This window comes from Eschrichtius robustus, chromosome X (assembly GCF_028021215.1).
Source record: "Eschrichtius robustus isolate mEscRob2 chromosome X, mEscRob2.pri, whole genome shotgun sequence".
NCBI lineage: Eukaryota > Metazoa > Chordata > Mammalia > Artiodactyla > Eschrichtiidae > Eschrichtius > Eschrichtius robustus.
Window position 1 is genome coordinate 39,080,158 of NC_090845.1, and position 60,948 is coordinate 39,141,105.

The 60,948-nt window shown below is 43.0% G+C and overlaps 1 protein-coding gene across 4 annotated transcripts; it reads left to right on the plus strand.

Annotated features, from left to right (window-relative positions):
* The first annotated feature begins 44,409 nt into the window (after nucleotides 1–44,409).
* On the plus strand, nucleotides 44,410–60,368 carry DDX3X (DEAD-box helicase 3 X-linked). Of its 4 annotated transcripts, none has more exons than XM_068533782.1 (17): nucleotides 44,410–44,559; nucleotides 47,489–47,546; nucleotides 49,505–49,552; nucleotides 51,505–51,637; nucleotides 52,582–52,740; nucleotides 52,805–52,919; nucleotides 53,367–53,502; nucleotides 54,624–54,709; nucleotides 54,918–55,016; nucleotides 55,127–55,287; nucleotides 55,712–55,856; nucleotides 55,939–56,083; nucleotides 56,274–56,455; nucleotides 56,548–56,665; nucleotides 56,972–57,125; nucleotides 57,389–57,528; nucleotides 57,730–60,368. In XM_068533782.1, exons 1-17 carry the CDS (start codon nucleotides 44,515–44,517, stop codon nucleotides 57,807–57,809), a joined length of 2,004 nt encoding a protein of 667 aa, XP_068389883.1. In that variant the 5' UTR covers nucleotides 44,410–44,514; the 3' UTR covers nucleotides 57,810–60,368. The 4 variants fall into 4 exon arrangements, with proteins under 4 accessions (XP_068389883.1, XP_068389884.1, XP_068389885.1 ...); XM_068533783.1 differs by having other exon boundaries at nucleotides 57,392–57,528; XM_068533784.1 differs by having other exon boundaries at nucleotides 52,820–52,919.
* Nucleotides 60,369–60,948: the final 580 nt, after the last annotated feature.

Genomic DNA, 60,948 nt, shown 5'->3' on the forward strand with positions numbered 1-60,948 from the left:
GCTGAGTAATATTCCACTGTATATATATATATATACCACATCTTCTTTATCCATTCATCAGTCGATGGACATTTAGGTTGCTTCCATGTCTTGGCTATTGTAAATAGTGTGAGCTGCTCAGTTTTGACCCTCCAGAGGCCCTAGGGCAAGGAACTACACATGCCTGACCAGGCCTGCCCAAACAGCATATAAAAGACTAGTTCAATACTTCATCCTGCCGTGAGTGATCAGTTGGGACCACCCTTGGAATGCTAAGGACCTTAAACTTTATTCTGCAGGCATCAGAAGCTACTGGAGCTTTTTTCAAGAAGTAAAGTGGAGTAGAGATTGGTTCAAGATGGCAGAGTAGAAGGACATGTGCTCACTCCCACTTTCGAGAACACCGGAATCACAACTAACTGCTGAACAATCATCGACAGGAAGACACTGGAACTCACCAAAAAGGATACCGCACATCCAAAGACAAAGGAGAAGCCGCAATGAGACGGTAGGAGGGGTGCAATCACAATAAAATCAAACCCCGTAACTGCTGGGTGCGTGACTCACAAACTGGAGAACACTTATACCACAGAAGTCCACCCACTGGAGGGAAGGTTCTGAGACCCACATCAGGCTTCCCAACCTGGGGGTCTGGTAACGGGAGGAGGAATTCCTAGAGGATCAGACTTCGAAGGCTAGCGGGATTTGATTGCAGGACTTCGACAGGACTGGGGGAAACAGAGACTCCGCTCTTGGAGGGCACACACAAAGTAGTGTGTGCATCGGGACCCAGGGTAAAAAGCAGTGACCCCATAGGAGACTGAACCAGGCCTACCTGCTAGTGTTGGAGGGTCTCCTGCAGAGGCAGGGGGGCGCTGTGGCTCACCATGGGGACAAGGACACTGGCAGCAGAAGTTCTGGGAACTACTCCTTGGCGTGAGCCCCCGCAGAGTCTGCCATTAGCCCTACCAAAGAGCTGGGTAGGCTACAGTGCTGGGTTGCCTCAGGCCAAACAACCAACAGGGAGGGAACTCAGCCCCACCTAACAGCAGACAAGCAGATTAAAGTTTAACTTAGCTCTGCCCACCAAAGCAACACCCAGCTCTACCGACCACCAGTACCTCCCATCAGGAAGCTTGCACAAGCCTCTTAGATAGCCTCATCCACCAGAGGGCAGACAGCAGAAGCAAGAACTACAATTCCGCAGCCTGTGGAAGGAAAACCACATTCACAGAAAGATAGACAAAATGAAAAGGCAGAGGACTTTGTAGCAGATGAAGGGACAAGATAAAACCCCATAAAAACAACTAAATGAAGTGGAGATAGGCAACCTTCCAGAAAAAGAATTCAGAATAATGATAGTGAAGATGATCCAGGACCTCAGAAAAAGAATGGAGGCAAAGATCGAGAAGATGCAAGAAATGTTTAACAAAGACCTAGAAGAATTAAAGAACAAACACCTAGAAGAATTAAAGACAAACAAACAGAGATGAACAATACAATAACTAAAATGAAAAATACACTAGAAGGAATCAGTAGCAGAATAACTGAGGCAGAAGAACGGATAAGTGACCTGGAAGGCAGAATGGTGGAATTCACTGCCACGGAACAGAATAAAGAAAAAAGAATGAAAAGAAATGAAGATAGCCTAAGAGACCTCTGGGACAACATGAAACACAACAACATTCACATTATAGGGGTCCCAGAAGGAGAAGAGAGAGGGAAAGGACCCGAGAAAATATTTGAAGAGATTATAGTCGAAAACTTCCCTAACAAGGGAAAGGAAACAGCCACCCAAGTCCAGGAAACACAGAGAGTCCCATACAGGATAAACCCAAGGAGAAACACGCCGAGACACACAGTAATCAAACTGACAAAAATTAAAGATAAAGAAAAATTGTTGAAAGCAACAAAGGAAAACATGACAAATAACATATGAGGGAACTCCCATAAGGTTAACAGCTGATTTCTCAGCAGAAACTCTACAAGCCAGAAGGGAGTGGCATGATATATTTAAAGTGATGAAAGGGAAGAACCTACAACCAAGATTACTCTACCCAGAAAGGATCTCATTCAGATTCGATGGAGAAATCAAAAGCTTTACAGACAAGCAAAAGCTAAGAGAATTCAGCACCACCAAACCAGCTCTACAACAAATGCTAAAGGAACTTCTCTAAGTGGGAAACACAAGAGAAGAAAAGGAACTACAAAATCAAACCCAAAACAATTAAGAAAATGGTCATAGGAACATACATATCGATAATTACCTTAAACGTGAATGGATTAAATGCTCCAACCAGAAGACACAGGTTCGCTGAATGGATACAAAAACAAGACCCATATATATGCCATCTACAAGGCAGCCACTTCAGACCTAGGGACACATACAGACTAAAGTGAGGGGATGGAAAGATATTCCATGCAAATGGAAATCAAAAGAAAGCTGGAGTAGCAACATTCATATCAGATAAAATAGACTTTAAAATAAAGAATGTTACAAGAGACAAGGCAGGACACTACATAATGATCAAGGGATCAATCCAAGAAGAAGATATAACAATTATAAGTATATATACACCCAACATAAGAGCACCTCAATACATAAGGCAACTGTTAACAGCTATAAAAGAGGAAATTGACAGTAACACAGTAATAGTGGGGGACCTTAACACCTCACTTACACCAATGGACAGATCATCCAGACAGAAAATTAATAAGGAAACACAAGCTTTAAATGACACAATAGACCAGATAGATTTAATTGACATCTATAGGCCATTCCATCCGAAAACAGCAGATTACACTTGCTTCTCAAATGCACACGGAACATTCATCAGGATAGATCACATCGTGGGTCACAAATCAAGCCTTGGTAAATTTAAGAAAATTGAAATCATATCAAGCATGTTTTCCGACCACAACGCTATGAGATTAGAAATCAATTACAGGGGAAAAAACGTAAAAAACACAAACACATGGAGGCTAAACAATACGTTGCTAAATAACCAAGAGATCACTGAAGAAATCAAAGAGGAAATCAAAAAATACCTAGAGAGAAATGACAACAAAAACACGACAATCCAAAACCTGTGGGATGCAGCAAAAGCACTACTAAGAGGGAAGTTTATAGCAATACAAGCCTACCTCAAGAAAGAAGAAAATTATGGGTCAGATCAATCCAAGCAACTTGAAAATCAAACTCCTCTCCCAAATCTTCAAAAAAAAAAAAAACAAGAAAAATCTCAAATAAACAATCTAACCTTACACCTAAAGGAACTAGAGAAAGAAGAACAAACAACACCCAAAGTTAGTAGAAGGAAAGAAATCATAAAGATCAGAGCAGAAAAATGAAATAGAAACAAAGAAAACAATAGCAAAGATCAATAAAACCAAAAGTTGGTTCTTTGAGAAGATAAACAAAATTGATAAACCTTTAGCCAGACTCATCAAGAAAAAGAGGGAGAGGACTCAAATCATTAAAATTAGAAATGAAAAAGGAGAAGTGACAACAGACACCACAGAAATACAAAGCATCATAAGAGACTACTACAAGCAACTCTATGCCAATAAAATGGACAATCTGGAAGAAATGGCCTTGGCGTGTTTCTCCTTGGATTTATCCTGTATGAGACTCTCTGTGCTTCCTGGACTTGATTAACTATTTCCTTTCCCATATTAGGGAAGTTTTCAACTATAATCTCTTCAAATATTTTCTCAGTCCCTTTCTTTTTCTCTCCTTCTTCTGGGACCCCTATAATTCGAATGTTGGTGTGTTTAATGTTGTCCCAGAGGTCTCTGAGACTGTCCTCAATTCTTCTCATTCTTTTTTCTTTATTCTGCTCTGCAGTAGTTATTTCCACTATTTTATCTTCCAGGTCACTTATCTGTTCTTCTGCCTCAGTTATTCTGCTATTGATTCCTTCTAGAGAATTTTTAATTTCATTTATTGTGTTGTTCATCATTGTTTGCTCTTTAGCTCTTCTAGGTCCTTGTTAAGTGTTTCTTGTATTTTTCTCTATTCTATTTCCAAGATTTTGGATCATCTTTACTATCATTACTCTGAATTCTTTTTCAGGTAGACTGCCTATTTCCTCTTCATGTGTTTGGTCTGGTGAGTTTTTACCTTGCTCCTTCATCTGCTGTGTATTTCTCTGTCTTCTCATTTTGCTTAACTTACTATGTTTGGGGTCTCCCTTTCGCAGGCTGCAGGTTCGTGGTTCCCATTGTTTTTGGTGTCTGCCCCCAGTGGGTAAGGTTGGTTGAGTGGGTTGTGTAGGCTTCCTGGTGTAGGGGACTGGTGCCTGTGTTCTGGTGGATGAGGCTGGATCTTGTCTTTCTGGTGGGCAGGACCGCATCTGGTGGTGTGTTTTGGGGTGTCTGTGACCGTATTATGATTTTAGGCAGCCTCTCTGCTAATGGGCAGGGTTGTGTCCCTGTCTTGTTAGTTGTTTGGCATAGGGTGTCCAGCACTGTAGCTTGCTGGACATTGAGCGGAGCTGGGTCTTAGCGTTGAGATGGAGCTCTCTGAGAGAGCTTTCGCCGTTTGATATTATGTGGGGCTGGGAGGTCTTTGGTGGACCAATGTCCTGAACTCGGCTCTTACCCCCTCAGAGGCTCAGGCCTGATGCCCGGCTGGAGCACCAAGACCCTGTCAGCCACACGGCTCAGAAGAAAAGGGAGGGGAAAAAAAAGAAAGAAAGAAAGAAAAAAATAAATAAATATAAAATAAAGTTATTAAAATTAAAAATTAAAAAATTTCAAAACATATTATTAAAAATGAATAATTATAAAAGTAATAAAAAAAAGAAAGAAAGAGAGAGCAACCAAACCAAAAAACAAATCCACCGATAATAACAAGCGCTAAAAACTATACTTAAAAAAAAAACAGCAGGGGGTGGGGGTGGTGGTGTGATGAATTGGGAGATTGGGATTGACATGTATACACTGATGTGTATAAAATGGATGACTAATAAGAGCCTGCTGTATAAAAAATAAATTAAATTAAATTAAAATTTTTTTAATAAATAAATAAAATTTAAAAAATAAAACAGAAAAAAAAAAAGTTCTTGCCTTCCCATAAATTAAAAAAAAGAAGAAGTAATGTGACATGACCAGATGTACATTTTAGAAAGATAATTCTGGAGGCAGTGGGGAGATTGGACTGGACTAGGGAGACGTGAAAGCAAGGACACCAGTTGGGAGGTGCCTGCCAGGTTCTCAAAGAGAAACAATGAGGCAGTCTAGATGGTACCTTTAAGGGAATTTGGTTATAAAACTGATAGAATGTGATGTTGTAAGTGGGAGATATAAAGAGAGGGAAAAGTGAATCTGCATTTTCTACCTTTAGTGGCCAGATAATGATTTCAAGCATTAATTGAGTACTATATACCTGACATTGTTCTAAGTGCTTCACATGCACTAATTCATTTAATGCTCCTGCACTAGGTATGATCATTACAACCATTCTAATTTTACAGATAAGAAAACTGGGCCCCAAGAAGTTAACTTGCCTAAGGACACATAACTGGTAAGTGGAGGAGCTGGGATGCAAATTGAGGCAGTTTAGCTTCAGACACTGTACGCTTAATCATTATGCTCCGCCATGGCACGTGACAGTCCTAGAGATGTCATTCATGACGTCTGCCAATCCCCAGCACCTTCTGAGTGAGACTGTTCCACCCATGGCCCGTTGGAAGGTGTTTTCGATGGAACACCTGACTCCACCCACTTGCAAAAGCCGATGGGACCAGGGTGAGCACTTAACCTGAGACAAAAAAAATCCACAGGCCCAGAGAAGATTTCCTCTCACTTGGCGATTAAAACTAGGACACGCTGAGGAACTCATCAGTTAACCATGGGAGCAGAAGCTAAAAGGTCACAATGTGGGTAGGCCCTGAGTCAGCAGAGGTTATGAGGGAACAGAAAGGATGCATGAGTAAGCAGAGGATGTGATCATCAGGGAGAGAAGACAGCAGATTGCCCAAGAGTGGGGGAGATGTGATGAGAGGGCGGCCTGGAGGAGTCTCAGGCTCTTGCTGCCTTGGCTCCTTTCTGCCTTTTGTGGCCTGATGAGGCCCTGAGGCCTGTCTCCCTGATTTCCACACATGGGACCTACAGTTGACCTTCCTGAGGAGGAACTGTTTTCTAAAATTTAAAAAGTCCCGGACTTCCCTGGTGGCACAGTGGTTAAGAATCTGCCTGCCAATGCAGGGGACACGGGTTCGAGCCCTGGTCCAGGAAGATCCCACATGCCATGGAGCAACTAAGCCTGTGCGCCACAACTACTGAGCCCACGCTCTAGAGCCTGCAAGCCACAACTACTGAGCCCATGTGCCACAACTGCTGAGGCCCACACGCCTAGAGCCCATGCTCCGCAACAAGGGAAGCCACCGCAATGAGAAGCCCATGTACCACAAAGAAGAGTAGCCCCCACTCACCGCAACTAGAGAAAGCCCTCCTGCAGCAACAAAGACCCAACACAGCCAAAAATAATAAATAAATAAATAAATTTATAAAAAAATATCTAAAAAGTCCCAATTAAACTGGAGATACTGTCAACAGAGAGAGGGACAACAAGAGGAGGAGGAGCTGAGGAAGGAGATGTCCATAGAGGTCTTTGAAAAGCTTCAACATATTCCTGGGAATCTAGAAGGCAACCTGCATGCATAGGGCTGTGCACATGCCGGGGAGAGACCTGAAAAAGTCCTCATCTCTCAGCTCTGAATGACCTTGAGGCTCTGTGCAAGCAGGAAGTGAAGGCTATGGCAGAGTTGTCAATTGCCTGGCTGAGTGTTGAACAACATACACACAGAGCCCTCCAGCAATGACTGAGAGACTTATTAGTTCCAGTCACTTAAGGACTTCTCTACCCATTCATTAGCTGACCACTAAGCTAATGAGCAGAGACTTCAGTGGCCACTCATAAAAAAGAATACACTTTACAGATTTAGTTCAGAAACAAACAATAAGAATAAACAGCAGCAACAACAACTAACCTTGGAACGGGGGAGACTCTGATTTCCAGAGTTGTCACATATTATTTGAAGTGTCCAATTTTCAACACATGTATGAAAATAAAAAGAACTCAGAGGGCTCATGGTTGCACATATCTGTGACTATACTAAAAAGCATTGAATTGTACACTTTAAATGGGTGAGGGAATTCCCTGGCAGTCCAGTGGTTAGGACTCCATGCTTCTACTGCCAGGGGCCCAGGTTCAGTCCCTGGTTGGGGAACTAAGATCTTGTAAGCCACGTGATGCAGCCAAAAAATAAAAATAAAAAATAAAAGAATAAAAGTGGGTGTGGGCTTCCTTGGTGGCGCAGTGGTTGAGAATCTGCCTGCCAATGCAGGGGACACGGGTTCGAGCCCTGGTCTGGGAAGATCCCACATGCCGCGGAGCAACTAGGCCCGTGAGCCACAACTACTGAGCCTGCGTGTCTGGAGCCTGTGCTCCGCAACGAGAGAGGCCGCAATAGTGAGAGGCCTGCGCACGGCGATGAAGAGTGGCCCCCGCTTGCCGCAACTAGAAAGAAAAGCCCTCGCACAGAAACGAAGACCCAACACAGCCAAAAATGAATAATTAAAAGTGGGTGAATAATTGTATGGTGTATAAATTACATCTTAATGAAGCTGCTTAAAAAGAAGAAAATGCTTCACCACTTCATACTTTATACACTGAACTTTCTGATTTTAAAAAATGTGCTCATTTGGAAAAATATTAATCAAGATAAACAAATATTGATGTTGATAGTCACTAAAATTTACTGCAATTTATTGTCAATGGTAGGCTTAATAAAATTATTTCTAAGGTCAAAGCTAAATCCTCTCCTCAAATATAATGTAGACATGATTGTGCAGTACATGGAATTCTCAGTAGACTCTTTGCATAAAAAGAAATTAGATCTGAAGCAATTATGGAAAAATGTTAACATCTGACAAAGCTAGGCACTGGGTACATGGGTATTCATTATATTATTCTCTCTTAATATTTCAAATGCTGAAAATATGTCATGATAAAAATCTAAAAGAAAACAGAGTGCTACTATACACCAGTTAGAATGGCTAAAATTAACAAGACTGACAATATCAAGTGCTGACAAGGATGTGGAGCAACTGGAACTCTCATACACTGCTGGTGGGAATGTCAAATGTTACAGCAACTCTGGAAAATGGTTTGATACTTCATTATCAACATAAACATAGAATTACCATAAGACTCAACCATTTTACTCTTAGATATTTACCCAAAAGGAATGAAAACATATGTCCACACAACAACTCATATACAAAATGTTCATGGCATCTCTATTCATAATATCTTTTAAAAGATTGGAAAGAGCACAAATATCCATCAACAGGTAAATGGATAAACAAATTATGGTACATCCACACAATGGAATACTACCCATCAATAAAAAGGAGTTAACTACTGACACATGCAACAACATGGATGAATCTCAAAAAACATGCTGAGCAAAAAAAGCAAGATGCAAAAGGCTACATACTGCATGATTCCACTTATGTGGAAGTTTAGAAAGACAAGTCATCTGGAGTGACAGAAAGAGGATCAGTGGTTGCCTGAGAAGGGACACAGTGGAACTTTTTAGGGTAATAATATCTTTTATACCTTGACTGTGATAGTGGTTACACTATCATTTGTCAAAACTCATCAAAATGTACACTTAAAATTGGTTCTTTGATTATATGTAAAGTATACTTTAATAAAACTGTTTATTTATTTATTATTATTATTATTTTTTTGGCTGTGTTGGGTCTTCGTTGCTGCACGCGGGCTTTCTCTAGTTGCGGCGAGTGGGGGCTACTCTTTGTTGCGGTGCATGTGCTTCTCATTGTGGTGGCTTCTTTTGTTGCGGAGCATGGGCTCTAGGCACGCGGACTTCAGTAGTTGTGGCATGCGGGCTCAGTAGATGTGGCTCGTGGGCTCTAGAGCACAGGCTCAGTAGTTGTGGCGCATGGGTTTAGTTGCTCTGCGGCATGTGGGATCTTCCCGGACCAGGGATTGAACCTGTGTCCCCTGCGCTGGCAGGCGGATTCTTAACCACTGTGCCACCAGGGAAGTCCCAAAACTGGTTTTTAAAAAAGTATACAGGACTTACCTGGTGGCGCAGTGGTTAAGAATCTGCCTGCCAGTGCAGGGGATACGGGTTCGAGCCCTGGTCCGGGAAGATCCCACATGCTCTGGAGCAACTAAGCCCATGTGCCACAACTACTGAGCCTGTGCTCTAGAGCCCGCGAGCCACAACTACTGAAGCCTGTGTGCCACAACTACTGAACACCGTGCACCTAGAGCCTGTGCTCTGCAACAGGAGAAGCCACCGCAATGAGCAGCCCACGCACCGCAACGAAGAGTAGCCCCCGCTCACCACAAATAGAGAAAGCCTATGTGCAGCAACAAAGACCCAACGCAGCCAAAAATAGATAAATAAATAAATAAACTTAAAAAAAAAAAAGACTAAAAACAAAATAGTATACAGAACACATGGGAGGTGCCTGGGACCTAGACAACGGCTTGCAGTGGTTCGGGGGCAGGAAGGAGAGACCAGAGATGCGGTATGGCCTGGGACAGAGGCTGCACTAAGGCCACGATTTGGGTTTTATTTTTTCAAGGACAGGGGAAATATGGATCATATGTACAGCCTGTGAAGATGAAGTCTAGTTCAAGAGAAGGAGAATACATAAGAGTAGGGAAATTGTGAAAAGTCTCAGATATGGATGAGAAGGTCTCAGATATGGAAGAGTTCAAGGGCACGAGTGCTGTGTCAGCCGCACGAAGGGGCACAGCAACTCAGCCAGTCTCTGAATCAGGAGGGACTTAATAGGCAAATGGAGACAGGAGCTGAGGGTTCAGCAGGCCTCGGTGGAGAAGGAAGGACCAGTTATCTGCCTGGACTGTGCTGGGGGAGACTGAGGCTGGGGGGAGAAGCACAAGGCTTGGAATTTGCTGTTAAGAGGAGCAGGGAGCCACCTGGTTCAAGTCCAAGGATTGTCAGACCTAAAGCTGGGGCTCATTAATCAGCAATGAAGCCAGTCAGTGTGTTTATGAATTTCACCCTAGCAACCTGGGAGCAAAGCAGAGGAACAAACATTTCAAGTGCCAGTTCCCTCCCAGCCCCCTGGACCGTGCCAGCTTCTCCCACAGGGCAGGCCAGCCATACAGAATATCTGCATGAGCCTGTCTCTGGTGGGTGGGGAGGCTGCTGTGCAGCCCCTGAGGCCTGGCCCGAGCCCTCTAGCCAGATGCCTAGGTCTTGGGGCCTCTGCTTGTTGGTCTCTCAGCTGCTGCGCACTTGACCACCTCAGATCCCTGGCCAGGGCCCAGGTTGGGGGAGTGCATTTGCTCTGCTGACAGACTGCCAGCCTCCAAGTCCCTTCTGCTCAAGGAGGAAAATCATCACAAGTTCCTGGGGGGGTCAGCTTCCTCCAGAGCCCTAACCTTTTGTCTGTTCACCTCCTTCTCAGTCATTCCGAGGGATTTAAGCTAAAGTGGACCCCTCCCTCCTCTAAAGAAGGAAAACCTTCCCATGAGATGACTTTCAGCCAGAGTTACATGACATGGACTTTTCATGGTCATCCATCACATTACATCCTCCTCCACTGGAGTTTTTCATCTTTAATTATCTGGTGATTACAAAATTATATGCTCCTTGGAAGACATTCAAACAATGTGGAAGTATATAATAGAGAATATTCTCTGTGCTTCCACCTTCCAGAAACAACCCCTGCTCACCCTGGTCTATATTCCTCAGGAGATATACATATATTCTTATATATAAGAATGTATGGAGGGGCTTCCCTGGTAGTGCAGTGGTTAGGAATCTGCCTGCCAATGCAGGGGACACAGGTTTGAGCCCTGATCCAGGAAGATCCCACATGCCACGGAGCAACTAAGCCCGTGCGCCACAACTACTGAGCCCGTGTGCCACAACTACTGAAGCCCACGTGCCTAGAGCCTGTGCTCTGCAACAAGAGAAGCCACCGCAGTGAGAATCCCATGCACCGCAACGAAGAATAGCCCCCACTCACTGCAACTAGAGGAAGCCCGCGCACAGCAACGAAGACCCAACGAAGCCAAAAATAAAATATTTTTAAAAATAAATAAATTTTATGAAATTTAAAATAAAAATCTTAATTTACCATCTTAATCATTTTAAAGTGTATAGTTCAGAGGCATTAAGTACATTCGCATTGTTGTGCAGCTATCGCCACCATCCATTTCCAGAACTTTTTCATCTTCCCAAACTGAAACTCTATACCACTTAAACACTAACTGCCCATTTCCTCCTCCCCCTAACCCCTAGCAACCACCATTCTACTTTCTGTCTTATAAGTTTGGCTACTCTAGTAACCTCATATAAGTGGAATCATATAATATTTGTCCTTTTGTGCCTGGCTTATTTCACTTAGTAGGATGTCTTCAAGTTTCATACATGTTGTAGCATGTGTCAGAATTCCCTTCCTTTTTAAGGCTGAATGATATTCCATCGTATGGCTATACCACATTTTGTTTATCCATTCATCCATTGATGGACATTTGGGTTGTTTCCACAAGAATGTATTCTTATATATAAAATATATTCTTATATAAAAGAACATCAGGGGGGCTTCCCTGGTGGCGCAGTGGTTGAGAATCTGCCTGCCAATGCAGGGGACACGGGTTTGAGCCCTGGTCTGGGAAGATCCCACATGCCACGGAGCAACTAGGCCCATGAGCCACAATTACTGAGCCTGCGCGTCTGGAGCCTGTGCTCCACAACAAGAGAGGCCGCGACAGTGAGAGGCCCGCGCACCGCGATGAAGAGTGGCCCCCACTTGCCACACTAGAGAGAAGGCCCTCGCATAGAAACGAAGACCCAACACAGCCATAAATAAATAAATAAATAAATAAATAACATTTAAAAAAAGAACATCAGTTAATCCCGTTGATTCTCTCTTCCACCCCAATCTAGTTTTTACACAGAAGAGATCAGCAGGCATGCCTTCTCTCCTTCCATGTCCTTAATCTTTTAAGAGTTTCTATTGTCTAAAACTCTCTCTGTGCTCCCCCTGCCTAGCCAATCCCTACTTGGCTTTCCCAAGTAGTCCAACTCTCCCCTCATCCAATGACACCTGCTGTTCGTCTCCACATCAGCACTTTACAGATTACCACATAATTTACCTCTTGTTTGTGTTATTATGACTTCCCAACTAATTGTAGGCACCACTTGAAGATGTGGTTGTTGTCTCTATATTCTCCCTGGCCCTAAGTTCAATACTGGGCACAGTCATTTATGGAGGGCTGATGCCATAGGATCCTGAGAGCCTGGCCAAACAAGTTAGACTCAGTGCTGGGGGACATTCTTTTAAGTACGGCAGTGACAAAACCAAGCAGTATTTTATGCAGATTTGTGTTTCCCATGGGGGAAAAACTTAAACTAAATTAAATGTACTTTATAAGCCCTAAGAACTGTGGCTTTCTCTCCATAGCTGGTTAATACCCCCCATCTCATCAAATATGGACAATATACATTTACTGCACATTTGGGTTTGGCATTCAGAATCATGACTACAAAGTCATTACGCAGGCCTTGTGGCACAGGACTGGACAGGAGTAAGCAGGGTGGAGAGCAAAGTATGCTGGAAGAGATTTGAAAATCATATGCAATCACTATGAACAACTTTGTGCCAATAAATTTGGAAAATTAGATGAAAGAGACAATCTTGTAGATGTAAAATAACAAAATCAATTCGATAAGAAATAGAATATCAGAATAAACCAATAACCTTTAAAAAAATGAAACAGAAAGTTAAAAATCTTTCCCAAAGTCCTCACTCCACCCTCTGCAAAAGAAAGACAGAAAGAAAAAGAAAGGAAGAAAGAAGAAAGAGGGAAAGAAGGAAGGACGGAAGGAAGGAAGGAAGAAAGGAAGGAAAGAAGAGAACCCAGTTTAGACACTTTTATGGGCATGCTTTACCCAATCTTCAAAAAATAGGAAATCCTACCTTATATAAACTGTTACATAAAATAGCGAAGAAGAAAAGCTGCCCAACTTGTTTTATGGGGCTGTTAGGATCTTGAAATCCAAACCAGACAAGTACAATAACAAGAAAAAAAATTGACTAAACTTACTTATGAACACAAATTCAAAAATCCTGAAAAAAATAGCAAGTTGAATCCAGTGGTGTATAAGATGCTAAAACACATGGCCAAGCAGAGTTATTGCAGGAATGCAAGGATGGTTCAACATCAGCAAAGGTATTATGGAATTCAGTGTGGACAGAAGAAAGAAGAAAGAACTCTTGGGGTGGGCATCAGGAGACAGACTTAAGTTCTATCTCCGTTCTGCCATTAACCAGCTGCATAACTTTTTGCCTCCTTCCCTCCCACTTCCAAAGGGGTTCTCAGGAAGGGCTCTTCACTGAGGAGGGGAGCACAACTTTGAGAAGCAGCCTACTCCTCTCCCTGCTCCATTTTCTTCACCTGTAAAATGAAGAAATGTTCTAATTCCATGATTTTATAAGCTGTGTGAAAGAAACATGATGGAGTCAAACAAAACAGGAAGGGAAAAACTGCTGTGTAGCTGGGTCCCGGCTAATTGTGTCCGTGGTGCTGGTGGGCTCCTCAGAAGAGATCAGATCCACAGTGCCACCCTGTGGCCTGTTGGGAAATGCGTAAAAGGCTTAGACACAGCTAGAGTAGACTGATTACAGACAAGAAGAAATAAAGTTGGACTAAATACAGTGGTGGATGATGGACGTACCCAAAGTAGTTTTGATAATAAAATAAAACTGAATCTGATCAAGCCTCTAGATCTGCATTGTCCACTACAGTAGTCACTAGCCACATGTAGCTATTTATATTTAAATGAATTAAAATTACATAAAACTAAAGCTCCAGTTCCTCAGTCACACTGGCCACATCTCAGGTGCTCAATATCCACATGTGGCTAGCGGCTACCATATTGGACAGTGCAGATATAGAAGTTTTCTGTCACTGCAGAATGTTCTATTGGACAGTGCTGGCCTAGCTCTAACCACCAATTTACAGGGAATACAGAGGACAGAGGAACATGTCGAATCATACCATGAGGATGCACTAAGCAATATTCAGGCTATAGGAAACTCTTATGGACAAATTATCCAGTTTTTTTCAACAATGACAAAAAATTGCAAGAAAAAAAAATGAGTGGAGCATAAACCTATAGATTAACAGACTTAAGAAGCATGTCAGCCAAGTGCAATGTATGGATTTATTTGCACCTCAATTCAAACAAACTAGTAAAATCATATTAAAATAATAATAATTTTAAAAAATCGTATTAAGACAATTGGGGATGGACTTCCCTGGTGGCACAGTGGTTAAGAATCCACCTGCCAACGCAGAGGACACGGGTTCAATCTCTGGTACAGGAAGAGCCCACATGCCGCAGAGCAACTAAGCCCATGCACCACAACTACTGAGCCCACGTGCTACAACTACTGAAGCCTGTGCGCCTAGAGCCCATGCTCCGCAACAAGAGAAGCCACCGCAATGAGAAGCCCACGCACCGCAACGAAGAGTAGCCCCTGCTCACCACAACTAGAGAAAGCCCACACATAGCAATGAAGACCCAACGCAGCCAAAAATAAATAAATTTAAAAAAAAAATCAGCAGTCCCCAACCTTTAAAAAAAAAAGACAATTGGGGAAATGTGAATATTGACAAGATAATTGATAATATGGTGTAATTATTGTTATGGGGAGTGTTAATTGTATTGTAGTTATGTTCTTTTATAAAAGTCCTTAACTCTTAGAGATATATATTGAGAAATCTGTAGATAAAATGATATGATGTCTGGGATTTGCTTCAAAGCGTTCCGGGGGTGGGGAAGTAGGCAAAACTATAGAAGATGTTAAGATTGGCTGTGAATTGATAATTTTTGAAACTGGGTGATTGAGTACAAAGGATTTTATTATAGGATTTTCTCTGCTTGGGTATATGTTGAAAATTTTCATGAACTTTTTTTTATAAAAATTTTTTCAGCATTTTAAAATAAAAACGTATGCATAGATATGTCCAACTGCCTTCCTTGTTGCGCCACATTTAACACAGGACTGAATCCAGGGAACCCACAGGAAAAACAAGAGGAGATGGATCAAGGATGGTCCCAGCACAGCAAGCTCACCGTAGGTAGGCTGTCAGCTACTTGGCAAAAGAGAGAAAGAAAAGAGAAGCTGGGATGATGAGAAGAGGTAAGAGAAGAGAGGAGAGGCTGTGGGAAGGGAATTCTACAGACTAAGTAGGGAGAGGCGAGCTGAGAGGAGGCTCAAGGGAGAGCGGGAGTTAGGCCGGCTCTTGGCTGCAGAAGAGCCACTGTTTCTAGGAGGTACTGACCTGTCCCCTCACCCCCAGCGAGGCCTCACCAACACTCAGTCCAATCCTTGGCAATGGAGTCAAGACACAGCGTGCATTTCCGGGCCATCCCAGGCACGCTCCTCTCAACCCATTCTAGTTTGCCTCTGTCTCTCATAATGGAGTCCGCCTTCCTCAGCACGGCATTCAAGGCCCGTACAACCTGCCTCTCTCTCCTGCACGCACAGCCCTCTCCAGCTGTCCTTTACGTCTGCTTTGTACTCTCCTTCAACCCAGACTGACACATCATGTCTCTGAGCCTTTGCACAGGCCTGGAACCCTCTCTCCCTAGCGTCTTTGCCCCGCAAATTCCATCTGCTTCTTGAAAACCCAACTCAGACTGTCGGTCCACTGGGAAGAACTGGGAGCCCCGCCCAGACCCGCGCCCCCACCCCCCATCTCTGAAACCGGTTCCTCAGGCCTGTTCCCGAACAGCTCCAGGGGCTGCTGCTAATGGTCCACACCTGCAGCCTTCACCTGCTGGCCCTCAGGTGATTGGAGCCACTCAGGCCAGAAGTTCCTCAGAGTTAGGCATCTCAAGGACTGACTGGTATAGACACATAAAAGCTCCTTTCCGTTACCTCAGGGCAGGACAGATTCTGAGATACCACATATGCTCCAAGACTGCCTCCGGATTAGGCTGAAGCCAGACTTCTGAAAGCACGTCCTAGCTAGGCTTCTCCTCTCCGCGCCTGCTTCTCTCACGCATGCGCACACGCTGTTTGTTCCTCTCCATTGTCAGCCTCAGAACACAGTGTAGTAATTGTGGGTTTATTTCTCCCGGAGGCAGAGACCACGTCTCATAAATATTTGTTTCCTCCACCCAAACTGGAATGGTTGAAACCAAAATGATCATAGCTTAAAGTGTACACTGGAGAGGATTTGCAAGTGCCAGAGATACTAGGCTACAAAGGAAGCCATTTGACACCTTTGTTCTGAGCTATGTAGGAGAAGTGGGGGGGCAGGGGGGGGGGGAAGACATGGTTCCTGTGGATTATCACAAACAAGCTAGGCTGCTAGAATTCAGCTTGGGGACTTCTCTGGGTGACACCTGCCTGCATGTTAAATCACCAACCTGTCTTGGAAGAGAGTGTTGCAAGTCTCAACAAGTGGGGGGGAATCATCTTTTGGATGATTCTGAGACCACGTCTAACAGTGAGTTCATTAGGCTTACAACTACAGGGTGTTGCCTGCAGTTCAGAGGACGGAGCCCAAAACTGAAAGCCAGGCAGCTACTAACCATGTGTCAAGACAGAGGAGGAAGGCAGAAGGGGACAGGGTAGCCAAGGGTCATGGTCAGGTTCAGCAGGCCCCACAGGAGGTCCTGAGCTAGTTCTAAGGATGTAACTGAAATGTTGTCTATGCTTGACTTGCATATAAGGAAAACACGAACTTTTATTGAGTCTCCTTTAAAATCCATTCAGTGACATCACCTGAATGCGATGGTTTATTTTATGCATCAACTTGACTGGACCACGGAGGCCCAGATATTTGGTCAAACATTATTCTGGGTGTATGTGTGAGGGTGTTTTGGGGTTTTTTGTTTGTTTTGGTTTTTTAGCCATGCTGCACGGCTTGCAGGATCTTAGTTCCCCAACCAGGGATCAAACCCGTGAGAGAAAGCGCCAAGTCCTAACCAGTAGACCACCAGGGAATTCCCCTGTGACGGCGTTTTTGGATGAGGTTAACATTTGAATCTGTAGACTAAGCAGATTGCCCTCCTGCATGTGGGTGGGCCTCTTCCAATCAGTTGAAGGCCTGAATAGAATAAAAAGGCTGAGTAAGCGGGAACACCTCCTGCCTGACTGCCTTTGAACTGGTACATTGTTTTTTTTCCAGCTTTCAGACTGGAACTGAAACATCAGCTCTTCCTGGGTCTTGAGACTGCTGTCACTTGAACTGGGACTACATTATCAGCTATGTGGGTCTCCAGCGTGCCGACTGCCGATCTTGGGACTTGTCAGCCTCCACAAGAGCATGAGCTGATTCCTAATAATAAATCTCTTTCTCTCTCTATATATACATGTATACACACATCCTATTGGTTCTGTTTCTCTGGGGAACCCTGACAAACACACTGAATAAATAAATGCCATTACTAGATAAATACTCCAATGGACCTCATGACTTTTCAGCTCAGTCTTAGGTAACATAGAGCCTTTGAGTCCCTCAAAGTAACCAATACAGCCCTTCCTCCATAATTAGAATATCCAGCCCAAGATAATCTTCATAACTTCTCCCCTCCCCCAGCTCAGGCCTGCTTCCAGTTGAAACCCTCCAGCAGTAAGTCTGTGTGGCTGACTTCCTGTCTGTTTCTCCACCTTGCACTTCCGCTTCCCTCCCCCACCTCCAGCTCCTCAGGGGGAGGGTGGAGTAGGGGGAGGAGTGCTGTCTCTTGACCTGGTTCTCTCTCTGGGCCTGGCAGGTGTCTAGAGCTGATTCTCTCTTCCTCAGGAGTGTTCATGGTCTCTTTCAAAGATTCTCACTGTTGGGGTCCTCTCCCAAAGTCAAGGATACACAGGCAAGAGCGTCGCCTCCCTCTGCCCTGGGCATTGGGCAGTACCCTCCAGCTTCTTTAAGCAGAGGTCTCCTCACTCCCCACCCCAGGATTCCTCTTGGGTAGTCTCTAAGACAACCCTAAGGAGGCTGTCTCTTTTCAGGGCCCAGGAAACACCCAGACAACCTCTCTCCCAACACAGGGTAGGCTGATCCAACATGGCAGCACTCCCCTGTCTTGGCCAACAAGGCAGTGAGCCTGCCATTTGCCCTTTAGATGTCCGGGGTGAGAACAGACCCCAGTCTACAGCCCGCTTTAGCTTTCTCAGGTATGGAGCTGACAGGGCCCCCTAGGGCCCCAGGCAGCAGCGTGTCCCTCTGCTGTAGTAGCACCTCTCCTCGGGCCCTGGGCTTCTTTGTGGCTGGGTGGAGGTTGGGGGAACCCACTGTGGCATTCTACACCGGTGCAAACACCCTAAGTGCAACCCTTGACCTATTCAGGCTTGGAGCCAGGCATAAATACTGTCTTCTTCAATCCCTCAGGCAGACAATCCTGAGGCACCTTTTACGTGGCTCCTCAGAAAGTCCCTAGTGATATGAGGCCCCAGTTCGCTACAATAATGATGAACTTGGACTGGCATTCCCTCCTTCCCTGTTTCCCTCTTCCCTGTCCCTCATTCCTGTTCCTTGGGACCATTCCACAAAACAACTACACACAGAACCCTTTTTCTCAGGCTCTGCTTTCGGGGGTCGCTGAGGACACAGGCTCAGACAGACGCCTCATTTAGCTTTGGGTTAAAAGACATCACCTCCCCACGTACATCCTTCCCCATATAACCTCTCATTTTTAGGGGGTAGGTGGGGTCTCAGACACGGCAACTACTACCCCCCTTCACCTCAAATCTCTTCATCTATTTTCCCCTTCCCACTCTCAGACCTTTCCTATCTTTGATCCCCAGAGTCACTGAGCAGGTTCAGGAACCATTTCTTCTGTAAATCTGTCTATGGTGATATATGCCAATTTGGAACCTCAGTCTGTAAGTTCACATTTACTGTCTCTTGGTGTCTGTAGAAGCTTCCATTTTCATATCCTGCTACACACTAATCACTCAACCCAGAGTTCCTTTTCCGGAAGACAATGACATCTAGTTTTCTGTAGTGTGTATACCACGATTTCCACTTTTTCTACCACCCTGGTCGCCTCCAGCCCTCACCACACCCAGACCTGTTCTGAGCTGGGGTACCAACGTCAGTCTGAAACTCTGCCCACTCCCTCCCCACTGCTAGTGACACAAATGAGGCGCACTCAACCTAAGATCTGACTGGCAAACAGCCTCTGCCGAAATACTGTGCAGCTATAAATGCAGCCTAATATTGTGTCTGCTTTAGCAGGCACATCTTCTGGCTACTTAGTCAGCTCCCACTCCCTATTTGCTAATGCCCACTGGTCAATTTCCACTCGGATGCCTGCAGGCTCCTCAGATCAACAAGTCCGCAGCAGCTCATCACCATCATGCCCTCCCACTTAGCTCCGCCTCATGTATTTGTGGTCTCGGTGGATGGAGTCATCCCAGGCTAGCCACCTCGGAGACTTTCCTAAGGGCTCTGACTCCTCCTCCCCTCCCCATCTGATCGCATCCATCCCAGATACTCTGTGTTCTGGGCCTCAAGCATCTCTCCATCCCCACTGCCTCCTCTGACCTCCCTTCTCTGGTTATCTTTCTGCAAGTCGACTCAGGTCTTGTCACTTTTGGGGATAGAAACTTTTGTGGCCTTTTCATTGGCCAGATGATCAGCAAGCTTTTTTTTTTTTTAATGAATTTATTTATTTTATTTATATTTATTTTTGGCTGCGTTGGGTCTTTGTTGCTGCCTGCGGGCTTTCTCTAGTTGCGGCGAGTGGGATCTACTCTTCGTTGCGGTGTGCGGGCTTCTCATTGCGGTGGCTTCTCTTGTTGCGGAGCACGGGCTCTAGGCGCACGGGCTTCAGTAGTTGTGGCACGCAGGCTCAGTAGTTGTGGCTCACGGGCTTAGTTGCTCCGCGGCATGTGGGATCTTCCCGGACCAGCGATCGAACCTATGTCCCCTGCATTGGCAGGCAGATTCTCAACCACTTTGCCACCAGGGAAGCCCCAATCAGCAAGCTTTCGATTCAGGAGCAAGAGATCCAAGTCTTCACAAACCGGCCTTAACAGCCTTCCTCAGCCTCAGCCTGTGCCTGGGTGTGAGGCCCACATACGAGATCTTCCTCCAAAGTCCAGTGAGATTGTGGTTTGAAGCTCTATGTCCCTCTTCACTTCAGCCACCAAATCCCTGAATCCCGATCTCTGACAGTAACCTGGTGACTATGGTTTTCCAGTCCTCAGTCATTACTTTTTGCTTTCATCATTTTATTCCTTTATGGAGACAGGTTTCTCAACGATGACTCCTTGCTCTTAATTTGCAGAGACTCAGGATCATGTTGGCTGCATCCAAATAACAGTCATCTGAGTACATAGTCCCCAATCCCCTGGGAACATCAAGTGGCCAAGGCTCATTAGGAAGCCACACAAGGGGCCTGCGTGCTCCACTCTTAGCACCCTGGCTTCACGGGCAGGATCCCGGAACACTGTGATCTTCTCCACCCACACCTCTCAGTTGTTAATGTCGCCCAGAGAGACTATCCTGGGGCGCTTTCAAAGTACCTGCTTGGGTCCATGAACCCACGGAGGCTGATGGGCATGCCCAGCCTGCTCTTGGAGTGACTGAGGAGACCCTGGCACCACTGGAGTGACTAAATCCACAGGGTGGAAGCCACTCAGACTGTGGGTGGACAGTTCTTAACTTGGGATCTATGAACCTGTAGGTGGTAAATCCCCAGAAATGTTTCGTAAAATCTGATGATGGGACTTCCCTGGTGGCGCAGTGGTTAAGAATCTGCCTGCCAATGCAGGGGACACGGGTTCGAGCCCTGGTCTGTGAAGATCCCACGTGCCGCGGAGCAACTAAGCCCATGCATCACAACGAAGAGTAGCTCCCACTTGCCCCAACTAGAGAAAGCCCGCGTGCAGCAACAAAGACCCAATGCAGCTGAAAATTAATTAATTAATTAATTAATTTTTAAAAATACTATTGATAACCGAGCATACCTCAAAAAAAAAAATCTGATGATGGGTACTTGCACTTTTGGGGAGAAAATTGACAATTTTCATTAGATTCGCAAAGGGATTTGCGACACAAATGAGGTTCAGAAAAGGAGCACAAGGGGCCTTACAGAACCACTATTTTGTTAGAATATGTTTCTTCCTGATTATATAAGTAATCCATATTCATTGTAAAATTGGAAAATAAGAAGGGCACAAAGAAGACTCTAAAATCACCCTTGATTCCAGCATCCAGAGATAACCATATTGACATTTTGGTGCAATCGTAAACACATATTATCCCTCTAAATCTGGGCAAGATCTTCCTTTGTGACCTGCTTCTTTCTACTTAAGATATCCTGGGGACTTCCCTGGTGGCGCAGTGGTTAAGAATCCGCCTGCCAATGCAGGGGACATGGGTTCAAGCCCTGGTCCGGGAAGATCCCACATGCCGCGGAGCAACTAAGCCCATGCGCCACAACTACTGAGCCCATGTGCCACAACTACTGAAGCCCATGTGCCTAGAGCCTGTGCTCCGCAACAAGAAAAGCCACCGCAATGAGAAGCCTGCGCACCGCAACGAAGACCCAACGCAGCCAAAAATAAATAAGTAAATAAATTTATTTATTTAAAAAAAAAGAAAAAAAATCAAACAACCCAATCCAAAAATGGGCAGAAGACCTAAATAGACATTTATCCAAAGAAGATATACAGGTTGCCAACAAACACATGAAAGAATGCTCAACATCACTAATCATTAGAGAAATGCAAATCAAAACTACAATGAGGTATCACCTCACACCAGTCAGAATGGCCATCATCAAAAAATCTACAAACAATAAATGCTGGAGAGGGTGTGGAGAAAAGGGAACCCTCTTGCACTGTTGGTGGGAATGTAAATTGATACAGCCACTATGGAGGACAGTATAGAGGTTCCTTAAAAAACTAAAGATAGAATTACCATATGACCCAGCAATCCCACTACTGGGCATATACCCTGAGAAAACCTAATTCAAAAAGAGTCATGTACCCCAATGTTCATTGCAGCACTATTTACAATAGCCAGGACATGGAAGCAGCCTAAGTGTCCATCGACAGATGAATGGATAAAGAAGATGTGGCACATATATACAATGGAATATTACTCAGCCTTAAAAAGAAATGAAATTGAGTTATTTGTAGTGAGGTGGATGGACCTAGAGTCTGTCATACAGAGTGAAGTAAGTCAGAAAGAGAAAAACAAATACAGTATGCTAACACATATATATGGAATCTAAAAAAAAAAAAAATGGTCATGAAGAACCTAGGGGCAAGATGGGAATAAAGATGCAGACCTACTAGAGAATGGACTTGAGGACACAGGGAGGGGGAAGGGTAAGCTGGGACGAAGTGAGAGACTGGCATGGACATATATACACTACCAAACGTAAAATAGATAGCTAGTGGGAAGCAGTCGCATAGCACAGGGAGATCAGCTCGGTGCTTTGTGACCACCTAGAGGAGTGGGATAGGGAGGGTGGGAGGGAGGGAGACGCAAGAGGGAAGAGATATGGGGACATATGTATATGTATAACTGATGCACTTTGTTATAAAGCAGAAACTAACACACCATTGTAAAGCAATTATACTCCAATAAAGATGTTTAAAAAAAAAAAAAGGGCAGACGAGGGAATTCCCTGGCGGTCCAGTGGTTAGGTCTCCACACTTCCACTGCAGGGGACACAGGTTTGATCCCTGGTCAGGGAATTAAGATCCCTGCAAGCCACATGGCATGGTCAAAATAAAAAAAAAAAAAAAAGCAAGAAAGAAAAGAAAAATGGGCAGATGAGCTGAATGGTCATTTTTCCAAAGAAGAAATACAGATGGCCAACAGGCACAAGAAAAGATGCTCAACATCACTAATCATTAGGGAAATGTAAATCAAAACCACAGTGAGATATCGCCTCTTACCTGTCAGTTAAGAACTATTGGCTATTGTCAAAAAGGCAAGAAATAAAAAGTGTTGGAGAGGATGTGGAGAAAAAGGAACTGTAGTGCACTGTGGGAATGTAAACTGGTGCAGCCACTATGGAAAACAGTATGCAGATGCCTCAAAAAATTAAAAATAGAACTTCCATATGATCTAGCATTCTTCTCTTGGGTATTTATCAGAAGAAAATGAAAAGACTAATTCAAAAGGATATCTGCACCCCCAATGTTTATAGCAGCATTACTTACAATTGCCAAGGTATGGAAGCAACCTAAATGTCCATCAACAGATGAATGGATAAAGAAGATGTGGTATATTACTCAGCCCCAAAAAAAGAATGAAATTTTGCCATTTGTGACGACATGGATGGACCTGGAGGGTATCATGCTTAGTGAAATAAGTCAGACAGAGAAAGACAAATACTGTATGTTTTCACTTATATGTGGAATCTAAAAAATAAAACAAACAAATATAACAAAACAGAAACAGACATGCAGATACAGAGAACAAAGTAGTGGTTACTGGTGGGAGAGGGGTGGAGGGAGGGGCAAAATAGGTGAAGGGGATTAAACTACTAGGTATAAAATAAATAAGTTACAAGGATGTTATGTACAGCACAGAGAATATAGCCGATATTTTATAAAAATTGGAGTATAATCTATAAAAATGTCAAATTACTATGTTGTATACCTAAAACTAATATAATATTGTAAGTCAACAGTACTTCAATAAAAAATAAGTAAATTTTAAAAAACTGTGGCTCATCCCAAAGTCCCCCTGGCATGCACCAATTTTTGAGTAATTTGAGGAAAAATAAGTATGTCTAAATAAAAACCATCCATAATTAACAAACATCTGCATAAAGGCATTTCTTATTTTATGTAACAGACATGTTGGGATTCCAGAAACTTGTGTGTAGCTGAAATCCTATTTCTAATTTCTCTAGGATTGCCCAGGGTGATTCTCTTTGTAAAGTAAATAAAAACATTTGTTGCAAATCCACATTTTTGTCTAGCTGGAGGGCTGCAAGTCACTTAGTCAGTTCACTTACCAGGAGCCTAATGTGTGAACAACATTGTGCTAGGACCTGTGGGAAGGATTCTGCTTTTAGTTTTGGGTCTCAGTCCTGTGCCTTGGGCTTATTGAGGAGTGTAGCAGGGTCCCTGACAGGCTGGGTCTACTACTGTCCCTCCTTCCTGCTGGGGCCACTGCTGCTGTCACAAGTGTTCCCACTGTCTTCTCAACCTCTGGGTACCAGCAGCTGGAAGGGCACAGCTGAGGGAAAGCAGATAAATGTGGAAAATGACCCCAGATGTCACCATCCCAGACAGTACTATCCTAAAACTGGCCAGCAATGTTAACCGGCCGTTTTTTTGTTTTGTTTAGTTATTTTGGTTTTTTTTGTTTTTTTGGTCACGTTGCACGGCATGTGGGATGTGGGGTATTAGTTCCCTGACCAGGGGTCGAACCCACGCTCCCTGCAGACCCTGGCAGTCTGTTTAAATGGAAAATCGTTCCCAAAAGGAAATTCCTTCACTTCTCTGGTTCACAGTAAGGCTAAAGGTTTCGACGGATGGAGACAGCATGGCATGAAGATGAGCAACTTGTTCCTGAACCAAGACAGAATATTTTTAAAATTCCCCTATCAACTTTGCTTTTCGGTATCTTTTTTTTTTTTAATTTATTTATTTTTGACTGCGTTGGGTCTTCATTGCCGCACACAGGCTTTCTATAGTTGCGGCGAGCGCAGGCTACTCTGTGTTGCAGTGCGCAGGCTTCTCGCTGCAGTGGCTTCTCTTGTTGCAGAGCACGGGCTCTAGGCGCACGGGCTCAGTAGTTGTGGCTCGCGGGCTCTAGAGCGCAGGCTCAGTAGTTGTGGCACACGGGCTTAGTTGCGCCATGGCATGTGGGATCTTCCCGGACCAGGGCTCGAACCCGTGTCCCCTGCATTGGCAGGCGGATTCTTAACCACTGCGCCACCAGGGAAGCCCTGCTTTTCAGTATCTTAATGTAATATAACCAAATCCAAGTTCATGATATAACTCCATGGAAAGAAGCAAATGAGCAGGCAGAGGTCAGAAATAAATGGGGCGTGTCCACAAAATGCCATTTTGAAGTTTGTGGTTTCAAGTTTGGAATGCTTTTTCCCAGAGGAAAACAAAGCAATGTTTAAAATGGTCGTTAGATTTCTAGGCTAGACCTCAAACTTCTATATAAGTCATATTATGGCTGAAATACCCATATCTTATAATTAAAAATTAGTAGGGAACAAAATGTCATTTTACAATAATAATTGTTTTAAAAAAACAAAGAAAAAACAATTTCAGAACAGAAAATAGGACAGGTTTTATTCATCTGAATCACTAGTACTTTAAAAAAAACAAAACAAAAAACAGACTTAATAGAAAGTAGGAAAGAAGCCATTAACTTTTAGGAAGATTTTAATAGGTACTTCTGGGAACTTTCAAAGGGTTTAAGGACTTGAAGTCACTGGTTCTTTTTGTCTAATTTTAGTTCACAATTTATGGTCTTTTCTTTTTTCAGTACAATCATAGCCCTAAAACTGCTATGGTTTAACATCAGCCGTGGTTAGGTGGGGTTTGGGCTAGTACATGGAATTAAAAGAGGGAGAGATGTTACTGAACTATGTACTAGTAGGAAAGAAGCTCTAGGTAAAAGGTGAGGGAGGACATAAGTGAAAAAAGATAGTCTGAGGTGGAATTATTTTGTGTGGCATGGTAATGGATGGCGGTGAGAAAAAAGAATGGTGAGGGAAAGAAAGCTTGGGTCCGCCAGTGCCCTCGTCTACAGAATGGCTCCTCAGGGCCTGAGAGCTTGGGTGCTGTACCTGGCGTTGGGAAAGGCATGGAAGGCACCATGTATATCCCACCACTCACAAATAAGACCTGCTTTAATACTGGTGTTTGAAACCGAGAGCACGCCTGCTCCGTAGTGCTGCAATGGACTGGTATTCATGCTCTCAGATCCCGGCTGACCCTGGGACTTGCTTTTTGGCTAACAGAATGCTGTGGAATGACACTGCGTGACTTCCGAGGCTAGGTCCTAGGAAGTCTTGCAGCTGCCACCTGGGTCTCTTGGAACATGTGCTCTGGGAAAAGCCGGCTGCCATGCTGGCTTCAGGAAGCTCAAGTACTTGGAGACTGTCATGCTGTAAGGAAGCTCACAGCTGCTTTCCAGCGACTCCGGCCCAGGGGCCAGACGTGCGTGAATAAGATTCAGATAAGTCCAGCCTTATCCATCATCTGACTGCAACCAAACTCAGAACCTCAAGGAAGCACCGAACAGCTGAGCCTGTTATCATCCCCCAGAACTGCGTGGAATAATAAATAAATGGTTGTTTTAAGCCACTCAGTTTTGGGGTATCTTTTACACAGCAATAGATAATCAGAACCCAGATTAAGCCCAAAACTTGCTTTCCTACAAAGTGCACCAACATTTCAGTTCCAAACTACTGTCTCCTCCCATGAGGATGTGCTGACTCATCCTTCCACATGCTAAGCACAAGGGAACATCAAGAATCTCCCCAGCATTTATACCTCAGCTTTTAGACCTCAATTAGTTTCTCCTTAGATCTTACTCGTGGGCCCTTTGCTAGGCTGGAATTCTTGCGATTACAGTTAAGGAAAATAAATTAAGTACTAACAACCATGAACCTCTTGAATGAATAAAGGTAACATTAGCTACTGGTAGCATTCTGGTAGGGCAGCCTTGGTGGAACCCCGGAAGTAACTCTGGGCCAATGTTCCAGAGCTGACGGGAAAAACAGTTTCCTGTTGCTACAATTTCACCGCTATTAGTTAAAATCATGTTTCTCCAGGATCTCTTTCTAAGAACTGGGTCCTTCTGGAGACATAGAGCAGTACATGTGTTTTTCAGATACTGGCTTAAGGAACTGAGTAAAGAAAGACCAGCTGGGCACACTGCCTGAGATTCCTTGAGCTACGGAAATGACTTTAGCAGAGCAGTCATTTTCTTGCTGAGTTTTCACTGGGTTGTTGTTTTTGATGACGAGGCTGGCACACTCATCGTTGAACAATTACACAAATGAAGGCAGTCAGGACAACACAGTCATCGGGCTGACTGAGAGATCCCAGCTTCACCAATTCCCTCCTCTCGGAAGAACAAACGAAACGTGATTACGTTAGTGGAGCTGATAAGACACAAAGAATTTGTCCAGGGGTCAGCGTCCCCCACAGGGTAGGTAATCAACAGGAGTTGCTTTCCTCCTTCTACCTGGAATGCTGTCATGAAACACAGATGGTACTCAAAAATGTCTGCCTAATGAATGAATCTATGACTTAGAAGTCCTGAAACTGAGTAGCTTGGAGTCAGGTAACCCACAGGGATACTATAAATAGCCGGACTGAAAACAGCTCCATTCACACTGTAATTGAGTCACACCCTAGCTAATTATACAGGGTATTCAACCAGGATGGAAACAAGCAAAAATATAGAATGTCATCAGGACATCATCAGGAAAAAAAAAAAGCGTCTTTGTTTCCAGACTTCATGGATGCCCTGTATATTAACACCAAACATTTCTGATCTTTTACTGGTTTGATCTCAGAGGATGTAACAAATCTTTTTTGTGTGTTGGAAGGCTTTGTTCAAAACCCTGTGCGGCATAAACCGTATTGTCAGCACCGCCAAGGGGCCTCGCACAGAGTAGAGACTCAGAAGTGACAAAGGTGCTTGCTTGTGAGCTGGATTGTGACAGCTGGTTTCTCTTGGGCTCCCAAGGGCATGACGAGGGTATAAGCAGGCAGCCAGAGAAGCCGGCAGACAGAAGCCCACTAGGAAGGGTTTACATGGCTCCAGTCCTTCCCCAGCAGTGTCGGGCTGGAGGCCCAATGGCCGATGGCAGGGAAACCAGAAGCAGAACAAGAAGAGGCCTGATCCCACCCCCACAGCCACAGACTCCCAGATCTTTCTCGAGAAACATTTTCCCTAAGGGGACTTGCCTTTCTTTTCTCTCTGCTTCCCCATCCAACCGCTGCTGGGTCCCCTCAACTGGAGGACCTAGGAGAAATGTTCCTCCTAATGTTGAAATCCCAACTCCCAAGGTGATGAAATTAGGAGCTGGGGCCTTTGGGAGGTGATTAGGTCATGAGGGCAGAGCCCTTATGAATGGGATTAGTGCCCTTGTAAAAAGAGACCCCAGAGAGCTCCCTAGCCCCTTGCGTCAAGTGAGGACACAGCAAGAAGATGATCTTCTAGGAACTAAGAAATGGGTTCTCACCAGACACTGAATCTGCCAGCGCCTTGATCTTGGACTTCCAGGCTCCAGAACTGTGAGAAATAAATGTCTGTTGTTTATGTCACCCAGTCTGTGGTATTTTGTTATAGCAGCCTGAAAGGACTAAGACAGTTCTCCAGCTGTCCTTGTGATGAGGTCAAGAAATAATACAAACTTGTGATGGTTAATTAACCACCAAGTAAGGAGCCCAGCCTGCTATTAAAGTTAGGTTAACTGAAGAGCATGATTGTCCAATAAACCTTTGGGGGAAATGACAAGAGGAAAGTTCAGCACGTATGTTACTGACTAGTTTACATTTCTGGACACTCTCTATTCATCTTCCAGGATCCTCAGAAAACACTTCACCCAACATTTGTCAGAAGAGTTTACCAAGGAGGAAGGCGATGATGATTTCACTAACCAGGAAGAAAGGAAAGGAGAGGGGATTGGTATTAGGCCTTTAAAAGAAATCGGCTCCCACCTTTACCACCACAAAACAATAACAAAAGGATTACATCTTTAAAGACACCTTTGAAGCCTCTAGATATATTTTAATTGCCTCAAGGTTCTCACAAATCACACATAAGAAGCAGTATTTAAAAGAGAGGGAGTACATAAAGAAAAAACAAAGTTGCAAGTCAGAAATGCTAACTGGTTTCTTTTTTAGAGAACAATCTTTTTTAAATTAGAAAAAAATTTTAAATTGAAGTATAGTTTGACTTACAATTTTATATTAGTTTCAGGTGCATAAAAACTTTTAATTTTGAAATAATTAATAGATTCACAGGGAATTACATAACACTACAAAATGAAAATCAGGAAATGTAAAATCCACAGATTTTATTCAGATTTCATGAGTTTTACATGCACTCATTTTTGTGTGTGCATGTGTGTGTATGTGTGTGTATGGCTCTGTGCAAAGCTATCACATGTGTAGCTTTGTGTAACCACCACTGCGATCAAGACACTGAGCTCTACCATCTCCACAAGGCTCCCTCAGGTTATTCCTTTATTGCCACACCCATCCCTCTTACCTCTCCCATCCCAACCCCCTGGCAATACTAAGCCATTCTCCATCTCTAGAATTATGTTATTCCATTAAGGTCCATTAAGGTTCCACAAATGGAACCATGCAGTATGTATCCTTTTGAGATTGGCTTTTTTTTTTTCACTCAACATAATTCCCTGAAGATATGTCCATCTAGTTGTGGTATGTCCAATATGCCTTAGCTTAGGTGGCTGTAACAAAATACAACAGACTGGGTGGCTTAAACAATAGACATTTATTTCTCACAGTTCTGGAGGCTGGAAGTCCAAGATCAAGATATGGCAGATTCAGTTCTTGGTGAAGGCCCTTTTCCTGGCTTGCAGACAGCTGCCTTCTTGCTATGTCCTCACATGGCCTTTCGTCTGTGTGTAGGATGGCAGGGAAGGGAGGGAGAGAGAGGGACAGGGAGCGCAAGCACACTCTGGTGTCTCTTGCTCTTTTTATAAGGGCACCAATCCCATCATGAGGGTCCCACCCTCAAAACCTCATCTAAACCTAATGACCTCCCAAAGGCCCCACCTCCAAACATCATCTCACCGTGGGGTGGGGCGGGGGGTGGGGACTAGGGCTTCAACATATCAACTTTGCGGGGGGGGGGGGGGGGGGGACACAAACATTGAGTCCATAATTCAATAGTTTGTTGTTTTTATTGTTGAGTAGTATCCCATGGTATGGATGTACCATAGTTTAACCAGTCACCCATTGAAAGACATTTGGGTAGCTTTCAGTCTTTGACTATTACAAATAAAGCTGCTATGATGTTTGTGTAGAAGTTTCTGTGTGAAAACAAGTTTTCATTTCTCTGGGAAAAATGCCTGAGTGCAAGAGCTGGGTTGTACGGTAAGTCCATTTTTAGTTTTTTATTTTTTTAATTTTTTAAATTATTTTTTTAATTTTTGGCTACACCACACAGCATGTGGAACTTCCCTGACCAGGGATAGAACCCATGCCCCCTGCAGTGGAAGCGCAGAGTCTTAACCACTGGACCACCACGGAAGTCCCATTTTTAGTTTTAAAAGGACCTGCCCAACTGTTTTCCAGAGTGGCTGCATCATTTTACATTCCCACCAGCAACATAAGAGAGATTCCGTTTCTCTGCATCCTCTCCAGCATTTGGTGTTGTGATGATTTTTTAAATTTCAGCCATTCTGATACATAAGCTTTTTTGTAAATTTATTTATTTATTTTCGGCTGCGTTGGGTCTTCGTTGCTACGCGCGGGCTTTCTCTAGTTGAAGCAAGCGGGGGCTATTCTCTGTTGCGGTGCACGGGCTTCTCATTGCAGTGGCTTCTCTTATTGCGGAGCACGAGCTCTAGGCTCGCGGGCTTCAGTAGTTGTGGCTCGTGGGCTCCAGAGCACAGGCTCAGTAGCTGTGGTGCATAAGCTTAGTTGCTCCGCGGCACATGGGATCTTCCCAGTCCAGGGCTCGAACCTGTGTCTCCTGCATTGTCAGGCGGATTCCCAACCACTGCACCACCAGGGAAGCCCCCAGCCATTCTGATAGGTGTGTGGTACTATCTCATTGTGGTTTTAATGTGTATTTCTGTAATGGATAATGATGTTGGACAACTTTTCATGTGCTCATTTGCCATCTGTATACTCTCTTCAGTGAAATATCTGTTCATGTCTTTTGTCTACTTTCTGATTGGATTATTTATTATCATTAAGTTTTGAGAGTTCTTTATATTGTAGATACAAGTACTTTGTCAGATGTATGATTTGTAAATATTTTCTCCCAGTTGTTAACTTGTCTCTTTTTCTTCTTACCAGGGTCTTTGGCAGAGCAAAGTTTGAAATTTTGATGTGGTTTCATTTTAAAGTTAAAAAAAATATATAGTGATCTCCTGGCGTGCCCTGAATTCCATGCCAAATAAGGGCATGTACATATTTCATCCATCTGTCTATCCAACCATCCATCCATCCAATGTTTTTATTGAGCACCTACTATGTTCCAGGTACTAGTGATCTGAAAAGGAATAAAGTACAGTTGCCCCTCAAGTGTTCACGGTCTAGTGGGGATGGGGACATGGAGCACATGCCTTCCATCGACATGTGGTAAGGGATGGAAAGCTGGCTGTGGGAGCCCAAGATAGAGCATGTGCTCTGGCCGGGGGAGGTGGGAAAGCTGATCCTTGCATGCCTCTTTCATACAGTTTCTGAGGGACTGTCACTTATGGACCAGTTGAAATCCTACTATTATTCTAGCTATATACAGGTCATAGTGTATTTTGTAAAAACATTTCCATGCATTTTTCTCGTGAAAATTACCACTGGTTCATTTTCTAGAATATTCTTTCTACATCCCCCAGTGACTAATACTCAAACTGAGATCCTATGAGATTAATGGAGAACTCACCCCTGGATGTGAACATTTTTCAAAAATAAAATGACACCTGTTAGTTCAACAGGTGGTCTTCACTGAGAAGTTCAGGCATCAAGGAAAGGTGTAGCTGGGTCTTGTTGCATAACAGTCCTTGGTCTTAATATAGCAACATTCATCCGAGAAGCTTAAAGGACTTGACTCACATGACAAGCTGCCTCATTTTGCACTGACTCTTCGAAGAAATGCAGTGGCCTATATTCCAAGTAAAGTATTATGTTCCCTACCCAGGTACCTAGAAGAGTATGTCCAGTGACACATTTGGGAGGAACCTAGTGATTCTTAAGTGAGAAGAGAGGATTGAACCAGTGGTTTAGGCCACAGTTTTCCCCCAAGAATTTTTTAAGTAGAAGGCCTGATCAAATTATCATTATAACAAATACTTGAGGCTCAAAACGTGAGAATGCTTTCTGCTCTTATGTCTAATCAATACTTCATTCTCTTAATTCTCCCTTGGGGAAGTTGCTCCCTTATATTCTCCCTTCTTATTCCTACCACAGTTTGGTATGGGGACACTTGACATCCAGCTGCCCAGCTTCAGCTTCTCTGCCCCAACCCATCCTTTACACTCTAGACTGAAAGTTTGTGTCCTCCCAAATTCATATGTTGAAGCCTAATCCCCAATGTGATGGCATTAAGAGGTGGGGCCTTTGGGGGGTGATTAGGTCCTGGGGGTGGAGCCCTCATGAATGGGATCAGTGCCCTTATAAAAGAAACCAGAGAGCTCCCTTGTCTCTTCCACCATGTGAAGGCATGGTGAGAAGGCCTCTTCTAAGAACCAGAAAGTGGACCCTTACCATACACCAAATCTGCTGGTGCCTTGATCTTGAACCTTCAGCTTCCAGCACCTACAAGAAGTAAATGTGTGTTGTTCATAAGCTACCCAGTCTGTGGCATTCTGTGATAGCAGTGCCAGCTAAGATAGCAACAACAATAGATTTACATCTCAAATGCAATACTTCCTCCTGTCACTCCCCTGCTTAGAAATCTTTAGTTGCTCTCCACCACTTACAAAATAAAGTCCAAATGCTTCATTCTCCACAATCAGCCTCAATCTACCCTTCTTTTTTTCTTCTTACCTTTTTTCTACTTACCTTTTAATCTCCCCCTATTTTTCTAAACACCCATTTAAACACCGTAGTCAACAGATGGCCAGCTCCATGACGTCAAGGACTGTAGTCTTGCTCATTCACCACTGTATTCCTGCTTTGTGGGTTTTGTTGAGTGAACGAACAAACCGTCCCCTCCAATTGTTTCTAAAACTCACTGTTTCCAAAAATTCCCTGGCCATTCCTACACCCCAGCCCACAAGTTTCCACATACTAGGTGTCTTCTCCCTCATCCCCACAGCTACCCGCACCAGAAACAGCCTTTCCCCTCCGCTCTGATAATCTGAATCTTATCCATGTCTCCAGGTTTGACTCAAGCTCCAACTTTGAAGGCTTCTGGAACTTCCTAGCCCACCATGGTATCTTCCTCCTTAGAAGAGCTATTGCACTTTTGGCACCACTCATTCATTCCTTCCACATTTAACAAGATGAACAGAATGCACACCCTGCAGTAGAGGAGCTCACAGTCTAGATGGTATTTACCACATACTGCCTCATGTTGGGTCAATGACTTTTTTTAAAATTAATTAATTTGTTTATTTATTTTTGGCTGCATTCGGTCTTTGTTGCTGCGTGCTGGCCTTCTCTAGTTGAGGTGAGTGGAGGCTACTCTTTGTTGCGGTGCGCGGGCTTCTCATTGTGGTGGCTTCTCTTGTAGCGGAGCATGGGCTCTAGGCGCGTGGGCTTCAGTAGTTGTGGCACGGGGTCTCAGTAGCTGTAGCTCGCGGGCTCTAGAGCGCAGGCTCAGTAGTTGTGGCACACGGGCTTAGTTGCTCCGCGGCATGTGGGATCTCCCCGGACCAGGGCTCGATCCCGTGTTCCCTGCATTGGCAGGTGGATTCTTAACTACTGCACCACCAGGGAAGTCCGGGTCAATGACTTTTTGTGCTTATGTGTTGTCTCCCCAGTTCTGTGATGGCAGAGGCCATGTTTTAAACTTATTTGTCTCCCCCTCACCCCCAGCTCTTATCAAGGTGTTCAACAAACATCTTTTGTAAGCGAGCAGGACCCTATGCGGCCTTCCTGGGGCAGGCCCCTCCCCCATATCCTTAGCTTTAGCTCCTTTCTGAAGGAGGTGGGGCCTTTGGGAGGTGATACCTAGATAATAATATCTGAGTTGTTTTACAGATGTGAAAACTCCCCACCAAATGGAATATGTTAACTACGTGATGACCATGAGCACATAGTCCCCCAAGGCCTACTGGAGCCTAAGAATTGATAATGTTAACCCCTGTGACACCTCCCTGTTACCTCACCATCAACCAATCAGAGAATCGTGCACAAGCAGATCACATACCCTGCGACCTCCCTCCCTCACCTGTCCTTTAAAAATACTTTCCTGAAACCCATCAGGGAGTTCAGGTTTTTTCAGCACTAGCTGGCCCAGACGACTTATATGGCTCTTTACAATAAACGCTGCACTTTCCTTCACCATAACCTGGTGCAGGGGAGCAGACCCAAGTTTGGTTTGGTAACAGAATGATTAAAATAATAAGTTGATTTAATATTTTCCCCTCTCCGTGGTTTTCTTCCTCCACCCAGATAAAATAATTTCCAATCACCTATACATGATACTTAGGAGATGGTTCTCATCATCCTTATTTTATCAATGAGGTAACTGAGACACAGAATGGTGAAGTAACTTGTTCCAGGCTGTAAGTGGGTCATGGTTGCTTCATTCAAAATAGAGGTTGAACAGTTTTGGAACCAAAGACAGCGCGATCTCCATGGTGCCAGTATTTAGATATCTCTCTTAGATGCTGAGTACAAATTGTGCCCCATTTCACACACATACAGACTTCATCAAAATTGCAAAGAGGAACATGTATATGTTCGGAGTCAGAGTTTGGTTTGTGCAGTATAATTAATATCCTTCTATTCAAGATCAAGTTGTATGAAAGGTAACATATGATAGATTCAAAAACATTCCAGAGAGGAAAGAGTGGGTGGCAGCTGGTGAGCTGCAACATTTTTCCTTTCACAGAACAATTCTTGTGGAAGACACAGCATTGCTGCCTTTTTCTATTTTCAGCACAAAGTAACACTTAACTAATCCAATCATTATTCAAGAGAAGGTGTATAACCACAAGCCTTCATTTAATCTGCGAGTTTTGCAAAACAACAAACTAACATACAGCAGAGGATGCAGATGGGTGGTCTGCTGGCACAAGTGAACTCACATAAAGGGTTTACAGATTTTTCAGTTTAATTTGGAATGCACAGAAAGGGATATTTATAACATCTATGAGGCAAGAAGAATCAAGAAAAACAAACCCTCATGTACCCATCAACCCAGCTTAACAAATGGAACAGTACCAATAGCCCTGAAACCTTCGAGGCACACACAGTACATGAAATAATCTGAATGAGCTGCCAAGAGTTAAAAATTGGGGCATTTCACACAAAAATCTGGATGGCCAGCCTCTCTTGAAAAACCTGGCACCATTGGGCCTGCATTCCCCTAGGGAAATAATTGGTTGGCCCTGCGTGGGGTTGCCCCTCCAGTTCACCACGTCCTACCCCGTGTCTGCTATCTGGCTGCCTTCCTTCATCCACAGGACCTGTGTGGCCCCGAGGCATCTGAGTTCATAACCCCTGGCACATGTGTTTCCTTTCTGGGTTGGTTTTCTCCCCTTTTGCACTGTTCAAGCCCTCCGTTTCCCCAGTTCTCCTGTCTCTGCTTTGGGGCACCTCTTTTCTGGGTGAAGCAGGACCTTTAAGAGGCACTGGGCTCTATGGAGATGTACAGATAAGAAAGTGTCTCTGTCTTGTCTTTTTGACAGGCAAATTAGAGAGGAATTCTGTGTGCTCCAGAGAGATCTCTGTAGAAGTAAGCCTCTATAGAGGCCCCCATTGCCTGCAGAAGTGACTTCTGTAACACACAGTCATATGTCCTCCATCCCTCTCCCAACTTTCTCATTTCTGCTTCCAAATAAAATAAACTACTTGCACCCCCCCCCCCAAAAAAAAGAAAGAAACTGTCTCTGCCCTCAGTGGACGTGTAACCACGGAGGTACTGACCTGTGTACGATTGCATATTACACAAGACAGGCAGCAATGGAAACAGAGAAAGGGTTGCAGGAGCACAGAACAGGGAGAAACTGTGTGTTAGTCAGGGTTTTCCAGAGAAACAGAACCAATAGGGTTCTGTGTGTGTGTGTGTGTGTGTGTGTGTGTGTGTGTGTGTGTGTGTGTGTGTGTGTATCTATACTTCTGTCTATCAAGAGATGGATTTTAGGGAATTGGCTCATGTGATGTAGGGGCTGCCAAGTCTGAAATCTACAGGGTGGGCTGAGAGGCTGGAGACCCAGGACGGAGCTGCTGTTGCAGCTCGAGTCCAAAGGCCTTCTTTTCTGCTAGCAGAATTCCCTCTTTCTTGGGGGACCTCTGTCTTTTTCTCTAAAGGCTTTCAACTGATTGGATGCGACCCACATACATTATGGAGGGTTACCTGCTTTATTCAAAGTCTACTGACCTAAAAGTTATTCTCATCTGAAAAATACCTTCACAGCAACATCTAGACTGGATTTGACCAAATATCTGTGTACCATGGCCTAGCCAAGTGGACACATCGCAGGCTGCATGGGTGTGGGCGGGTGTGCATGTGTGCATGTGAAGGTTCAGGTAGGAATCTGAGAGGTGGAAGCACGGGGGAAGAACATTTCGTGTGGAGGGAACGTTGTGAACAGAAGGAACAGAGGTGGAGAAAACTGAGTCTGAGTCTGTGCAGAGTACTGATCGGTGAAGGTGCTGGGGCGCGCGGCAGGGGGGCAAGGTGCGCAGGTGGGGTGGGGAATGGTGCGGAAAGGGAGAAAATGTAATTGGAGAGCTTGATGGGAGCTAGGTCGGGAATGACCTTGGATGCAAAGGGAGGTGTCAAAAGTTTCTGAGGAGGGAAGTGGCACATTAGGACTCTTTTAAGAAGAAAACTCTGGCAGACATGTAAAGGGTGGGGTAAAGGGGGAAAGAGGGAGGCAGGAAAGGCAGTGAGGAAGTTCCTGGGATAATCAAGAGCAGGCTTGAGGGACTTCCCTGGTGGCACAGTGGTTAAGAATCTGCCTGCCAATGCGGGGGACACGGGTTCGAGCCCTGGTCCAGGAAGATCCCACATGCCGTGGAGCAACTAAGCCCGTGAGCCACAACTGCTGAAGCCTGCGTGCCTGGAGCCCATGCACCACAACAAGAGAGACCACTGCAATGAGAGGCCCAAGCACCACAACGAAGAGTGGCCCCCGCTCGCCGCAACTAGAGAAAGCCCGCACCCAGCAACAAAGACCCAATGCAGCCAAAAATAAATAAATAAATTTATAAAAAAAAAACAAAAAAGAGCAGGCTTGAGCAATGCTCGAATTATCAGGGAGAATATACAGTTTTTTTTCTACGTAGGAAAAGACAGCTTATAAACATGTATATTGTTCTTAAAATGACACTCATGCAAAAAAAAAAAAAAAAAAGGTGCTCACTACTGATGTGGAGGTAAAAAAAGGCCTGAACTTGGCAGTGAGACAAGGAGACCAATTTGAGAGGCATAAGGTGGGAAGGAGGAAGGTACTGTTTATGGATAGCGGGGAGGAGAGAAAGAGACGCAGTCAAGAAATCAGAGGTGCTAAGTTTGGGTGTGAGAAATGATGACGCTATTATCCGAGATAAAGACCAGAGGAGGAAGTCATTTTGGGAGATGAGGAATCTTGTTTAGGACTGGCTGAGCTTGAGGGGTCTGAGACGCCTTGGTTAACAGCGTGGCCCTGGCTTCACTCGGTCCCACCACTCACTAGCCTCACTAGCCTTATGTGTGAACCACAGCAAGTCCTGGGGCCTCCCATCTGTATACTGGGGGGAACGGTACCTTCCTTCTAGGGCTGCTGTAAGGATTAGACGAGCTAATACGTCTGAAGTACTTAAAATAGTGCTTCTAAATAGACACAGGAAACAGTTGAAGATGCAGCTCTTCATCTTCCCAGAGAATGTCAAGAAGAGTTCCAAAGCACCTTCCCTTCTGGTCTCCACATCCCAGGAGGGGGCACCTGCCCTGTGTGCCTGGTGACACTCACAGACTGTCTGTAATTAAACTGTATTTCCAGGATGAATCTTCCCTGTCTTTTGCTTCATAACATTAGAATGGCCAATTTGAAGGAAGAATTCATAGAAGGTCTGGGGTTCTACCTAAGAACTCAATTCCATATTTCTTAATAGAGAACACTGGGTTGGACAGTAGGATTCCGGCTCTAATTACAATGTATGTTTTTTCTCATACCACCGAGCAATTCTCTGACACCAGCTGGGTGTCCTACAACTCAACTCAATTCTGACACTATCTACCTGGAGAATCAGGTCCCACAGCCCCACAAGACTGCCCCTCCTCCACTTCAGAAGCCAATCGCAAATCCAGGTGTCACCTCTGCTTCTGACCAACCAGCTATAGAATGGAGGTTTCAACCTCTCCACCCCCCAACGCTGGGTTCAATTAATTTGCTAGAGCAGCTCACAGAACTCAGAGAAACATTTTACTTAGTAGATTACCAATTTATTATAAAAGGATATAACTCAGGAACAGCCAGATGGGAGAGATGCATAGGGTAAGTTATGGGAAAAGGGCACGAGCTTCCACGCCAGCCTGGAAGCTCTTTGAACCCCATCTTTTTGGGTGTTTATGGAGGTTTCATTATGTAGGCATGATGGATTAAATCATTGGCCGTTGGTGACTGAACTCAATCCCAGCCTCTCTCCCCTCCCTAGAGGCGAGGGTGTGGGATTGAAAGTTCCCACCCTCTAATCACGTGGTTGGCTCCTCTGGCAACCAGCTCCCATCCTTAGCTGCCGTCCAAAAGCCACCTCATTAACATAACAAAAGACCTTTAATCACTCTCGTCACAGGAAATTCCTAGGGTTTTAGGAGCTCTGTGCCGGGAACAGGGTCAAAGACCAAATACTGTATATATTTATGATAAATCACAAGATTACAGTCAAAACTAGATGTCTTTGGAGAAATACAAATTAAAACATTGAAAAGATTTTAAAAACTTTAAAAATGATTAAACCTAGCAGCTCTCAAGGTCTATAAGACAATGACAGTAATAATCACTAAGAAGGAAGGTGTAGGAGAAAGAGTGAATTAATTTTTAGGAAGGTGTAGGGGAAAGAGTGAATTAATTTTAGGAAGCTCAGAGTACGTACAGTCGGCCCTCCATATCTGAGTTCTGTATCCCAGGATGGAAAACATTTGGGAAAAAAAATTCCATAAAGTTTCCCGAGGCAAAACTTGAATTTGCCCTGTGCCAGCAACTATTTACATAGCATTTACATTGTATTTACAACCATTTACATAGCCTTTATATTGTATTAGGTTTTATAAGTAATCTAGAGATGGTTTAAAGCACAGGCATACCTCTTTTTATTGTGCTTCCAAGATATTTCGTTTTTTACAAATTGAAGGTTTGTGGCAACCCCGCATCGAGCAAGTCTATGGGCGTCTTTTTTCCAACAGCATTTGCTCGCTTTGTGTCTCTGTGTCATATTTTGGTAATTCTCACAATATTTCTAACTTTTTCATTATTTGTTATGGTGATCTGTGATCTCTGATGTTACTATTGCAAAAAGATTATGACTCTCTGAAGGCTCAGATGATGGTTAACATTTTTTAGTAATAAAGTATTTTCAAATTAAGGTATGTCCATTGTTTTTTTAGACATAATGCTATTGCACACTTAATACACTACAGTGTAAGTATAGTGGAAACATAACTTCTTTTTTTTTTTGGCAGCACCGCGCGGCTTGTGGAATCTTAGTTCCCTGACCACCGACCAGGGATTGAACCCGGGCCCTCAGCAGTGAAAGCACAGAATCCTAACCACTGGACTGCCAGGGAATTCCCAACATAACTTTTATATGCACTGAGAAAGTAAAAAATTTGTGACTTGTGTTATTGCAATATTCGCTTTATCGCGGTGCCCTGGAAGCGAACCCGAAATACCTCCGAAGTCTGCCTGTATACGGGAGGATGTGTGTAGGTGATATGCAAATACTATGCCATTTTATATAAGGGACTTGAGCATCTGAGGATTTTGGTATTTGAGCATGGTCCTGGAACCAATTCCCCCTGGATACAGAGGGACAACTGTAATTCCAACACAAGGACTGCTACTCAGCCGTATCTGTGAGGTCATGGCCAAGTTCTACATCACCTGAGAGAGAAACTGCTAAAAATGCCCCTATTACCTAAGACACAGCATGGAATCTTGAAAGTATGTGACCCCCTTTGCTGTATTTCCAAGATTCTTTGTCTTCTCTCCCAAAGCAAGGCAGCCTCCTTGCCCCATTCCCTCCAGTTCAGAGCCTCTACCCAAGGCTTCCCTGTTATTTATTCCTTGTACTGCCCAGTCACTTTGCATGAACGAAGGCAGAAGGACACTGGATTTTTGTCTGAAAATATTTTTAGCAACGTTAGTGGTAGAGAAGATGCCCTCCAATATAATTTTGTTTTTCACCTTGCCATCTTTGTGAGAGGAAAGCAGACTCCAGGCCAGATCTGCTATTTGGGAGTATAATAATTGTCTAAAACAAACCTGGTTTTGTATGTACCAGCTCTTGTCCTTGGAGAATAAAAGTGTACAGCAATATCCTAGTGCCTAAGACTCCTCTTTTCTCTTTAGAACTTTTATCAGCCTTCATAGTAACATCTTCCTAATTACTGTAAATTACCTGGCATTGGAAGCTTAACCTGCTGTATCTGAAGTCACAAACAAACAAACACTCAAAAAGGCAATTACACTTTAAAACATAAAAGGAGACTCAGTAGGCAACTGCTTTTACCTCCACACCTATAATTATCGTTCTGATTACAGGGGAGTTCCGCCCTCCTTGAACTTTATCCCCTATCCACACTAAAGGGAAGTGTGGGTCAGTTGAACCCAGAAGACTCCCTGGACCTTGCAGAAAAATGACTGGCAATCATGAAGTTGATTAAAGGCTCTGAGGTTTCTGTCTCTTGGAATTCCTCTTATTACTGCTTTTCTTCAAGTTGCAGACTAGTATAATTATCTTTCTACAAGCTTTTAGGCTACTTGGACACATTATTTGCATCACGATAATGTGATTTCAGTCTATTTTAGTCGCAGAGAGTGGTGATGAAATTTACTTAAAGCCACGTGTGGAAGCAAAATAATGGATCTAGACCTGTTAACATGCCCCACATTACAACTTGCAGAGGCCGGGCATCTGCATTATTCACTCATCTTCAACATCTACTGGACCTCTGTGTGCCACACCTTGTACAGTCCTGGGGTGGGACAAGTTCCCTTCCCTCCGTGGGCTCACACAGAACTGCAGTATAACACAGTGGGTGTTACAGGGGAGACTTGAACAGCGAGTGCTCTGGGAGCCCAGTGCCAGAGCAACCCACTCTGCTGGGGAAGTTGAAACGATGGGGAGATAGACGTGCAAGTATATCCACCATGTACTAAAGTCTCACTCCTTTCATGCATGAGCCCTTGAATCCCAACCATGCAGAAAATATTTTTACTCTAACTTTATAGACGAGGAACCTGAGGCCCTAAGATGTCAAATAAGTTGCCCCCAGTCACACAGCTTGTAAGCAGTAGAGCAGTGATTTGAACTGCTAGTTCAAGGATCTACAGTTCCTAGGTTCTGGTAAGCTCTTGATGGAGGGGTGGGGTGAAGGTGGGAATGGGGGTGGTGCAAATAGCATATTTGCTTCAACATGGGTGCTCAGCTTAACAATGCCTGGGAATGTAAGAAAAGGAGCATGTGAAAAGAGTTTCCCTGGTTTCAGCTTTTCTTCTTTTTAGGTCCCTTCAAATAAAATTTGCAAAGGCGAGCCTTGTGGAAAAGATATACAAATGACTGCTTAGTGGCATGTAACGTCATTCGGAGCTCTGTGAAAGTTGGCTCATTTAGCTACTTCAAGTGCGCCCAATCTTTTTCAGAATGAATGTGTTTGAAGACAAAGCTTTACGTTACCCTGCTTCCTTTCCAAATTGATATTCCAATTATAACAAAATAACAAAACACCCCGGTGGTTTGAACTGAGTAAGCCTATGAGCAGGGGGTAACTGAAAATAGGAAACGGCTATGTATTTTAATTTTTTTAGGTACTCCCATGGCAGTACCCTGTAAACCGGCTCTACTCAAAAGCAAAATAAAGCCCAGAATCTGGGTACTCGGTACATCCCATCGTTGCTATATGCGGTTTGAACTGTCGGAACTCACAGCTTTAGAATGTTTACCCTGGTCTATATGAAAGGGAAGCAAAACCAAGCAAAAACACACCTCACCCGTGCTCTATAAGAATCCATGAATCTTAGGGCTGAAACGGATCTTAATGATCATTAAGCTTAATAGTTCTCAAGGGGGCACTGTGGAAATGTTTTTTTCGTTGTTGCCATGGCTGGCAAGGGCTACGGGAAGTTAGTGAGCGGAGACCAGGCATACTAGATATTCTACAATCCTGGACAGTACCATACAGCGAAGAATTGACCCGCCAGATACTCACATTAAGTGAAAAACTAGTTCATCATGATATAAGCCTAGAACTAACACTATTTTACATATAAACAAAAGTATTTTTACCCAGTTTCGATATAAATACACTGAATTCTCTAGGAATGTAACTACTGTATCAACTGAGGGAAGACTATTGTGTTTTGTTTCAAACATTACCAAGAATTCGCCATTTTGGAAAATAAGGTCACCAATGGAGACGTTGCTTACGGTACTTGAGTTGTGAAAACACTTTTTCAGTTTGCATTTGTGACTGCACTGGGGAGATATCATCATTTAGTGTCCTTGTGTGGGAGCATTCACATAAAATACATCGCTTTATTATAATTGCTTTTATTCTCCAGTTAGGTCCTGTTTTTTTAAAGTGTGTGTTGTTAAGTTTAGGTTATATTATCTATGATTTGTTATTTCAGTATGGTTAAAGGGTGCATTACAAAATACTCGTTATAAAAAGGAGTTGGGTCTTTCACAGGGTCATGTAGTCCAGCTCCTTTTATAGATGAGGAAATTGAGACCCAAAGCAGTTAAGCAACTTGCCCAGGACACAAATGTTATATTATCTCCCTATCTCGTTAGAATTTCAGTTTCAATTTTAAAAATTGGAAAGAGAGAAAAGTTAAGTGGTAGATCACGTAATGAGAACTAGCTATCTGAACTCTGGCAGCAGAATGATCCTTTGGGGGATGGTGGAAAACTCTGTATATTATTTCTGTCAGGCTGAGGGTCAGAGGAGAGGGGGGAAAACGTTTTTAAGAACCACGTTTGTGAGGCCGCTCGCTTAAAGCCACGGATCCACTAGTCAACACATCTTATATTTAAGGTTCTGTAGCACCGAGGCTGGGACTAGGGGTCACTTCCTTAGGAGGGGATCAGAAGAAGGGGTTCCTCCGATGGCAAAAACCCATTTCCTCCCATTCCCCATCCTCCGCGGTGGCCCGAGGGTCACCCCGAACCCAGGCCGATAAGGCTGTAGACTTCCTTAGTCACGCCCAGATTGCGCCCAGCCACAAACACCCCCGACTCCCTAGGAGAGCCGTTCTCCATCCCCAGGGTCCTCTGGCTTTGAGGCAGGCAGCACCACGCCGGTGGCCATCGGCCCTCAGCCGCTGGACACCCCGCAGGAGGAAACTAGGGGCCTAATTCAGCGGTCGTGCTGGCGGAGGGCTGGGGTCTCAGGAGGGTGCGCTACCACCCACTCTAGTTCAGCGCGTGACTGTCTCATTGTTTCCTCACCGCGGGGGGCGGGGACGCGCGCGACAGAGCGCTCTCGTTTGGGGGGGCGCGGGGTCGGCGGACTGTAGGGAACCTGAAGGGCTCTGGCTTTCCTAGGCGGTGCCCCCGCTGCCTAGGCAACCGCGCGGTAAAGCGTCTCACCACCTGCGCGCGCCGCCGGCTCCCCTCCACTCCTCTCCCCCGTCCCCTGGTCACCATCCCGCCCTCTTCCCTCCTCCTTCCTCTTTTTTCCCCTCCTCCTCTCCCCCCTCTTCCCGCCTCCTCCCTCCCTCTTTCCCCTCTCCTCCCCCGATTCCGAGCACTCTATTTAAAACCAGTTTCCTGCTCCACAAAATGGCCTCCGCGTTCGACACCTGCAGTCACGTGACCCGCCGCCCCCTGGGCTTTGGGCCTCTCTTGGCCTAACTCCGATTTCGGGGAGTCTGCCCGCGAAAACGCTAGGGCCAATTAGTTTGGAGAAATCTCACAACATCTCCAAGTCCGGGGGACTGAGAGAGAAAGGAGAGAGCGCTCCCAAGAAACAATGGAACTGCGAAAACCGTGGACGTTACGGAAAGAAAGGGGGAAAAGGCCCGTATTAGATTTTAAGGTTTCCCAGCTGGCGGAAAGCGGGAGGTGAGGAATTCTCGCGAGATCTCGAGACCTAGACCTGGCTAGGGTAATAGCGGAGGACAGGGGAAGTGGAACTCAAGCGAACTAGGACAGCATTTGGCGCTCTCAGTGCCAAGGTAGGACGACGAGCCGGGGACGCGACCGACTAGGAAATCCCGCGAGGTTAGGACTAAACGAGAGCGCAGTAGCTAGGCAGAAGTCGTAGCGGCGGGAGGAGTGCGGGTGTGAGAGGGAGGGCACACGTCTTACGTGCTGACGTAGCAGCCGTTCCAGCGGGTATATTAGATCCGTGGCCGCGCCGTGCGCCTCAGAGCCGCAGTTCTCCCGTGAGAGGGCCTTTGCGGTGAGCCAAACACATTAGCTCAGCAGCGGAAGACTCCGAGTTCTCGGTACTCTTCAGGGATGAGTCATGTGGCGGTGGAAAATGCGCTCGGGCTGGACCAGCAGGTGAGCCGCAAGCAGCCTACCAGGGTTGTTGCCGCATGAATTCCCTCCCCTCACTTAACCTGGTTTGTGGCGCAGTGCTAGCTGGTATCCTCAGTTCCCATTTGCTGGGTCCCTCGGGCTGGTGAGTGTGAATGCCCCAGGGCTGTGGGGGAACGGGAAGGTGACAGGAATGCTACTTGTAGCTGTCGCTGGGGCCCCTGCTTGGCTCGCGGTATTGTCCCTGGCCTGAGCACAATGGCGGCTTTTGTGTGTGCGTGCGCAGGCGGGCGGAGGGGGAGGGGGCGCGCGCTCTCGCGGAGGCGCGCACGCGCGAACCTCGACTGACTAGTGACCCACGGGGGGGGGGGGGGGTGGCGCGGCGGTTCACGAATGGGGACCTTTTTGGTCCTGAGGGCTCCGGCGCTCGCGGCGTGCGCGGCTCGGATTCCTGTCAGAGCCGAGCGGCGTTGGCGTGTGTGTGTGCACGCGCGTGTGAGCGGGAGGAGGAACGCGGCCCTGGAATGTGGGAGGGGGCGGCGCGGGGGGTGGCCTTCGCGCGGGGTAATGGCGGCGGCCTCCTTTGTGTGGTGTCGGGTGGCTGGGCGGCGCTGCGGCCCACGAGCGGGAGAGGCCGGGCCGCCGAGGGCCCGGAAACGGGGATGGATGGGCATCTTGTTCCTCCCGGGCTTCCTTCCGCAGGCCTTTTTCGCTCCAGCCCGGCTTCCGCAGGCCGGGAGCCACGGCCCGTGAGGCCGCGTTTCCGGAGTGGAAAGTTTTGTGACGCAGAAGATTAGGGGGGAGGGGGGGAGGAGGGGAGGGGGGGGAGGGAGGGAAGAATGGGCCGCTGCGTGCGCGGTGGCGCCGGGCTCTAGAGTTCGAGGTTGAACGCGGTGGGGAGACGTCAGGGGGGTTTGCGGCCGCCCCGCTTCACATGCTCAGGGTAGTCACTGTGTGGCGATTTAGCCCAGGGCCGCGCGTCGTTTGGGGGGGAAGGGGTGCCACGGAGTGTACGAGTGTCCTCAGGGTTAGGCCACTTTGATGCGGGCGTTTGATTAGGGACTCGGCCAGAGGAAAACACCCGGAATGTGGTTTGGGGAGAAATAAACAATTTTGTTGTTGACTTGTTGCTGCTTGTGGACTGAAATTTTGAAATAGGTCAGAGGCTCCGGGTCTGTCGTCTTAACCGGAACGCCCTCTTCTAAGGGTTTAGAGGTAGAGGAGAGGTTCTGGGCTGAGGTGGCAGGAAGTCTGCATCCCTCAGCAACAGTGGCACCGCGCTTCAGAGAAGCTCTTCAGTGCGATGTTTGTTGCCTTTAAGTAAACTTCTGCCTACCACGAGCTCCGAAATTCAGAAACGAAGTTGAGTGACGCAAATGAATTGTCAGTAGACTTTAATGTAGTCGTGTGTAATATGTTTTTAAGGACTTAGTGACCTGTTTTGGGGGCAGCATTTTTTCCATTAATGAATCAGTTTGAATTCTCCAAATTGCTGACGCGTCATATGTTAAATGGAGCAGAGACATAAAAAATCTCTTATCAAGAGCATAGGCTGTTCCCAGTTTTAACATTTGCCGTGTAGGTAGTGCTGTATTTAAGATTCTAGGCAGGAATGAAATTTGTAATCGAAGTAATTGGAAAAAGTATGCAGAGTCGTTAGAATTAAGCAGCAAGCTAATTTCACAACTGAGAAAATTGCAATAACGTAATCCTAACAGTTTACAGTAGCATTTAGTGTTTGCCAAGTGTAAAATTAATAACAAAACGTACTGCAACAAGTGCAAAAAGAAAGTTTGTTCCTATTGTGCGTTAAAGTATCAGTCTGTTGCTGAGATAACTAGTGCCGAGAAAACATGACAGCAATTTTGCTGATAGAAATTAGGAAATGAGCTGCCTTACCATACTCATTTTTTTTTTTCAAGATTTAGCATCTGCTTCCAATTTTCGGTGCCTCCATTGATGATGCTTGCAATTTGACAGTATAACCTTGAGCTTTTAACAGAGAACTTAAACGTTATGGTATAGCGTATCACCTTTGCAAACAGGTGGCAATAGTGCTGTGACTGGGTACATTAAAAAAATGAAACACTGCTTTTGGCACATATCGTTTTCCCCCTATTGCTTGTAAATAGTTTGCTTAGTTATTACAGAATGCGACGAAGATAGATCTCTTTTTTAGAATGTTGAGGCTTTGAGCTACCAGTGTAAAGGGACGGGTAGACGTGGAGATAAAGGCAGTAAAATGTGTCCTGCTCATTAAGGACACTAAATGCCAGTTGTGCCATTTATGTCCGAAGTGTTCTGAACTTAACTGTGAAAGTGGGAGAACAAGTAGGTACCTACTTCATAGGGTTGTGCTTAGTAGTGCTCAGTAAGTGGTGGTTATATTAATTTTTGTTCTGAAGAGTGCTACTCTAATTTAAAATATTTGTGCAGTATTTAGGGATAAAGGAACTATGAAATGGTCGATAAAATTTTTGTTCTGACATTCTTCAGGTGTGCTTTGTAGGTTTAAAATAATTCCAAGTAGAAAGCTGGGGGCATTGAAAACATTTGTTTCCAAATGTTTGGAGCTAAAATGAATCCAATGACTATTTGACATTTTAAAATAATTTAAATTTCTTGAACTTTTACTATGGAAAACGTTACAGGGAAGATTCATTTTGAATGAATGACTTAAATTTGGACCCAGTTTCTCCTGGATAGCGCCACCATCTTGGTGTGGTACTTTCTGCAGTATATACAGTAGTACTGTAGTAAAGTATTTTGCATTTGCTTACAACCTAATTGTCTCCGAAGCACATTCCTAGTCACATTCTCCTTAAGAGTTTCACATCCCCGGTGAGGCAGACAGGGCAACTAGTGCTAGTAAATGCTAGAGAGCAAGACTAGTTTTCTCTTAGTGTGATATTTCTGCACATGGGCTGCTAACCAAAGTTTAACTCTTTTCTAGTTTGCTGGCCTAGACCTGAACTCTTCTGATAATCAGAGTGGAGGAAGTACCGCCAGCAGTAAGTAAAACATTTTATGGATTTACTGTGAATATTAGGGCTTTTTAAAAAAAAATTATTTCATTGAAATATAGTTGATTTACAATGCTGTGTTACTGAGTATTAGAGCTTTAATACCTTAATATTTCGTTGGATTTGTTTAAAATTTAAGAATTTCTCTGCCAATTTTTACTGTGTAAAGAATTAGGTGGGTAGCATTGGGGGGTTTTTGTTTGTTTTTTTTTTTTCTTTTTGGCCGTACCGCGCAGCATGCAGGATCTTAGTTCCCCGACCAGGGGTACAACCCATGCCCCTTGCAGTGGAAGTCCTGCTTTGTGGTCTTTTTATAACAAAACGGAATAGTTTTCTTGAATGAAAACAATCATTAAGGACCTTATACAAAACACAAATTATCTCTAGAAGGGTTTGATTATGTCCATTATGAATCCTGAGCCCAGCTTAAAGGTGATGGGAATGTGTATATCACTATTAGAGTGATCTACCAGAATTAAACTGAATAAAGGGAACATTCACATTCATCAGCTACAGCTATCCCTTTCCCATGAAGAACATGAGACTTAATAATAGAACAAGGCTAGGGACTTCCCTGGTGGCCCAGTGGTTAAGAATCTGCACTCCCAATGCAGGGGGCCCGGGTTCGATCCCTGGTCAGGGAACTAGATCCTGCATGCCACAACTAAAGATCCGGCATGTTGTAACTAAGACCTGGTGCGGCCAAATAAATATTTAAAAAAAAAATAATAGAACAAGGCCATAATGAATCTTGGGGTGGTGGTTAGGATTTTAAATGCTGAATTGTTGTATTCTTTTGAAAAGTTAGATATAGAAGTTTTATTTAATTTTTTTTTTCTTAAAAGGGTTTTTTGGATACTTGGTAGAGATTAGTATTAAGGTGTAGGGGATCTTGGTGGTTTATTATTGGCAATAGACCTGCTTTGGCTCAGGTCTCTTCCTACCCTATTAACCAAAAAGAGAAAAAAAATGTGTATCGGCTGTATGTAAGGTCTGAAAGCACCATTTCTTCAAGCTCTCTTGTTGCATAGTAAAGGGCAGGTCTTCATTTTTAGGCAAGGAGGGCCTCACTGGGCACAGTTACTTGGTATTTGTTTTAAATTTCACTTTATTTGGCATGCTAAGAATCATTTAGGACTTGATCATTCTAATAGAGAGCTTTAATAATTAATTCAACCCAGAAGTGAAGAGGTTAAATTGCAGATTAACTAGTAATAAAGCAAGTTGACTTTACTTGGTGGATATATACATTATTTGCTTTTGATTCTCATCCATTGTCTAGGCTGTATTCTTGTGCATACAGAAAAACAGTTGACTTTCCTTAAACTCTGCAAGTCTCGAATTAAGATTCACAGTTCCTTGAAATCATTCCCCCTCTTGCAACTTTCCTATGTTACATATGTATTCTATGTCTTGGAACTTAACCAGGGTAGAAACAAAAAAGCCTCTTAGTGGCTAGTTACATGTTTATTACTTTTGGGTTGTTATAGTAACACTTCTGCTACATGTGAAATGATTTATTAATGTTTGTTACATGTTTTTTAGGTTGTTGTAGTAATACTTAACGTTGTAACTCTTGTTAGTTTGTGACAATTCTCTGAAATCATAGCAGGCCTTTTAAAATACTGTGTTAAATTAACCACTAGTGACAAGTTAAATTTATGTATTTGTAGATTTCAACTATTAGGTTCCAAGTCAAACCTAGGGAAAGGGAAAGTTCTCCTTTCCCTTTTAAAATTCTACTTATTAACGCAATAACCCGTTTAAAATAAAAGTAGATTTTTTTTTCCCCACTTCTCAATTTCCAAGTACATAGTCAGACTGGAGGACTATAGATTTAAAAATTTTCTTTCTAGGACTGTTTTTTAATAGCACAAATTTTGGCCAAAAAGCTTTAACTTAAAGCTTTATGGAATATGAAGTTTAACTTTGTTAATTTCTTTTAGAAGGGCGCTATATTCCTCCTCACTTAAGGAACAGAGAAGCTACTAAAGGTAAGTCCTTTGAACAACTTGGTATACCTAATTCTTGCTGCATTTAGAAGTTGGAGCCTAGGGAAAATGAGACACCTGGAGAAGTCTGTAAACATTGTGCCTCACCTCTGCTACTGGCAGAACTATTTCAGATATTAGGGTTTACTCATTTTGGAAAAACTCATCTAATGTCAGACAGTGGAAAACTGCATTTCCTGTGTCAAACTCTTCTGAGGCCAAGGGCATGGTTTTGTACAATTTCACTAGTCTTGTGCTTAACCTGTGTTTGTAATCATTCACAGCATGATTTCAATTTGAAAAAGGTGATTGGGCACCCATTACTGTGTAAACCAAACTGCTGCATAGTGATGACAACCCAGTTATTTCTGTCTTGCAGAGGTGCCAAAATGAAGATGGGGTTATTGGGGAATAGTTAACAAGCATTGGGCACGCTCCCAATAGATGGGAGTGATTCTCTGGCTTCATCTCCTTGCCTTAACTGCTTCATTTGAAGGGTCTTGTCTAAAAGGTATCAACAACAGCTGGTCTTTTCCCATTAACTTTGTAAATAAGTGACAGAGAACTAGTATATGGCTCATATTATGGGACAATTGGACAATTGTTTGGGTGCTGTGTATTCCATAAAATAGGTGATCTGAGATTTGGAGGAAAAGGGGAAGGTCAGGGAAACTGAAGGTCAAGAAGAGGGAAGATAGTGGATAAGGAAGGCAGGATTGGAAGGGTGGAGAGTCCACAGAAGCACATGGTTTGCTGTCGTTTCTCCATATCCATAGGTAGTCCGTGTTAGCTTCACTGTCCCTGGCAATACATGGAATATAAAATCTGTATTATAATTTCTTAGCTATCATATCATTGCTTTTTTTTTTTTTGGATTCCATAGGTATTTATTTGTAGCCAGCATTCACTTTGTCTACTGTAAGATAAACCCTATATCAAATGCTATTAATATACCATCTTATTTAATCTTTATAACAAACCATCTGATATTTATCATCAGTCCTGTTTTACAGATATCATATCATTGCTTTTATTTACTGTAGAGTCTTTATCGTCATGGGTGCTCATTTCTTAGAATGCAGTAGCTGAAATTGACTCCTATGTATATTTAGTGCTTTTCTCCCTTTGTTGCAATGACAGGAATCAGCAGGGAGAGAGGCAGTATCATATAGGAGTTAGAGCTGAAAGAGATCTTAGAAATCTAACTCAGCTCTATTGGTAGCTAAGACTGTTGATCACCTGGCTGGTAGAGGCAGGAGGTGGAAGGAAAGTAACTTAAATAAACTATCTCTGACTGTTTAATAAAGTGTCACTGAAGCTAGTTAAACCCTCTACTTGTCTTTAAACCGTCTACCTGTTGGGATAATTTACACCTTTGTCATCCCCTCTTACTGAATGTTTATAGCTGTACCCTAGGAACCTGTCTACACTGAGTTGTGTAGGGATGAGGATTTTCCTTTTTTCTATATATTCCTAATTCTCATCTGGTAGTATGTACTTCATGTGAACAGAGCACTGTTCTTAAACTTTTTACTGTTGAAACTAAGAAATACTGTATTAATCCAAGTAAACTGACATTCTTAATGTTTTAAATGAATGTCACTTTTAAGAGACATTGAAATAATGGTAACTCCTAGTAAACTCATTCACACTTATAAAATGAATGGAAGTTAAATTGTGATGGTCATGTAACAATACCATAATCATTGTGTTACAGGCAAAGCTATTGACCTTTTAGAAGTGGTATTCATTCAGAACATTTTCAGACTGTCGATTGCTTTGTTTAGTGCACAGTATATTCTAGTGCCGTGGTAAGAATATTTCCATTGTCCCTCTGGTCCAGAGGTGGGATAGTCAGAGGGCTTCAGATTCGGAAACATGTTTTAAAGTATTGTCATTTTCTAAATAATATAATAAAATGGGTTTGCTTTTTTTTTTTTTTTTTTTTTTTGAAGGATTCTATGATAAAGACAGTTCAGGGTGGAGTTCTAGTAAAGATAAGGATGCATACAGCAGTTTTGGTTGCCGTAGTGATTCAAGAGGGAAGTCTAGTTTCTTCAGTGATCGTGGAAGTGGATCAAGGGGAAGGTGAGTGATTTCTTATTTTCTTGCCTTTTTTACATGTACAATACAACAATTTAGAAATTGGTATTATGTCTGTTTAATCATATTTATGTATTAACTGTAAGAGGTCTACTAAATTGAACTTGTTATTCAAGAATTAGAAGAACATGCCTTTTGGCATAATGAAATCAGTTATTTTTATATTTCTTTAGTTTTACATATTCTACTTAAAAGAAAGTTTTAGTGAATGGCCTAATTTGGTTGACATTTTCATGGATATTCTATATGACGATTTTTAAACACCTTATATTTTTGATTACACAAGTGTGGTGAACTGACCTCATGCGCCTAATAGCTGTGGTTAGTCCTCTGTGTCCTGATTTTTCGAAAACAGGCCTAAAACTAAAAACATCTTAATTCAGGTAAGGATTATTTTCTACCTTTTTATCCAAAGTTTGTCACACAGGTGAATTGTCCTTTAAGTAGCATCCTGATATAACTGGGACAATTGATATTTGGTGTGATACTTTCCTCTTTTCCCTACCACTAGAAATATTTGGATGAGAACATTTAAAGGTGTAAGTTATGTGCTGGTTTCATGTGTATAAGACTGATTCTTCCCCCCACCCCCCGCCCCTCCCAAGCGTAGTTTGTTTTTATTGAACTACAGTTGATTTACAATACTCTATTAGTTTCAAGTATAAAGACGTGATTCAATTTCAACATGTATGACGCCTGTGTGGGCTGTGTAATAAGAATAAAGAAGGATACTGAATTTAGAAAATATGTAAATGATACAATCTGGTTAGAGGGCCTTATTTGTCAAATAAGAGTAAGCCTGAGCTGGACTGTTGACATCCTTGAAATTAGCCATAATGAACTTCTCTTCAGGCACAGTTCTAGAGTAGTGGTAGGAATCTGATAATGGTTAAATGATAAGATTCTGATTAATTGCTTGTGCTGTTCAGGTTTGATGATCGTGGACGAGGTGACTATGACAGCATTGGCAGCCGTGGTGAAAGAGGTGGCTTTGGAAAATATGAACGTGGCGGAAATAGTCGCTGGTGTGACAAATCAGATGAAGATGATTGGTCAAAACCACTCCCGCCAAGTGAACGCTTGGAACAGTAAGTTTTTGAAATGTATGTTAATTGTGATGAAGCCTTATTGGCTAGTATAACAAACTTACAGGTCTTCTGATTTCAGAGAACTTTTTTCTGGAGGCAACACCGGGATTAACTTTGAAAAATACGATGACATTCCAGTTGAGGCAACAGGCAACAACTGTCCTCCACACATTGAAAGTGTAAGTATTTTTGCTTGACCTTTAAGACAGAGGGAAGTGTAAGTATTTTCACAGCACATCAAGATGAGATGGGCTTCCTAAAGGCCTATATAGACCATGCCTGCTTTGTGTTAACAATCTTTTAAAGTTACTCTAACAGCCTGCCTCGTTGGTTTGTGGAAAGGGGGAGATTGAGTTCAATGTTACCATTACTAAAATTTGAAATAGAAAATAGGTCAGACATGGGAGGAACCCAAAACTTTTCCAGTGTAGGTTAAGCTTAGGGGGTTGTTGTTGTTGTTTTTTCCCCCTGCCCCTCAAAATGTAACACGATAACTTTTATTTAAAACAGCTGTAAACTAAAGTACAAGTTGGTTGATAGGGGTTTTTCCCCCATTGTATTTGTATAAAGCAAAATGGCTCCAGGTAGCATTTCTACCTATTTAACCCTGATGAATTTCTTGACAGTTCAGTGATGTTGAGATGGGAGAAATTATTATGGGAAACATTGAGCTTACTCGCTACACTCGTCCGACTCCAGTGCAAAAGCATGCTATTCCTATTATCAAAGAGAAGAGAGACTTGATGGCTTGTGCCCAAACAGGTAAGCAGACTTGATAAAGTAAAAAGTTGTCCAGGATACCTTAACTCTGCTTGCTCTCATAAAACCAATACCAAAAAAATACGCATGAAGTATCTAAGTTTCATGGGGAAGCTCGAGTCCTGTTTGTAGCCTGACTAGTATACTTTGATATAGATAAGGAGTAGCTGGATGGTATCTCTTTTGTCTTAGCCCTTTGGATCCTGTATTACCTCTAGTGTTTCCATTAGGGTGTCTTGGGGATAGCCTATAGAAAGTCATGACCCTGATATTGCTGCAACAGGGATAGGTAGGTTATTGTGATTGCAGTGGTGGGAAAGTTAGCACTATAACATTATTGTATCTGGGATAAGAAGGATAAGATTAGAGAATAGCTTGCGATCCATGGGAATGTGGCCAAGGGAAGGGTCCTTACCTCCCATGTTTTGGGAATGGGGGTAGTTATAGCCTCTGAATTGAGAACAGGCTTTATTATATCTGTGTGAGTTTGGCCAGTTTGAAAGAGTGACAAGATTCTCCCAATAAAAATATATGGCACTTGAATAATTTGGTATCTTTCTTTCCCTATGGAAGAGTGAGAATGTCATCCTTTATACATTATCAGTATGTACAGTACCTTCAAGGAAGTGTTAAAAAAATTGAAATTGACACCAGTTTTGAGACAGAATTCCTGCTCTCTTTGCACAAATGCGAAGAAGTGAATACTACTACATTGTGAGTGACCAGAGTTTGGTATACATTTTCTGTAAATGAACAAAATATTTTTTTGGATTATGGACCATGTGGTCTCTGTTGCAACTATTCAGCTCTGCTGTTGTATGAAGGCAGCCATAGATGATATGTAAAATTATTGGTCACAGCTATATTCCAGTAAAGCTTTATTTACAAAGATACAGGTTGGGCCTTATTTTGCTAACTCCTATTACAGATTGATCAGTTGTCACTTGGTATTTTTTTAATTAGCCATTAATTTTTAGAAAATTAATTTGGGAATAAAGTAAAATTGCTAATTAATTGTTAAGTTGTTGGGCAGTTAAAAAAAAACACTGTCATCTACCAATATATATTCAAAAATAATAAGCAGGTTTTTCTGTGGTTAAATGAATATGCTTTCTTTTAAACAGGGTCTGGAAAAACTGCAGCATTTCTTTTGCCCATCTTGAGTCAGATTTATTCTGATGGTCCAGGCGAGGCTTTGAGGGCCATGAAGGTAAATATTTCTATATAAAATGGGAAATGATTGTAGAACCTTGTAGGTAGCTGTTGAGAAAGCTTTCTAAATGACAGTAAGACTTGTATTCTAACCTATATAATTAGAAACAGTTTTTACATATAATCCGTGAATTACAGAAGGGAATTATGTGTAATGAAGCTTTAAAAAAGGATGTTAAGAGTTTAACTTATAAATTATTTCTTAGGAAAATGGACGGTATGGGCGCCGCAAACAATACCCAATCTCCTTGGTGTTAGCACCAACTAGAGAATTGGCTGTACAGATCTACGAGGAAGCCAGGAAAGTAAGTATGCATTTCAGAGATCATCGGCTTTCTCATTGATTCTGATGCAGTGTTCTATGACCACGTAAAAATCTTGGCCTTAAAGTTGATAAAATTTCTTTGCTTAACAGTTTTCATACCGATCTAGAGTTCGTCCTTGCGTGGTTTATGGTGGTGCTGATATTGGTCAGCAAATTCGAGACTTAGAACGTGGATGCCACTTGTTAGTAGCCACTCCAGGACGTCTAGTGGATATGATGGAAAGAGGGAAGATTGGATTAGACTTCTGCAAGTATGTTAATTTTTAAATGTGTGGAATGCATTAATTTAAAAAATTACTGGCCATTAGTTTTGTGGAACTTGTCCATAAACTTTAAGATGGAGAAGAGATTTATTTTAGTCTTCCAGCTTTTCCAGAAAGTTTGCTCATTGTAATTTTAATGTTGAAAAATCAGTGACATTTTAGTAGAGTCTGAGAATGACCAGACTTTGGGACCAGAGTCAAGTATAAGAGCTAATTTGGGTGTACTATCTTGGACCATTTATTTAGTGGCAAAGATCCTGTGCTTTGTCTCACGTACATGGGTCAAATTGTGTGGTGTGAGGAATTTTACCTACCTGAATGAATAATTAATTGTGCTTATAGAAACAGCTGTATTAAAACTGTCTTTTCTCCTCAAATTCTAAACTGGATTTTTTTTTTTTTTTCATGGCAGATACTTGGTGTTAGATGAAGCTGATCGGATGTTGGATATGGGGTTTGAGCCTCAAATACGTAGAATCGTTGAACAAGATACTATGCCACCAAAGGGAGTTCGCCACACTATGATGTTTAGTGCTACTTTCCCGAAGGAAATACAGGTATTGTTTGATGCTGCAAATCTTATTTAGTTAGGAATTTGTTTATCTCAATAGATAATAAAATAATTTTTTTTTCTTTCAGATGCTTGCTCGTGATTTCTTGGATGAGTATATCTTTCTGGCCGTAGGAAGAGTTGGCTCTACCTCTGAGAACATCACACAGAAAGTAGTCTGGGTGGAAGAGTCAGACAAACGGTCATTTCTGCTTGACCTTCTAAATGCAACAGGTATAATTTTAGCATCACTCTGGTGGTTTAGGTAATAAATCCATTTGGATCACCTTTATTGCTTTTCCTCCTCATCCAAAACATTCTGTTGAAACGGTCTATTTTAATTGCCTCTATTTGCAAGTTTATTAAGTGCAAAGAGAACCAAGCCACTCTTAGTGACAGAAACCTTGTAATATTTTAACTTCAGGCAAAGATTCACTGACCTTAGTGTTTGTGGAGACCAAAAAGGGTGCAGATTCTCTAGAGGATTTCTTGTACCATGAAGGATATGCCTGTACGAGTATCCATGGAGACCGATCTCAGAGAGATAGAGAAGAGGCTCTTCACCAGTTCCGCTCAGGAAAAAGCCCGATTCTAGTGGCTACAGCAGTATGTATAATATAATCTTATTCTCAAGGTCGCCATGTTCAACTATTTGCTTTCTTTTAAATGGACCATATGTAACAGAAGTTATTTTCTAGGTAGCAGCAAGAGGACTGGACATTTCAAATGTGAAACATGTTATCAATTTTGACTTGCCCAGTGATATTGAAGAATATGTACATCGCATTGGCCGTACAGGACGTGTAGGAAACCTTGGTAAGTGTGTGGTTACTTGATGGTGTGGTGGTTTCTGATTTTCAGTGTGGTTCTTGCAGCAAAGAACTTTCAGGATCTTATTAGAAGAACTCCTATTTTCAAGGAATGCGATTAAGATATATCTTAGCAGAAGTGGAAGGAAAAGTCAGGGTTTGTTCAAAGAACTTTGAGTTAGTTAAATAGCAAATAGTAGTGCTTTTTTATAGTGCTGTTTTTTTAGTATTCTACTTAATACTCTAATATGAAAGTAATACTGTGCTACTTCATGGAAGACCTTAATTTATGTACTTTTTGGAACTGTTTTAGGCCTTGCCACCTCATTCTTTAATGAGAGGAACATAAATATTACCAAGGATTTGTTGGATCTTCTTGTTGAAGCTAAACAAGAAGTGCCATCTTGGTTAGAAAACATGGCTTATGAACACCACTACAAGGGTAGCAGTCGTGGACGATCCAAAAGGTGAGTTAACAAATGGTGTATAATGATGGGGATGGGTGCTATGTCCAAGGTTAACTTTTCAAGGTTACTTAAGTGACATTAAGTTGGTGTCAGCCTTTTCACACCTAAGGCCTTTTAAAAATCACTATTAGGGAAGATAGGGCTGGATGGAATTGTTTGAATTGGAAAATCAGATATTGGTCATTGGGAAGTTTTAACAAGATTTGGGTTATCTGGTCGAAATTTCATCTTTATGTGAACTCTAACACATTTTGTCCTTGTAGTAGTAGATTCAGTGGAGGATTTGGTGCCAGAGACTATCGACAGAGTAGTGGTCCCAGCAGTTCCAGCTTTGGCAGCAGCCGCGCCAGCAGCAGCCGCAGTGGTGGAGGCGGCCATGGCAGCAGCAGAGGGTTTGGTGGAGGTAATGTTTATTTTTAACCTCATATCTTTGGGAAGGGTTTTTTTTTCTTTTCCATCTTTTTCAAAGCATAATTTAAAATATTGGGAAGTTCGGCCCTGTAGATTGCTTTCTGTAATTTTGCATCAAAAATAAAGAAGGGAAAGATTGTATTAAATAGTGGATGACTTAATTAATTTTTCTCTTTTTTAAATCTTTCATTAGGTGGCTATGGAGGCTTTTACAACAGTGATGGATATGGAGGAAATTATAACTCCCAGGGGGTTGACTGGTGGGGTAACTGAACCTGCTCTGCAGTAGGTCACCCTGCCAAACAAGCTAATATGGAAACCACATGTAACTTAGCCAGACTATACCTTGTGTAGCTTCAAGAACTCGCAGTACATTACCAGCTGTGATTCTCCACTGAAATTTTTTTTTTAAGGGAGCTCAAGGTCACATGAAGAGTTGAAAGGAACAATCAGCAGCCCTGTTCAGAAGGTGGTTTGAAGACTTCATTGCTGTAGTTTGGATTAACTCCCCTCCCAACCCCCATCCCAAACTGCATTTATAATTTTGTGACTGAGGATCATTTGTTTGTTAATGTACTGTGCCTTTAACTTTAGACAACTTTTTATTTTGATGTCCTGTTGGCTCAGTAATGCTCAAGATACCAATTGTTTTGACAAAATAAATATACTGAACTTGGGCTAAAATCAAACCTTGGCACACAGGTGTGATACAACTTAACAGGAATCATCGATTCATCCATAAATACTATAAGGAAAAAACTTATGCGGTAGCCTGCATTAGGGCTTTTTGATACTTGGAGATTGGGGGAAAACAAACAACAAACGTCTTGAAGCATATTAATGGAATTAGTTTCTAATGTGGCAAACTGTATTAAGTTAAAGTTCTGATTTGCTCACTCTATCCTGGATAGGTATTTAGAACCTGATAGTCTTTAAACAAGCCATTCCAGTCATGATGAGGTGATGTATGAATACATGCATACATTCAAAGCACTGTTTTCAAAGTTAATGCAAGTAAATACAGCAATTCCTCTTTCAATGTTTAGGCAGATCATTAATTATGAGCTAGCCAGATGTGGGCATACTATTACAGGGAAAGTTTAAAGGTCTGATAACTTGAGATAGGTTTTTAGGAGAATTCATCTACTTAGACTTTTTAAATGCCTGCCATAAATGAAACTGAAATGGTAGAATGGCTGACCACAGCAATGACCAGCCCTCATTAGGGCCCTGGATGATTTTTGGTCTAATAACGCATGCTAGTGTTGATGTTTTTTGGTCAAGAGGGTATGAACAGGAAGAATTAATGCAGCAGGCTTTATTTTAAATGCCGATTTACATTACTCTGTTCAAGCTGCGTTGAGATGTTAAACTGGCTTACTATAGACTTTGTAAAAATGGCTCCAGAAGAGTAACAAACTGAAATCTTTGAGATCACACAGGTTGGAAATATGTACATAACTGCACAAGGTGTCAATTCTGCTATACAGTGCAGTTTTAGTCAGTTTTAGTTGCATAGGTTTCCATTGTATTTATAGTCTGTTTATGCTAAATCTGGCCAAAGATGAGCATTGTCCACCACTAAAATGCCTCTGCCACTTTGAATTCTGTGCTAATTTTGTGGCCAGAATGCGGTGATCAAAACGCTCAATCTTTTTACAGTGGCATAGGAAGATGGCAAAAATTTCCTAAAGTGCAATAGATTTTCAAGTGTATTGTGCCTTGTTCTAAAACTTTTATTAAGTAGGTGCACTTGACAGTATTGAGGTCATTTGTTATGGTGCTATTTCAATTAGTCTAGGTTTAGGCCCTTGTACATTTTGCCCATAACTTTTTACAAAGTACTTCTTTTATTGCACATTCAGAGAATTTTATATATATGTCTTGTGTGCGTGTCCTTATACTTCCAATCTTATTTTGTCTCTTGGAGATTGTTGAACGCAGCTTGTCTAGGAAGGGGATGGGACTAGATTCTAAAATTTATTTGGGACCATGGGAATGATAGTTGGGAAGAAAACTATTTGCACACGACAGATTTCTAGATACTTTTTGCTGCTAGTTTTATGTAATATTTATTGAACATTTTGACAAATATTTATTTTTGTAAGCCTAAAAGTGATTCTTTGAAAGTTTAAAGAAACTTGACCAAAAGACAGTACAAAAACACTGGCACTTGAATGTTGAATGTCACCGTATGCGTGAAACTATATATTTCGGGGTAGTGTGAGCTTTTAATGTTAAGTCATATTAAACTCTTAAGTCAAATTAAGCAGACCCGGCATTGGCAGTGTAGCCATAACTTTCTGATGTTAGTAAAAATAAAATTGGCGACTTTAAATTGAATCATGCCAAGGTTTTGATACACTTGTCTTAAGATATTAATGAAACACTTCAAAACACTGATACGAAGTGTCCAGATTCTCAGATAATTGTGTGAGTTTTGTTTCGTTGTGTGTATTTTTTTTTTTTCAGTGAATGTCTGGCTCATTGCAATCCTCAAACATGTGGTTATCTTTGTTGTATTGGCATAATCAGTGACTTGTACATTCAGTGATAGCATTTGAGCAAGTTTTATCAGCAAGCAATATTTTCAGTTATAAGGTTTCAAAAATCACATAAGATGGATTTAAACTTGCTGAATGTGAAGATTGAACCTCAAGTCACTGTAGCTTTAGTAATTGCTTATTGTATTAGTTTAGATGCTAGCACTGCATGTGCTGTGCATATTCTGATTTTATTAAAATAAAAAGTTGAACTGCACAGTTTCTTTTGTTGTTGTCAATTGTGGTTTATTATTAGAGGTGAAAATAAAGTTGTGCTCTTGCCTGAAGAGTTAGTTGTAAGATGTAATTTTTTGGGTTGCCATCCAGTGCTGATTTTGAAATGCCTCTTGGATACAGAATTACTCTGGTGCAATTTTAATAAATGATGAAGATGGTGTGTGTTTGGAGTAGAGTGAAAAAAGGATTTTTGTAATAGATGGAAATCTAAAAGGTCCTTATTATACACCTTATTGATTATAGTTTGAAATTTATGGGGGGGGGAATCTCTGTTCTTGGAAGCACTTGATACAAAGGATGGTTGAACAGTGGAAAAATGAATTGGGTAAAAATCAAATGTATTAGTAATCTAACAAGTGTGGTAAGTACTTAGGGATAAGAATGTATTTGGGGTCAGGTTGATAGAGATGGCCTGGGTGTGCCTTGTCTACCTTTAGTTTTATTTGCTGACATCCAGTTTCACCACACATTGCTGCAGGCAGCTGCTGCCAGTTAACAGGAGATGATACGAGAGCCTTAACTGGATAACTTCTAACAAGTTGTGATGAACCAGATTAAACGGTTATTCTGGTTTTGGGGGTCAAAAATGGTCAAATGTTGGCAATTTGGTATGGCTTCACTTAATGAAAGTA

Bases quoted from the DNA above. Each gene is read 5' to 3' on its own strand.
- DDX3X (XM_068533782.1), top strand. From the start codon at position 44,515: ATGAGTCATGTGGCGGTGGAAAATGCGCTCGGGCTGGACCAGCAG. The intron at 57,126-57,388 runs GTGAGTTAACAA...TTGTCCTTGTAG, and splicing joins AGTCGTGGACGATCCAAAAG to TAGTAGATTCAGTGGAGGAT. The intron at 57,529-57,729 runs GTAATGTTTATT...ATCTTTCATTAG, and splicing joins CAGCAGAGGGTTTGGTGGAG to GTGGCTATGGAGGCTTTTAC.